This window comes from Cynocephalus volans, chromosome 4 (assembly GCF_027409185.1).
Source record: "Cynocephalus volans isolate mCynVol1 chromosome 4, mCynVol1.pri, whole genome shotgun sequence".
Lineage (NCBI taxonomy): Eukaryota > Metazoa > Chordata > Mammalia > Dermoptera > Cynocephalidae > Cynocephalus > Cynocephalus volans.
In genome coordinates, this window is record NC_084463.1 from 22,823,960 (window position 1) to 22,884,907 (window position 60,948).

General features: G+C 38.8%; 3 protein-coding genes across 4 annotated transcripts; 2 read left to right on the forward strand and 1 right to left on the reverse strand.

Annotated features, from left to right (window-relative positions):
• Window positions 1-28,674: 28,674 nt before the first annotated feature.
• Window positions 28,675-39,655, forward strand: HYLS1 (HYLS1 centriolar and ciliogenesis associated). The gene is made up of 3 exons (XM_063093520.1): window positions 28,675-28,755; window positions 36,143-36,260; window positions 38,400-39,655. Exons 2-3 carry the CDS (start codon window positions 36,247-36,249, stop codon window positions 39,316-39,318), a joined length of 933 nt encoding a protein of 310 aa, XP_062949590.1. The 5' UTR covers window positions 28,675-28,755; window positions 36,143-36,246; the 3' UTR covers window positions 39,319-39,655.
• PUS3 (pseudouridine synthase 3) lies at window positions 32,855-41,722 on the reverse strand. 2 transcript variants are annotated; one of them, XM_063093518.1, is made up of 4 exons: window positions 41,682-41,722; window positions 35,126-35,549; window positions 34,447-35,012; window positions 32,855-33,666 (listed from the first exon to the last, which is right to left on the reverse strand). In XM_063093518.1, the coding sequence occupies exons 2-4, from the start codon at window positions 35,501-35,503 to the stop codon at window positions 33,165-33,167; spliced, it is 1,446 nt and encodes a 481-aa protein (XP_062949588.1). In that variant the 5' UTR covers window positions 35,504-35,549; window positions 41,682-41,722; the 3' UTR covers window positions 32,855-33,164. The 2 variants fall into 2 exon arrangements, with proteins under 2 accessions (XP_062949588.1, XP_062949589.1); XM_063093519.1 differs by lacking the exon at window positions 41,682-41,722 and adding an exon at window positions 38,639-38,701.
• Window positions 41,723-43,205: 1,483 nt separating this feature from the next.
• Window positions 43,206-60,235, forward strand: DDX25 (DEAD-box helicase 25). Its single transcript, XM_063094150.1, has 12 exons — window positions 43,206-43,268; window positions 43,891-43,957; window positions 44,227-44,271; window positions 44,761-44,896; window positions 46,208-46,300; window positions 46,416-46,518; window positions 48,126-48,240; window positions 49,194-49,371; window positions 55,482-55,719; window positions 56,779-56,941; window positions 58,938-59,126; window positions 60,153-60,235. The coding sequence occupies exons 1-12, from the start codon at window positions 43,206-43,208 to the stop codon at window positions 60,212-60,214; spliced, it is 1,452 nt and encodes a 483-aa protein (XP_062950220.1). The 3' UTR covers window positions 60,215-60,235.
• Window positions 60,236-60,948: the final 713 nt, after the last annotated feature.

Genomic DNA, 60,948 nt, shown 5'->3' on the forward strand with positions numbered 1-60,948 from the left:
TGCAATCACAAATGTAAGAGGAAGGTAGAGGGAGATTTGACTACAGAAGAGGAAAAGATAATGTGATGATGAAAGCAGAGACTGGAGTGATGTGCTTTGAAGATGGAGCAAGGTGCCATGAGCGGAGGAGGACAGAAGGCCATTAGAAGCTGAAGAAAGCAAGAAAATGGATTCTTCCCTGTGAGCTTTCAGAAAACAGCCCTGCTGACACCTTGATTTTAGCCATCCAGAACTTTAAGAGAATAAACTTGTGTTGTTTTAAGCCATTGCTTGCAGTGATTTATTACAGCAGCAATGTGAAACTGATTCAATCCCAGTAGAAATCTAGGAATTCAAACTGTTGGTAATCTTGCCTACCCAGGGGCCAATCTAGGTGGCAAGATTATCTTCTGCTCAGGGACTAGGGTGACCTGAAGAAGTGAAGGATGCAGAGCAAGTGCTGTGAATGAGTGGGTAAAATTTATGGAATTTAAATCTCATAGCATGCTGCAGACAACCCTTTAGGTATGTTTGTGATGCAAGTGCTGCCCCCTCACTTTCTAAAGCAATCAAACGTGTTGTCCTAATAGCTGAATTTATCAGTTTCCCATTAGTTCATATGCTCACTGAAATTGTTTTAGCAGTTGATATCCCCTTCTTAAAACTCTCCTCACTTAGCTTCTGTGACTGCACATTTCTAGTTTTCCTTCCATCTCTCTGAAGACTCCTGAGTGAGGGTTTCTAGGGACATTGTTTTGATTTCTTATTGTTGTGCTGTTGTTTTTACAAGTAAAGATCCAGTATTATTTTTCTTCATAGAGTGAGTCAGATTTTCTAACACCATCTACTACAAAATCTATCTTTTCTCCTTTGATTTGTGATACCATTTTTCTCATATATTAAAAAGGAAAAAAAATCCTTTTTTCTCTGTATACTCTGTCACACACAACACTTCTGAAACCAAATGTGTAGTTTCTCCACACCAATGAATTCTCCAACTCTTCAGTGAATATTGACAGGGTGTCCTGCAATTTAACTGAGTTCTGACACTAACTTCCTGGAGTTAGTGCAGACTACACAGGTTGAGGGCTCAGTCCCACAAATCTGATCCCCACTTCAGATGCCAATCACAAGTTATGCACAACCTCTATCCAAACTGGAGTTTCCTAAATCCCCCTTCCCAGGTTGAATAATTTGCTAGAACAGCTCACAAGCCCAGGAAAACAGTTTAACTTACTTTATTATTATGGATTTATTACAAAAAATATATTAAAGGATTAAAATGAACAGTCAGATGAAGAGGTGCATAGGAGGAGGTCTGGAAGAATCCTGAGGATAGTAGCCTCTGTCCCTGTGGAGTTTGGGGTGTAGCACCCTCCCAGCACACAGATGCATTCTTATTTGGAGAGCTACCTACCCAGCAACTCTCCAGACTTTTTTGGTTAGGGATTTTTAATGGACGCTTTGTTACATAGGCATGATTGATTAAATAGTTGGTCATTAGTGATTAATTCAGCCTCCAGTGTCTCTCCCTTTCCCAGAGGTTGGGAAGTGAGGCTGAAAGTTCTAATTTTCTAACCACATGGTTGGTTCCCCTGGCAAATGGTCCTTATCCTATAGTTATCCAGGGGCTTTCAAAAGATCACTTCACTAATATATACTCAAGTGTGATTAAAAGGATTGTTAAGAATAACAAAAGACACACAAGGCTGCTTCAGGAACCAAGGACAAAAGACGAAATATTACAACAAAAGATGCTTCTATTGCTCCTATGACTTAGGAAATTACAAGAGTTTTAGGAGTTCTGTGCCAGGAGCAGTGGACAAAGACCAAAATATATATTTCTTATCATATCACAACACCTCGTGTGTGTGTGTGTGTGTGTGTGTGTGTGTGTGTGTATACAGGGTACTTCAAAAAGTTCATGGGAAAATGGGATTAAAACATAATACAAATCTTTCCATGAACTTTTTGAAGTATGCTCGTGTATAAAACTGTCTTTCTATTCTATTGTCTATTTGTGCTATGGTCTGAATATTTGTGTCCCACCAAAATTCATATGTTGAAATCTAATCCCCAATGCAATAGTACTAAGAGGTAGGACCCCTAGGAGGTGATTTCATCATGAGGATAGGGCCCTCATGAATGCAATTGATGCTCTTATAAAAGAGGCCAGAGAGCTTGTTTGCCCCTTCCACCATGTGAAGATGCAGCAAGAAGTCTCCATCCATGAAGCAGAGAGCGAGCCCTCACCAGACATGGACTCTGCCTGTGCTGTGATCTTGGATTTTCCCACTTCCAGAATTGTAAGCAATAAATTTCTGTTGTTTATAAATTACTCAGTCTATGGTATTTTGTGACAGCAGCCCCCAAAGAACTAAGATAATTTGTTATGGAAGGAATACTATGCCATTTTATTATTAAGGTTTTGTAGAATGTCTCTAAGTCTGATAGGGAAAGTTCCCTCGCTGTGTCATTACTTTGTCTGTAGGCTCTCAGTTCCATTCCTGCCCACATTACTCTCCTCAGAACTGCAGTAATTGGAAGCCTGAAAAGTACATTTCTCAAACTCCCTCACTAGCTACTTTTCAGTGCCAGTGGTCGGGGCGGAGGAGGACTAGTTGAATGCTTAGAAAATGGGGGGCAAAAGAAGCCATTTTCTTCTTCATTTTGTACTGGATCCAGCAGCAGCAGCCACACAATGTGCACAGCATATGACTATGGCTGTGGCAACAACAGACAGCTACAGGAGACTGCTAACTAATGCCATAGCACTATATGCATGGTAGCAGTGACAGCCGTGGCAGCAAAGCCAAAAGCAGCAGAAGCTTCAGATTCGGCAGAAGTATGGGCTCCTGGCTTCCTGAAAAGTGATAGTGACAGTAGTTCTCAGACAGGCTCAGCAGCTGGCACTGTTCAGTCTCAGCTACCCAGCACTTTTGAGCTCTGGATAATACCAAGTTCCCTATGCCCCTCCAGCCCTAGGGGTGATAACATCTCACAGGCACTGATCTCTGGGAAACATTATTGTCCACTTTTTGGCTCCTTCAGCCCTCCTAAAACTTCTGTAACTATTTCCCTATATTTAATTATTTTTGTTTGAAAACCTAGAAAGGTTGATATTTCTTAACTGGACACTGATAGACACATTTTTTCTTAACTCTTCTTATTCAAGGTTGATTAAGGTATTTGTGGGCATTTATTAATTCACATAAATTTTAGAATACATTTATTAAATGCAACAAAAACCCAAAGTTTAATTAAGGAGAATTGACATCATTATAATATTAAGTAATTTCATTCAAGAACATGAAGCAACTCTCCATTTACTCAGATTATAATCTACACTCTTTATTAGGGTTTTAAAATTGTCTCCATAAAGTTTTTTGTGTATTTTTGGGTAAATTACTTTCTAGATACTTTTTAATTCATGTTGTGTATAGTAACTAAGATTTTCACTGTATTTTCTGTTTGGTGCTGGTGCTCGGTGCTCTCTGCTAGTGCAGAGAAATACTATTGATATTTTTAGGTTGACTTTATAACCAACAACCTTTCTATATTGATGCTACTTATTTTTCTAGATAAATGCTATATCATCTGCAAATAATATAATCAGAATACTCATTCCTTTTTCTTTCCTAGAAGAATTGAACAGGGCTACCTTTCCTTGGGTTTTGTGTATTTTTGAAATTATTTTCCTTCACTGTGTTAAAAAATATCATTGTATTCAGAGCTGCTGTTGAGAAGTCTAATTCCAATTTGATCTGTGTTCCTTTGTAAATGTCTATTTCTTCTCTCTGAGAGAATCTGAAAATTTCCCTTTGTCTTAGATATCTTTAATCTCACCAAATGTGATTAGGTGTAGGTGCTTCCTATGTCTCCTGCTGGACACTCTATGAGCCCTTTTAATTTGTTACTCCATTTTCTTTAGTTCAGGGAAATGCACCTTCATTACTTGTAAAAATACTTTGTACTTTCAGTCTCTTCCTCCCCACAACCTCCACTTTCTGGTACTACTATACCTACATGCCATAATCCTAGCTTTTCTATACATTTTCTCTCTCTTTATCCTTTCCTGCCGACTTCTGGGAGAATTTCTCAATCTGATCACACAACTCACAAATTCATTCTTCAACCAGATTCAGCATACTACCTATGCCATGTATTATGTTCTTTATTTCAACTATTGTTTTTCATATTCATGATAAATTTCAAAAAATTTTCAGAGTCACTGTGTCATGTTTTTCTGCACAACAACAACAACAAAAAAATTAGCACAGACAGCCAATTAAGTGTAAAAAGTACTACTGAGCAACCCAGACACAAGCAGGACTCTTTCCTCCTTAATTTATTTCCCCTTTCCCTTTCCCTCCTTTTGTTGCTTAAGGCCATGTTTCTTGGGGGCCACATACTGCAATCACACTGTCGGACTAGCCTTCATTATAACAGATGGTTTCCTATGTTGTGGAGCCCATGATGCTTGCTTCTGAAAACACTGGTCTCTAAAACCCCTTGTCCTACCTCAAGCTAAGATCTGTTCCATTTATGCTTCCTTCTGTCTGATATCTAGCACATGGTATTTCATGTAGGCTGTGCTATTTTTCTCTCCATGGGAGCCCTCCAAAAGAAGCAGAGGAATTTATGCTGCTGGAACAAATAATCTTGATCAACTATAAGAATTCGTAAAATGTATGTGTTTATTAAGAAAGGCAGAGGAAATTAAGTATATTCAACCTTAACAAAAATGGGCATGTTGTCGCATGTTAACATCAGCCCTAGAAATGACTGGTCCCTACTCTAGTCACACATTCTTATGAACCAAAGGACTCAGAAGAGATTGGACTGGAGTTGAGAGAAAATAATTCAATATGTCTAATAGAGAACTGGTTATAAAATAAGAGAGGGAAGATTGCTTATTCAGTCTTTGCCTGGCCTCCTGCATGGATGACTCTGACGGGGGAAAGAAGAAAGGAATAGCCTCAGGTATAGCCAATGATTTAATGGCTCTAGCTGGGCAAGTTAAAATATGACTTTGGCATCTTTTCAGGGCACTTCAGGTACAGAACTGCTGGAACACTGGTGTAAGCTAGAGGGGAGGGCTCCAATTGACTCTCTTACTCATTTAGTTGCTGATCACTGGCTTGATTACATGATCTTCAAGGACCACTGTTTAGGAATAACATGCTAAGAATGGATTGATTGGACACTTGCCTGCAGGTGCTATAGGTTCATGTGTACGTGCAATTACACGTCCTAACAACAGCTAATTTTTAAGTATCTCCTATCTCTAGAAGGTATAACTTTCCCTGACATTCATTGCCCAATTCTTTTTTAAAAATAGCATCACAGAAGCATTCTGCTACTGGAGGTCTTCCTTCTCCCCAATATTAAGTCTTTCTTCTTGTCCCCTGAAATCCCCCAAAAGGCAAGATCAATATATTTTATAAGCTAAAAACAATGGCTCAACGTGTTCAATTAACATTTTGTTGATGAGAATTCTGCCTTTATCATTATACTGAACAGATACTATGAAGGATTCTCCTTTTTCCAAATAATTAAATCCTATACAGGACATATTTTTTGTCAGATAGCTGAAGAAATAATTAATGATCCAAAGATATATCTGGGAAAAAAATGCAGAATGGAACTCAGAAACAAGTAGATAGAAAATACTACAGAGATGTTAAGACATATGGAGGAAAATTTTTAAAGGTTGAATCAATCTTATTGTAGTCCTAGAGATGAATTAAGAGGGAATGCAGGAGAAGTAATGTCTGAAGAAATAATGAATGAGAATTTTTCATCTTATAAAAAAAATAGATGCACAGATACAGATCCCAATCAAGAAAAATAATATAAATCCATGTCTAAAAACATCATTGTGAAACTGCATGATGATGGCAAAAACAAAGACAACATTTAAGGCAGAGAGAAAAGGCTGATTCTCTGCAAAAGGATAGAATACAGAATTACTGTAGACTTTTCAACAGCAATAATGGAAATCAAAAAACAGCATAATAAAAACAACAACGAAATGCAACTACAAACCTATTAGAATGGCAAAAATCCAAAACACTGATAATGCCAAATGCTAAGCAAGGATATGGAGCAACAGGAACTCTCATTTATTGCTGGTGAGAATGCAAAATGGTACAGTCACTTTGGAAGGCAGTCTGGCATTATCCACATGATACATTTCAATTTATCAATAGCATGTAATTAAACAATAGCATGTAAGTCAGGAAGGAGGTAAATGACTTTACGGTTTCTATGGTCTATTTATTGTCTGAAAGATGGTGAAATTACCAATTAACATTGAATTTTTATTATTCAGTAAAAGAATAATAAGAATATATAACTTCTAAACTAACAAAGAAAAAGAAACACAATAATAAAAAGATCAATCAAGACCAAGGCAGGAAATGAAAGAAAAAGGCAAAAAGAATAAGTGGAACAAATAAAAAGCAAATAGTAAGATGGTAGGTTTAAACTCAAACATCATAAGATTGTAAATTTTAAAAATCCAACAATTTCTGCTTATAAGAGGTATACCTAAATCCTAAGGATACAGAAGTTTGAAAATATAATGATGAAAAAAGATATACTGTGCAAACAAAACAAAAAAAACCCCAAAATGCTTGTATACCCATATCAATATCAGGCTATTGCCTGATAAAGAAATAAAAGATCATTATTAATTTAATTAACCAGAAATGTATGATAGTTACAAATCTGCATATATCTAATAACATTGTCCCAAAATATATCAATTAAAACTTTATAGAATTACTAGAAGAATTAGATTAATTCATCATACAATGGCAATTTTAACATATTACTCTCGGGAACTGACAGATCAAGCAGAAAAAATATCAGCACAAATATAGGAGACTTGATAAAAATGATTAATAAATCCACATACATAAAAATGCAGGCATCCAATAGAAAGTGAAATATACATCCCTCTCAAGCACACACAAGCTATTACCAAAAGTAACTATATACTTGGCCATAAGCAATTAAACTATAGGTAAATAAGTAAATATCTAGAAAATATTTATATGTTTTCATCAATAAACATCTAAATAAGTCACAGGTCAAAGCAAAAATTACAATTAAAATTAGAAAATAAGTTGAACTGAAGAATAATACAAAACTTCTGATCTGAGCTAAAGCCATGCAATTGAAAGTTATGGCCCAAAATGCATGCAATAGAAAAGAAGAAAAGCTGAAAAAGCAATAATTTAAGGATCCATCTCAGCAAGTTTAAAAAAATCAGCAAGTTAGGGATATTGGTCAGTAGTTTTATTTGTTGTGTTTTTTCCAGTTTCAGTATAAGGGTAATAATATCGGCTTCACAGAATGAGTTTGGAAGTACTCCCTCCTCTTCAATTCTTTGGAAGAGTTGAAGAAGAATTGGTATTAGTTCTTTCAACGTTTGGTAGAATTCGGCAGTGAAACCATCTGCTCCTGGGGTTCTTTGTTCGGAGAATTTTTATTACTGCTTCCGTCTCATTGCTCATTATTGGCCTGTTTAGGTTTTCTAGTTCTTCATGATTCAATCTCAGTAAGTTGTATGGTCCAGGAATTTCACCACTTCTAGGTTTTTCAGCTTGTTTACATATAGTTGTTCATAGTTATCCCTTTCTATGTATAATCCTTTGTATTTCTGCGTTATCAGTTGTAATACAACCTTTTTCATTTTTAATTTTATTTACTTGAAACCTTTTTTTCTCCATTAGCCTAGATAAAGGTTTATCGATTTCATTTATCTTTTTTAAAAATAAACTCTTTGTTTCATCATTCTTTTGTATTTTTTTGATCTCTAATTCATTTATTTCTGCTCTGATCTTTGTTACTTCTCTCCTTCTACTGATTTTGGGTTTAGTTTGTTCTTGTTTTTCTAGTTCCTTGAGGTATAATGTTAGATTGCTTATTTGAAGCCTTTCTTCTTTTTTGATGTGGCACTTATTGCTATAAACTTCCCTCATGGACCTGCTTTGGCTGTACCCCACAGGTTCTTGTACATTGCATTTTTATTTTCATTTGGCTCCAAAAATTTTTACATTTCCTTTTTGATTCCTAGACACAAAGATCCTCACCAAAGTACTAGCAAACGTAATCTAACAACAGATTTGAAAGATCATTCACCATGAACAAGTGGGATTCATCCCAGGAATGCAAAAATGGTTCAACATATGCAAATCAGTAAACATATTATATTACATCAACAGAATGAAGGAAAAAATATGATCATTTCAATAGATGTAGAAAAAGCATTTGATAAAATCTAACACCCCTTCATGATAAAAAAAAAAACTCAATAAATTAAATTAGGTAGAGAAGAAATGCACCTGAACACAATAAAGGCCATATATGACAAACTAACAGCTAATACCATACTGAACAGACAAAAATTGGAGGCTTTCCTCTAAGATCTGAAACAGAACAAAGATGCCCACTTTCCCCACTCTTATTCCACATAGTACTGGAAGTTCTAGCCAACACAATAAGGCAAGAGAAAGACGTAAAGAAAACGGCATCTAAATTTGAAAGGAGGAAATTAAACTATCCCTGTTTGCAGATGACATGATCATATACATGACATGATCATTTAGAAAATCCTAAAGACTTCACCAAAAAATTACTAGAACTAATAAATGAATTCAGTATAGTGGCAAGAAACAAAATCAACATACAAAAATCAATAGCTTTCCTATACACCAATAATGAAATAGCTGAAAAAGAGATCAAGAAAGTAATCCCATTTACAACAGCTACCAAAATAATGAAATATCTAGGAGTAAATTTAACCAAAGAGGTGAAAGACCTCTACAATGAGAACTATAAAACACTAGTGAAAAAAAATCAAAGAGGACACAAATAAATGGAAAGATATTCCATGTTCATGGGCTGGAAGAACTGACATCATCAAAATGTTCATATTACCCAAAGCAACCTACACATTAAGTGCAATTCTTATCAAAATACCAAAGGCATTATTCTTAGAAATAGAAAAAAAGATCTTAAAATGTGTGCAGAACCACAAAAGACCCCATACAGCTAAAGTGATCTTGAACAAAAAGAACAAAGTTGGAGGCACCACGTTTCCTTACTTCACAATGTACTATAGTACCTAAAATAGCATGATAGTGGCATAAAAGTAGACAAACAGACCAATGAAACAGAAGAGAGAGCCCTGAAAAACACCCATGCACTCACAGCCAACTGATTTTTGACAAAAGTGCCAAGAATATGCAGTTGAGATAGGACAGCCTCTTCAATGAATGGTGCTGGGAAAACTGGATATTCACATGTGGAAGATCGAAACTAGACCCCAATCTCTCATCATACACAAAAATCAACTCAAACTGGATTAAGGACCTAAATTTAAGACCCAAAACTATGAAACTACTAGAAGAAAACATAAGGGAAATGCTACATAAAATGGGAATGGGCAGCACTTTTTTGAGTGAGACTACAAAGGCACAGGCAACTAAAGCAAAAATACACAACTGGGACTGTATCAAACTAAAAAGCTTCTGCAGAGCAAGGGACACTATCAACAAAGTGAAGAGACAACCTAAAGAATGGCACAAAGTGTTTGCAAACTACAAATCAGACAAGGGGCTAATATCCAGAATATGCAAGGAACTCAAACACCTCAACAGCGGAAAAACAAATAACCCAATTAAAACATGGGCAAAGGACCTGAACAGACATTTCTTAAGTAAAGACATAGAAATGGCCAACAAACACATGAAAAAATGCTTAAAACCATTAATATCAGAAAAATGCAAATTAAAACCACCATGAGATATCATCTCACCCCTGTTATAATGGCTACTATCAACAGGACAGAAAATAACAAACACTGGCGGGATGCAGAGAAAAGGAGACCCTGTTATGTTTTTAGTGGGAATGTAAATTGTTACAGCCATTGTGGAAAACAGTATATAGGTTCCTTAGAGAACTGAAAATAGATCTACCTTACAGCCCAGCTATCCCACTACTAGGTATATACCCAAATGAAATGAAATCAATATATCAAAAAGACTCCTGCATTCCCATGTTCACACCACCAGTCACAATAGCCAAGAAATGGAGTCAACCTAAATGTTCATCAACAAACAGATTTTTTAAAAATAACTGTGGTATATATGCACAATGAAATATTATTCAACTATAAAAAGAAATAACTTCCTATCATTTGCAGTAACATGAATGGAACTGGAAACCATCATGTTAAGTGAAGTAAGTGAGGTACAGAAAGATAAATACCGCATAGTATCACTCATGTGAAATCTTTTCAAAAAGTGGTTCTCACAAAAGCAGAGAGTAGAATAATGACTACCACAGGCAGGGAGGGTGGGAGGTTTCGGGAAGAAGGAGAAGTAGTGGACTAATGGTTACAAAATGATGCTATCTACCCTAGGTGAATCATTGTGCAGTATGTGGATGCATTGAAACAACATACCGTAGCTAAAAATATGTACGAGTAATTGTTAAAATAATGCTTATAGCAACTTTACACAATGGGAAAAAAATTGGAAACAACCCAGATGTCCCTCAGTGGGTAAATGTTTAAACAAACTGTGGCACATCCATGGTTGAAATCCTGCTCAGCAATAGAAAATAACAACAACCTGGATAAATCTCCAGATAATTTGCTGAGTGAAAAAAGCCAATCCCAAAAGGTTCACTGTATTATTCCATTTATATAATATTCTTGAAATGATAAAATTATAGAAATAGAGAACAGAATAGTGGTTTGCCAGGGATTAAATAGGGGATGAGGGTAGGAGGATATTGGCTGTGTTTACAAAAGAGCAATATGAGGGATCCTTGTGGTGATGGAAATGTTCTACATCTTGACTGTAATAATGCTAATACCCTTGCGTAATATTGAAGGGTAGTTTTGCAAGAGGCTACCACTGGGGAAAACTGGCAAAGTATATAGTAGATCTCTCTGCATTATTTCGTACAACTGTACATGAATCTATAATCATATCAAATTGAAAGTTTAATTTTTAAAGATGAGCAAAAGATTTGAACAGACTATATATGCTTTCCTGAGCAAAACAGACACTTCATGTATGTATGATAAATCACCACATGCAAAAGATGTTCAACTTCATTAGAAATTAGGGAAATGCAAATGAAAATCACAAAACTGCAAGTGTACCTCTCCATAGAACTGCTTGTGTCCCTAAGGTATAGAAACTGGCCTCTTCCAGAGTGAGTGATCCAAGAAAGAGCAAGGAGGAAGCCACAATGCTTTTAATGTCCTAGTCTCGGAAGTCACACACTGTGATTTGTGTCATATTCCATTGAGTAAGTCCAGCCCATATTCAAGGGGAAGGGAATTAAGCTCCGCTTCTTGAAAGGAAGAAATCAAAGGATTTGTATATTTTTAAACTACTACATATGCATATCTTCAACCAGAAACTTCTCTCCCAGTTATATTCCTGAGAAATTCTCACTGGAATGCTCAAGATTATACAAGAACGCTCACTGCAACATTGTTTGCAAACTGCAAAAATGAGAAAGCTTAAATGTCCAGCCACAAGATAATGGATAAATAATTCAAGGTATACTCATACAATATCGCAGTTTAAATGAATTAGCTAGAACAGCATTTATGAATTTAGCTAAGTCTCAAAAACCAGTGGAGAAAAGCAAATTGTGGAAGAATACATAAAGCATGACTCTTTTATATTACAATGAAAAACATGCAAAACAATAGTAATATAATTTATGAATAAAAACAGCAAAAGCACAAATGTGGAGTATACTGACATTTATAAAGCAAATGTTTTTCACGGGGCCTAGTTTCCAAAGCCCTGTAGTTTCAGGTTTAGCCTAATTTCTTAAAATTACATATAGAAATGTTAACCTTGCAAAAGACAGGAAACTTTCCCCGGGCTAAAGCCTCTGATATAGATATAGAATTGTAACACAGCAAAATTGCTGACTCAAAGGGTAGATGTCCTTGGTGCAGGTTAACCTACTAATTGATATGTTAAGAAAGTTGCCTTATTGTTACGTAAAAATACTGAGGAAACTGCTGTAAGAAAACACAGTACTTGCTAAGAACAAGCTTTTGTTGGTGAATCGACTTAACCTTTTGCAAATTGCATTACAGAATGTCACTTTGCTTATTTCAATAATGTTATTAGTTTTCCACTTGTTAGCCATAATTCTGCTGATATCTTTGTGTTTTTGTAATGGTTAAATCAACTGAATTTTCTTGTAAAACTTCCTTGTCTTTACAATAAAAGGGAGAGGCTGTCTTTGGAGGGGGCTGACACATTCAGTTTTGCCCCTCCTAATGGAGAAATTACTGCAGTGCAGTCCATCTGGGCCTCAATGCATACATAGTGCTTAAGTAATCATGTAATTCTTTTCTTCGTCTCTGTTACACAGGGAAAAGAGGTGTAACACACAAATACATGCACAAGAATTATAAACACCAAATTAAGGGTAGGGGTAAAAGGAGAGTAATTTAAATAAGGGTTGGTTACAGTTTTATATACAATGTTTTGGGGGTTTTGTTTGCTTATTTTTTGTTAGGTAGTGAATATCTGAGTGTTCATTATTTTATTCTCTAAAAGTCTGTATGACTGATATATTTCACAGTTTTTTAAATGTACATATGAGAATGAGGTTTATTATTCTTAGTGAACACACTAAGGGATGTGAACACACTAATGATGAAATCTACATTTTTTGGTATGTTTTCATATTTTTCTTTTTGAAGAACCACTCCTTCCTCCACTCTCAGAGCATGTGGCTTGGGTAGAGCTGCTCAAATCCACCAGTTTCAGAGGTGGGAATACAATTCAGACCTCACCAGAGAATACTTTGTTCCCTAGCTGAAGAAAACATGTGGCCCAAACACAGCCTAGAACTATTTCTGCATCTTTTATTGACCCCCAGGAAGGAGGAGCTCTCTTTTTCTTCAGAATGGCCATAAGTATATACATTGTAAACTCAGAGCTTTGCCTCCACTGAAAGAGTACCTACCCAACTCTGAAGTTAACCTATAGGAAAAGAGTTAAGGAAAGGACAGGGAGATACGGTCATAAAGATGCTGTTTGAGACTCAGGATCCATTTTCTTGAAATTTTCAGGTAATGAACCAACAAATGTAGTGTGTGCTCATGCACACTTGTGTCTACATACACACGTGCACACAGGGGACATACTTAAGCTAGTTTGAGTCAAATTTCTGTCACTTAAAACCAAAAGAGCTTTAATCAAAACAATTTCCCCTCATTCTTGTTATAGTTCCTTGGTCACTCTGTCACCAAACCTGACGGGTTTATTCACACCATCCACAGCTAAAGCAAAAACACTGACACCGAGTTGCAGCAAGGGAAATTAAGCTTAGTTATAAGTCCAAGTAATGGCGGTCAGACAGCTAATGCTGAGAAAAGCCCCGAACGTCCAGGAAACTTGCAAGCATGAATTTTTAAAGGAAAGCATTTGTGGTTGGAGCAGGAGCTGTGCAAGTAGCCGGTGGATGTTCTTGATTGGCTGAGTCTTCAAGGACTAAGAAGTAGAATCTCCCGGAACAAAGCAGCAATTTTTGGACTCTGCTTATCACTCATCTGGCTCCCATCAGTGTGGGTTCCTGACAATCCACCTCTCTGAGGCCTGGGAAAATTCTGGTTTCTGTCCTTGTACAAAAGTCTCAAGAGGATGTGTCCAGATAATGTCTTTTACCAAGGGAACTTAATGATTGTTTTATGGCCCTTCTTATCACTTAGGTAACATCCGCTTTTTCCAGCTGCCTTCTTTGTACTGCCTTCCTCAATTGCTGCCTTCTTTGTACTGCCTTCCTCAATTGCTAGTTGTGAATCTTAACTCCTTAATCCAGTTTCCAGATCATCAATCACTTTTAACTTGAGGGACCAAGGCCATAACACACTTCCATTAAAACTTTTGGGGGCTTCATCTGAACCGGGTACTCAGTCAGTTTCAATTCCTTCCTAGTATACTATATGTTCTCTTCTGATACTGTTCTCTCCTTAAATGCTGGTGTTAATATAATCCCATATTTGTCTCATTGCTTTTCTCACTCAACATGCGTTTCTGAGCAATGACATCTATGAGTATTATTATACTTAAAACAGCTACCTATAAGGTTATGATCCCAGAATCCTAGGATCAATGCAAGAGGTTAGACCTCTTGCATTGTCTCTCCCCAGCTCCATGTGAGTAGATATGGCTGCATATCATTGGTAAATCATGTGCCACAGAGACAGACACAAGACTGAAGCTGGTCAATTGATTTCCTTTGCCAGTAATCAATATGAACAATGGGGAAAAAAAGGTTTCTCTTGATCTGACAGTTATCACTCAGGACTATGAAAACTTGGAGCTGCCATCTTCACAGCCATATGACAGTCTGTCTGGAAATGAATTCAACCCAGAAAAAAGTTAAGCAAAGGCACAAAGATGAAGAGGAGGTGAAGAGAGGAAAAGACCTCTTGAAAGCATTTCAACCCCCTGCTCCAGCTGGATGTGAAGCAGAATAATCTCTTGGATTCATCAGTTATGTAGGCCAATAATTTCTTTATGCTGCTTAAGGTATTTTTAATTGGGGGTTATAGAATTATAACAGAATAATACAGAATCAAAATAATAATAATAATAACACCCCCTCCTTCACTTCATCTGCAGCAATTTCTCTTACCTTACCCTATGGTTAGCTGCTGTACTACAAAACCATTTCATAAGCATCCTGGGAAAATCAGAATCAGAGTCAGAAAGTTCTTAGAAAAGCATTGGCCTAATATAAGTGAACTATGCTATTTATAAGTTTCACAGTACTCTATTTGGCAAAATTTTATATGGCAGCGTCATGAGTCCTTTTAAAAGGACTCAGCACAGAACTCACCAATAGGATATTTATCAAATCGGTTTGCTGAAGCAACAAAGAAACAAATCCTTCCCACCATGGGGCTAGGCCACAGTTTCCTCAATTCCAAGATGTTCAGCACAAGTCAGGAACCAGGAAGGGTCAGCATTCTTCAGGATAACAGCAAGAAATGGCAAACTCAAGGTTTTGGGCAACTATCTTATATCTGACACATATAAATACTTCCAGTATTAGCTCATACATCTTAAGCTGTCCAAAATGGGGAATTCAAAAACTCTATTCCCAAAGTTCCCAAATATCTTGCCTCCAATTAATCAAGATTTACTAATAGAAATACATTATTGTCCGAAAGAATTTCCTTTTACAATGGTCATATATCAATCACTCCCCAGAAAGGCCCAGATTGTGTTGAAGATCAAGGGGGTTTTGGGGTTGTTGTTTTTTTTTTTAATTAAAAAGATGACCAGTAAGGGGATCTTAACCCTTGACTTGGTGTTGTCAGCACCACGCTCTCCAAAGTGAGCTAACCAGCCATCCCTATACAGGGATCCAAACCCACAGCCTTGGTGTTATCAGCACTACACTCTCCTAAGTGAACCACGGGCCAGCCATTTTTTTTTTTTAATTAAACCAACATCTTAATTTTATTCATTAAAGAGAGAAATAAGCAGAGAAGGCCCTGTACAACTATCAGTGGAAATGTACATCATCGTTAGCATCAGCACTGCAAACATTTGACTATGTAGTGAGTAGACTGGTGAAGGACTTACAATATAAAGTGTCAGAAAGTAAGACTAGAAAGGAATGAGTATCTTGGGACGAAAAAAAAAAGACTAAAAGGAATAATAACAGTTTCCTTCTAGGTGTCCTACATGTTGAATGAAAAATGAAGGTAAGTGCTATAGAAATTTCAAAGAGGGTCAGATTACAATGGCTTGAGAGTAGTTAGGGATGGCTTGCTGGAAGAGGTAGAGTGGGGCTGCATTTGAGAGGCACAGGATTTGGAAGGAGATGAAAGGACAATCTAGATAAGGAAGGCAGTATGGAGCTCAGAGTTAAATAAACCAGTGACTTTGAGAACAGTGAAGAAACAAAACTAACTGGAATTAGAAGAATTGAGTAGGGGGAAACTGGGAAATAAAGCTGAAAAGGCAGGATGAATCTAGATTGTGCAGGGCCCAAGGAGACTAAATTTCCTCAGGCAAAGGGAAATCATGGCAGGTTTTTAAGAAGAATAACCTGATTAATGTTTTAGGAAGACTCATCTGGCAATGATGGAGAGGATAGATTGAGCCAGGAAAGATATGAGAAGGAAGGGAGTCATTTACCTAATAAGAATAAGAATAAAGAATAACAATACTACACAAAATCTATAATGTACTGAGTTATTATTACTTGGCAGACATTGTGCTAACATTCATTTTCCCATTTAATTCTTACCACAACCCTTTAAAGGAAGTCAGTTTATTGTGTAAAAGGAAAAAACAGTTTTCCCCCCTCTACTATCACACCACTCTGTACAACACTCTGACACCAGATGTGTGGGAGTTGTTTCCACACACCAAGAAATCAGTTCTGCAGCAGACACCAACTGGGTGTCCTCTAATTCAATTCAATTCTGATACTATGTAGCTGGAGATAGGGTCAGAACCCACAGGGTAGGGCTCGGTCCCACAAGACTGCCCCCTGCTTCAGATACCAGCCACAAATAGGAGCTTGTCACTTACACTTCTGACAGACCAGCTATAAACTGGGGGATCCTATACCCCCTCCTTAGGTTCAATTAATTTGTTTGAGTGGCTCACAGAACTCAGATAAACACTTATTTATGTTTACCCACTTATTATAAAGGGTATTACAAAGGGTACAGATGAACAGCCAGATGCAAGAGATGCATAGGGCAAAGCATGTGGGAAAGGGGTATGAAGCTTCCATGACCTCTCTGAGCATGCCATCCTCCAGGAACCTCCATGTGTTCAGCTATCCAGAAGTTCCAGAAACCCTGTCCCTTTGGGTTTTATGGAAGCTTCATTATGTACACATGATTGATAATGTAATAAGCAATTAGTGATCAATTCAACCTGCAGCCCTTCTCCAGTCCCTGGAGGTTGAGGGCTGAACCCTATACAGAGGCTGAACCCTCTAAACATGCCTTGGTCTTTCTGACCAGCCCCCATCCTAAAACCAATCATCTCATTAGCATTCACAAGGCACTCTTATCATTCTGGAGATTCCAAAGGTTTTAGGAGCTCTGTACTAGGAAATAGGGTCAAAGACCAAATACAGTCATCCCTATTTATCCGTGGAGATTGGTTCCAGAATTTCCAACAGATTCTCAGATGCTCAAGTCCTTGATATAATATGGCATAGTATTTGTATATAATGTATGCACATATTCCCATATACTTTAAATCATCTCTAGGCTACTTATAATACCTAATACAATGCAAATGCTACATAAATAGTTGTTATATTGTATTGTTTAGGGAATAATAATAAGAAAAAAAGTCTGTACATGCTCAGTACAGACATAATTATTTTTAATACTTCTGATCCATGGTCGGTTGAATCCACAGATGCAGAACCCATGGATATGGAAAGCCAACTGTACATATATATATATATTATAAATCACAATATTATAATTACCATCCCCATTTTATAAGTGAGAAAATTGAGTCAAAGAGTGAATCTAGGGGAAAGATGAGTTATAAATATTTCAAATACGATGCATTTGGGAAAATTAAAAGATGTTCATGTATAAATTCTCGTATAGGCAACTAAGATAGATTTAGAAACTCAGGAGAGAGGTGAGGATTGGAAATACAGATTCTGAAATTACTCCACATAAAATGCATAGTGTGAAACCAAGTGGGTACCCCTTTCAGATGAAGCACCCCCAAAAGTTGTATGAAAGCAAGCTGTGGCCTTGGTCCCTTAAGCTAATAGTGATTTAGGATCTTGGAACTAGACTGTCCAATTAAGGATTTACGGTTTGCAAATATCAAATGAAAGCAGCTGGGCAAGATGGAATGTTACCTAAGTGATAAGAAGGACCATAAAACAGAGTCATTAAGTTCCCAGGATAAAAGACATCTTGACACATATTCTTGAGATGTCTTTACAGGGACAAAAACAGAATTTTCCCAGTCCTCAGAATATGCTGATCAGACATAGACTGTCAGAAATCCAAATTGAGAAGAGCCAAATCAGTGATAAGCAGAGACCAAAAGTTGCTTCTTTATTCTCAGAGATACTGCTTCTTTGTACTTGGAGACTCAGCCAATCAGAAACATCTACCAGCTAACGTTCTTCTTTAAAACTGGTTGACTGCAAATCTTCTAGAAGATTGGGATTTTTCTTGGCATTAGCTGCCCAACCTCCATTACTTGGCCTTTTAATTAAAGCCTAATTTCTCTCACTGCAACCTAGTGCCAGTGTCTTGGCTTAGCTGTGTTCAGGTGAGTAGACCTAAATTTGGTTCAGTAACAAGTGAAAGAAACAAAATTATTAAGCTCTCCAAAGTTAAGGAAAAGAAGAATCAAACCTCAGAAAATAGCAGCAGTTCTGAGATGCAGAAAAGAAGTGGGAGCAGAGCCAGGACAGGGTAGTCTGAGAGTTCAACAGATGAGAGGGTTTCAAGGACAGAGCAGTGGACAGGCTTGGTAGCACACAGGCTGCCTTCTCTCTTCATTTTGTACTCTTTCCCTGAAAGACCTCATTTTCACCCATTACTTAATCTACCACCCACCCATATGCAATATCACCAGGCCATACATCTCATCTAAGCTCCACACTCAGATTTCCAAATGCCTATTTTTATCCCTACATGCATGTCTCAAGGACATCTCAAATTCTACATGTCTAAAATATAACCTGGCCTCTCAAAACATGGTCTTCTCCCAGTTTTCCCTACCTCAGAAAATAGCAACCAGCTGCACAAACCAGAAACCTATGAATAGAGAAGGTGGAGCAAGATGACTGATTAGAGGTGCCCAACATGCAATCCTCCCACAGAAACGGACCAGAGTGAGGAACAGACAGCTAAGTACAGGGGAAAGCATAAGTGGGAGAGTATATGAGGGCAGCAGGATCCTGGAAGGACGCTGTGGAGCATGAAAACCAAGCAGAGTGGTGCAAAGGAGAAAGAGGCATGCAGCTCCAGCCGCTGCCATGTCTCTGACACCAGGATCAGCCAGGAAGAATTCTCCCTTGTGGTGGAAAGAATGTGCTCAGCCACGAGCACTTTCCAGCAGTAACCCTCCTCCTACTCCTGCCCTAGCCTGCCCCCACCATGGCTGAAGTCATCTGTGTCATTCTCTAGTCCCAGAGCTGTAGCCCTTCTCCCAGCATAGGACTTTGTCCTGTGTGGCACACCCAGCACACAGCCCATGCTGCCCACAAGGCCCAGCCCAGCCACCCACAAGCCACCCATGTCACGCCAGCCTTCCAGCCCCCTATGCAGCCCAGGCTGCCCATGTGACCCCAATAGCCCAGCTGCCAGCATGGCCCCACCTGCCCACCTGGGGCCAGTCATCTAGTTTCATGTACAGCGCTAGCCATCCCATCAACACGTGTGACCACACCTACCCAGGTGAGCCCAGCGGTCTAGCTGCACACACAGTCCCACCTGCCCAGCCACTGCTGTGGCCCCACCCACCTGTGTGGCCCCACCCACCTGTGCAGGCCCAGCCACCTGGCTGTCCCTGTGGCCCCTCACACCCAGGTGGGCTCTGCCATCCACTACCCTTGTGGCCCTAGACACTCCGGCTGCCCACACAGCCACCACTGGCCCACCTGCCCCAGCCATAGTCATAGCTGCCAATACCCCCAGAACTCTGAGTCTACCCAGAACTACTGAAACTACTGAGTCTACCCAGAACCCAAACTAAAAACATCCTACCCAATGGGCAATATATAACAAATGAACAGGAGGGAGTCTTACTCCTCGAAAGCCACACCAGAGGAGTAGAAGTAACCACTATACAAGATGACTAGAAATCAATGTAGGGATATCAGAACTATAAAAAACAAACAAACAAACAAACAAAAAAACAAGAAAATATGACTCTGCCAAAGAAATACTATAATTCTCAAATACCAGGCTCCAACCAACAGAAAATCCCTGAAATGTCTGAAAAAGGAATTCCAGTCAACAATCTTAAATAAACTCGGTGAGATACAAGAAGACTCAATTAGACAACACAATTAAATTAGAAAAATGATTCAGGAAATGAAGGAATATATTTACAAAGAGATAAATAGCATAAAAAAGAACAAAGCAGAACTCCAGGAACTGAAAGACTCATTCAACAAAATAAAAACTACCATTGAAAGTGTAAACAGCAGGCTAGAGCAAGCAGAAGAACTTCTGATCATGAAGACAGTCTTTTCAAAATAACCCAAGTGGACGAAAAAGAAAAGAAAAAAGAAAATTTTAAAAAATGAAAAAAAATCTAAGAGAGCTAGCAGACAACCACAAGGGCATGAACATCTGAATCATGGATGTTCCAGAGGGGAAGGAGATAGGAAAAGGCATTGAAAATATATTCAATGAAATAATAGCAGAAAACTTCCCAGGTATTGGTACAGATACGGGCTTCTGGATCCAAGGGGCTCAAAGATCCCCAAACAGTTTCGATCCAAAAAGTTCCTATCTGAGACACATTGTAATCAAACTGTCAAAGGTTAAAGACAAAGAGAGAATCTGAAAAACAGACCATCAGACCAACAGCAGAATTCTCAGCAGAAACCCTATGGACCAGAAGAGAATGGGATGATACATTCAAAGTACTAAAAGAAAAAAACTACCAGCCAAGAATACTAGACCCAGTAAGGCTAGCCTTCAGAACTGAAGGGGAAATAGTGTATTTCCCAGACAGACAAAAGCTGCAGGAGTTCACTACCACATGACTGCTCTAAAAGAAATCCTTATGGGATTCCTGCACCTGGAACCCCCCCCCCCAAAAAAAACAATAATCACTACCATGAACATATAAGAAAGAACAAACACCACTGGTAGAGCAGATATGCAAATGAGGAAAAGAAAGAAATTATACCATCCTGCCACAAAAAATCAATGAACATGGGAGACAGACAATAAAAGGGGAAGAAATGAACAGAAGATATTGAAATCAACCATATGAAAAGCAATTAAATGTCGGGAATAAGACAGTACCTTTCAATAATGACCCTAAAGGTAAATGGATTAAATTCTCAATTCAAAAGACACAGATTTATTGATTGTATTAAAAAACTAAACCCAACTATATGCTGTCAATAAGAGAGTCATCTCACATGTAAAGACACACACAAATAGCGAAGGGAGATGGGAAAAGACATACCATGCAAGTGGAAACCAAAACGAGCAGGAGTACCTATTCTTATATCAGATGAAATAGACTTTAAATATAAAACCATAAAAAGAAACAAAGAAGGCCATTATATAATGATAAAAGAATCTATCCAGCAAGAAGACATACCAATCACAAATATATATGCACTCAACACTGAAGCACCCAGATATATAAAGCAAACATTATTAGACTTAAAGAAAGAGATGGACCCCCAATATGACAATAGTTGGGGCCCTAAACACACCTCTCTCAACACTGTACAGATCATACAGACAACAAATCAACAGAGAAACCCATGATTTAAACTACACTTTAGGCCAATTAGACTTGGCAGATATATACAGGACATTTCATCCAACAAATACAGAATATAGATTCTTCTCATCAGCACATGGAACATTCTCCAGGATAGACCACAAGTTACATCACAAAAGAAGTCTCAACAAATTTTAAAAAACTGAAATCAATTCAAGTTTCTTTTCAGACCAGAACAGATAAAACTACAAACTGATAACAAGTGAAACTCTGGAAACTATAGACATAGAAATTAAACAACATGCTCCTAAATGATCTATGGGTCCAGGAAGAAATTAAACAGGAAATCAAAGTTTTTTGAAACTAATAGAAAAAAAGACACATCATACCAAAACCTGTGGGATACAGCAAAAGCAGTACTAAGAAGGAATTTTATTGCAATAAATGTTTACATCAAAAGAATAGAAAGATCTCAAATAAAGAACCTAACACTAAACCTCAAAGAAACAGAAATATAAGAAAAATTCAATACCAAAATTAGTAGACAGAAAGAAATAATTATGACCAGAGCAGAACTAAATGAAATAGAGAACCAAAAAACAATACAAAAGATCAATAAAATAAAAAGTTGGTTTTTTGAGAAGATAAACAAAATAAACAAGATAAACAAAATAAATCATTAGCCAGGCAAAGTAAAAAAAGAAGAGAAGACCCCCCCAAAAAAATCAGAAAGGAAAAAGGAGACATTACAATCGATACCACAGAAATATAAAGAATCAATATAAAATGACTATTATAAACAACCATATGCCAATAAATTTGAAAACCTGGAGGAAACAGATAAATTTCTGGGCACAGATATACTACCAGGACTGAACCAAGAAGACATATAAAACCTGAATGGACCAATAGCAAGCAACGAGATTGAAGCAGTAATCAGCAGTCCTCTAACAAAGAAAAGCCCAGGACTGGATGGCTTTACTGCTGAATTCCACCAAACCTTTAAAGAGGAATTAATACCAATTCTCTTCAAACTATTCCAAAAAATTGAAACAGAGGCCATTCTCTCAAACTTATTCTATGAGGCCAGCATCACCCTGATACCAAAACCAGACAAAGATACAATGATAAAAGAAACTACAGGCCACTATCTTTGATGACCATAGATGCAAAAACCCTCAACAAAATATTAGTGAACAGAATACAGCAACACATCAAAAAGATTATACATCATGATCAAGTGGGATTCATCCAAGGGATGCAAGGATAGTTCAATATATTCAAGTTAGTAAGTGTGATACACCATATCAACAAAATCAAGGACAAAAACCATATGACCATCTTAATAGACATGGAAAAAGCATCTGACAAAATACAACATCCCTTCATGATAAAGACACTCAACCAATTAGGTAAGAAGGAAAGTATCTCAACACAATAAAAACCATATATGAGAAACCCACCGCCAATATTATCCTGAATGGGAAACTTAAGAATAGGAAAAAGATAAGGATGCCCACTCTCACCATTCCTATTTAACAAAATCAACACCATCGATGCAAAAGTCACTAGTATTTTATACTCCAATAACAAACTGGCAGAAAAAGAAATCAGGAAAGCAAGCCCATTTACAATAGTTACCAAAAACATAAAAAGCCTGGAATAAACTTAACCAAGATCTCTACAATGAGAACTACAAATCACTCTTGAAAGAAATTAAAGAGGACACAAAAAATGGAAAGACATTCCATCTTCTTGGATTGGAAGAATTAATACTGTGGAAATGTCCATACTACTCAAAGCAATCTACAGATTCAGTGCAATCTCCATCAAAATACCAATGACATTCTTCATGGTAATAGAAAAAACAAACCTAACATTCATATGAAACAACAAAAGACCCTGAATAGCCAAAGCAATCCTGAGCAAATAAAATAAAATAAAGCTGGAGGCATTACACTACTTGACTTCAAATTATACTACAAAGCTATAGTAACTAAAACAGCATGGAACTAGACTAAAAAACAGTACTTGGGCCAATGGGACAGAATAGAGAACCCAGAAATCAACCCACATACTTAACAGCTAACTGATCTTTGACAAAGGCACCAAGAACATACATTGGGGAAAAGACTGCCTCTTCAGTAAATGGTGCTGGGGAAACTGGACATCCATATACAGAAGAATGAACTACACCATATACCAAAATCTACTCAAAATGGGTTAAAGACTCAAATATAAGACCTGACACTATAAAACTCCTAAAATAAAACATAGGGGAAACACTTCGGGAATAAGACCCCAAAAGCACAGGCAACAAAAGAAAACAAACATGGGATTATATAAAACTAAAATGCTTCTGCACAGCAAAGAAGCAAATAACAAAGTGAAAAGACAACCTACAGAATGGGAGAAAATAACCACAAACTATGCATCAGACAAGGGATTAATATCCAGAATATACTCAAACAACTTAACAGTAAAAAACAAACAAACAAACAAAAACAGGTAACCTGATTTAAAAATGGGCAAAGGAGCTGAACAGGCATTTCTCAAAGGAAGATAAACAAATGGCCAACTGGGCCGGCCCGTGGCTCACTCGGTAGAGTACGGTGCTGATAAACAAATGGCCAACAAACACATGGAAAAATACTCAACATCACTAAACATCAGGCAAATGCAAATCAAAATCACAGTGAGATATCATCTCATCCCAGCTAGACTGGCTATTATCAAAAAGACAGAGAATAACAAATGCTGGTAAGGATGTGGAGAAAGGGGGACTCTCCTACACTGTTGGTTAGACAATAAATTAGTGCAGCCATTATGGAAAACAGTATGGAGTTTCCTCAACTACAGATAGAACTTCCACATGATCCAGCAATCCCACTGCTGGGTATAAACCCAAAGGAACGGAAAGCATAATGTTGAAGGAATACCTGCACTCCCATGTTCATCGCAGCTCTGTTAACAATAGCCAAGAGTTGGAACCAACCTAAATGTCCTTCAGTGGATGACTGGATAAGGAAAATGTGGTATATATACTCAACAGAACACTACTTTGCCATAAAAAAGAACAAAATTCTGCCATTCACAGCAACATGGATGAACTTAGAGAAAATTATGTTAAGTGAAATATGCCAAGCACAGAAAGAGAAATACTGCATGTCCTCATATGTGGGAGCTAAAAAAAATAAACAAATAAGATAAAGAAAGAAAGATACAATGATCACAATAATACTTTGAACTTTCAAAAGGAGAACAGAACTGAGGTTATCAGAGGTGGGAAGGAGGCAGGGGGCAGTTAGTGAGCAATTAGTAAAGGGCCACAAAAAATGATTATATTGTGTTATGCTTAATATACTAATTATCCTGATTTGAGCATCACATATTACACACAGGTATTGATATTCAACACAGTACCCCGCAGATATACACAATCAATTATATTTCAATAAAAACATATTTTTAAAACCTATGAATAATCCATGATCTGCCTCTCTCTTATACCTCAACCTCAACTAATCCATGTTTGAGTCATTGTGGAATTTTAACCACTAAATATCTCTATCTGTCCCCTTCTTGCCATCTCTGGCTATTATAATCCTAGCCTAAGCTACCACCCTCTTCCACCTAGAATCCTACAACTGTCTCACATTTGGACTTCACTTATAACCTTGCCCTCCTCAAATTTATTTTCCTCAATGTAGCCAAGGTGACAATTTCAAATGCAAACCTGAGTATATCACATAACACACCCCACCCCTGCTTTAAACACTTCAGTTTCCATAGTTCTTAGGGTGAAGATCAAATCCCTTGTCTTGGCTGACATACTGGCATGATTTGGCCTTGCCTGTCTTTCAGTCTTATCTCTACCATCTGTTTCTTTGCAGGTCTACTTTCAGTTTCTTGAAACTTCCAAGCTTCCACCCCCCACAGACCTTTGCATATGATTCTCCCTCTACCTAGAAAACTCCTTTCACCCCCATCTCTACCCTCCACAACCTTTTATCTACTTATCCTTCAGTTCTTAGTTCAGTGACACTATGTCAAATATCCCTATCATTAGATGATCTCATTGAACAATTTGCCTCTCAACATTGAAAACAATTGTAATTTTATACTAATTTGTGATTTTTTTATCAATGTCAATTTCTCTTATCAACTAGAAGTTTCAAAGGGCAGATCGCATCTTTTTATTCATTATCGAATCACCAAGACATAGCACAGTAACTAATATGCAAGTTCAATAAATATTTGCTGAATCAATTGTCAGATACTCTCTAAAAAAGATGAAAAAGAATGAGGACTGAGCAAGATAATTGGAATTGACTATTAAGATCACTGGTGATCTTTGAAAGTATAGGTTTAATATGCTGATGAGGGTAGAATCCAGAAAGCAGGTTCTTAATGATCAACTGAGCAATGAAAATAGGGAAGACAGGATGGATAAGAAGGCTGACAGGAGGGGCAGCAGTGTCAAAGGAAAGTTGCTTATTTTAACTTTGCTATTCTTTACTGTTGTTCCATTATTGTTGTTCCCACAGTACTGGGAAGATTTACTGAGGGAAGAATTGAAAATGTTAGAGACAGGATATAATTAGTCAGATAAGAGAGGACTACAGTTGAAGGTGTTTGTCTGAAAATGTCAACAAACGGGAGATAAGGAAAGACATCATAAAGGAGTGGTTAAGTTAAGCATGACAATATAACTAGTGAAAAGTAATATTTGAATTCATAATGATGCTGATGGGTTAATAAACCGACTACACCTACTTAGGGAATGCATATGGAAGAGAGCTGTGTTGTAATCAGAGGTAAGGAAGCCATGTTAAACTACACCATGCAGATGTAATGAGCAAAATCCAGATTATGGGAAACTTTATAGGACCACAACCTGGTTCATTCAACAAATAAATTGGAGGGGGGGAAATGGAGGGAAAACTTGTAGAATAAAAGAAAATTAAAAGACATATCAACTAATCACAACATGTGAATTTGACTGACTCCTGGATCAAGCAAGCAAACAAAAAAGAGAGACAAGTAGAAATTGAACCCTGTCAGCTGGCCGGGTAGGTCAGCTGGCCGGTTAGTTCAGTTGGTTAGAGTGCGGTGCTAATATTGTTACACCAAGGTCCAGGGTTCAATCCCTGTACCAGTCAGCCTCCCACCCCAAAAAAATAATTAAAAAAAAGAAAACTGAACTTGTATATTTGATGATATTAAATACATGAAATACTTCAGGTGTAATAATACTATCGTGGTTATTTTTTAGGGATCATACTAAAATATGTATAGGTTTCAGATACCTAATATTTGCTTCAAAATAATACAAGAGGAGGTTTGTGCAACAAAATTGGTCATGAGATAATCATTACTAGAGCTGGGTACTAAGTTAATTGGGTTTCATCACATACAGGGCTTTTTTAATGTTTAATATTTTCCATAATAATATTTTTTGTAAATATGCGATTTGGTTTGCAAGAATAGAGTTTTCTTCCATATACTGTATTTTAGAGGTCTTGGCTAAGGTTTCTTGACTTGGGTTTAGTGGATTTCAGGGAACCATGATGATTATTAAATTAGATCTAGGCAAAATTGGAGGACTAAGTGATCCACCAAAAAACCAAGGTTGAGTAGAACACAAGATACCACTTGAAATACGAAATATGACAGGAGGGAATCCTTCAAATTGCTATCTATTAAAAGTTTCCTAAGAGCAATTTTTAACATAAAAGATAACAAGAAACTAATCGGGGGTGCTTACAGGGTATGCTGAATGTCCAAAGCAGTGGGCAAGAAAAATGATTCCATCTACTCTTGTTTCTAAGGCAGATTGATTGGAGATTCAATGCCAAAGATAAAGCTATGCAGGTATATGACCAAACCTGAACATGGGATATTTGCTCCTGATGAAAAAAAAAAAAAAATGAGTGCACTAAGGAAGTACTGATATTGCCCATCTAGGAGTAGGGTAGTTTAAATCTCCACAACCTACTTCTGTCATCCTCTCCTCTTTGTTCATCCCATTTCCTTCCTCAAACAAATCCGAAGTGCCTCAGAGGTAGTGCAAAGGCCCTGAGACTAAGGGGGAAGAGTAAAAGGGTAACCGGAAGTGTTTGGAGGTGAAGGTCTAAACCTTGCTTTCCCCTCCCACTGAATCTGGATTCAAGAAATAGTGTAAACTGAACTTGACAACTAGCACCTGCTTATTTGTGGAAGAGGGAAACTACAAGGCTCAGGACTTGAAGGACAAGTTGTTTGGACTCGTTTTGTACAGCAGTAATCACCATATGGAACTGTGGGTGTCTCTACTCTTTGTTTTCCACATCTTATCCTCACCAATCCACAGAGCACTAGGACTTTTTTTGCAGATACATATCCAAAAAAAAAAAAAAAATAGGCATTTGTAAAGTAAGAAAAAAAATTGTTTTTGAAGGGGAAGACCACGTGAAGGGGAAAGGAGGACGCATTCCGGAGGAAAACAGCAAGTGAATGTCCTAGCTAGAAGTCAGTGGCTGGAGCACAGCGAAGAGAGTAAAACGGTAGAACTGTGGTTGGCGACACTGCAATGGGTCAAACCAGAGACAGCCGTAAAAGGCAAGGAAAGGAAAGGACTCTGCGCGGAGTGTCATACACAGAAGCCGCGTATCCCAGCCCCAGCTGGCACGTCCAGAGCAAAGAGGCGGGATCGCCCGAGAAGATCCCAACGGCGCGCTGAGAGCCCGCCCTTCTGGACGCCACCGACCCCCGCAGCCGCCACCAGCTGGGAAAGGCGGAGACTGATTGCGCTGAGGTGGACGGAACGTTAAGACAGCCTCTCCAAAAACCCAGCTACTTCGCCGTTCACTGAGGTTTCCGGGTCCTCTCCTGCCCTTCGGAGGCCTAACTAACCTCACCGCCAACACGCCAGAAGGCAGCGCAGCGACGGTTGCGAGTGACGCATCCTAGCAAGGCGGGCTCGACCCTTTCCAACTCCACCCCAAATCCCGGGCTTCCTCCCGCCTGTGGGGGAGGGTCCAGAGAGAATGCGTACCAATCAGAATGCTAGACGTGAGAACGTTCACCCTTAGGGCCAATAAGAGGGTGGGTGGGCGGGGCCGAGGCGCCGGTTGGCTCTTGAGGTTTAAACCTCAGCGGCCGGACGGCTTAACGGCAGTCTCGGAGCGTGGGCGGGTTGTGCGCCTGCGCCGGCTGGGGGGGGCCTCAGCCGAGCTCTGCGTTGCCCCGCTGGCCCGGCGGCGGGAGTCGGTGCGGCGAGCGGACTGTGGCGGCGCGGGTAAGCGGAGCGGAGGCCAGGAGCGGCGGGGACCTGGGGGCTGCCCGCCCGCCCTCTGCTGCAGGAGTCCGTGTTCCTTTTCCCACCGTTGAAATAATACAGAACTGCGGTTTCCAGGTTCTCCCTGGCGCGCCGTCCCGAACCTTTGCGTTCGTGGTAAATCTAGATTGTATCTTTCCTAAGGCACGTGTAAGCGATAATGTGCTGTGCACAGAGAGTAACCGCAGCCTCTCGAGGTCACAGTGTGCACCGACTGCCCGTGGGACGCTGTCCGCCCCACGCTTGCCGCCACTGAGCGAGATGACCGAGCCTTTGGGGCCAGGGTGGAGGCTGGGGACAGGTGCCCAGGGAAGGAACCGCCTTCCCGGGAGGCCGTTGGCGTCCTAGAGCACTGCCACGCCCACGGCCAGATGGTGCGACAGTTGTCATTGTTCAAAGGAGGTGAAAAGTCTTCTCACCTTATTAAATCTTTTGTGGACTTCTAGGTGTAACCGTGCAAAAGGGTGTTTGCCTAAGCTTTAGGATAGCGGGTAAAATTGAATATCCCTGTGTAGTCCTACCTCAAATGGAAAATAAATCTTTTTTATTATTAAAAATTATACAATGTAACTCATTATACAAATAATAACGTTAAGATGTCCTTGTAGATCGATAAGATTTTTCAATACTCGGTGCTGCTGAGAGTGCGAAGAAATAAGCACTCTTACACTATATGTGTGTTGGGGGGAGGTGGGTAATCAATTTTTCTAGAGGGCAGTTTTGCATTATGAATCAGTATTTCAATTGTACATAATTTCTAAGCTATAATGCACCTTCAGGAATTTATTACAAGGAGATAAAAGGGACAAGAATTCAAACATGGTACATGCTTCCCTCCCAGAGGTAAGAGGAATTTGTTATAACTCTGCAGTAGCCTCCTGGTAATGGATAGACTCTATAACTACTGACCCAGCCATTTCATCCCAATTTAAAATCCCCTCCTGCCACCCTCGAAATCCTTTGAATTGTAACTATCTAAACCTGGGACACTGAATCACTAAACGATTTTTGAAGAGAAGATATTGTTAGATATTTTGGTCAATATCGTCTGTATATATCTACAAAATATGAGTTGCTCTAGCTTCTATATGAATTTCCCTCAAAGTAAAGAAAAAGGATTGTCAGGTCTTAATATTAGAAAGAAGAGGACTGACAGTCACCTGTGGATTTTATTAAAGTTTATATTTTACCATTTGCAAACATCTTCACATGTTCAAGAAAAAAATGGGAGTGTGACATAATTTAAATGCAAAGGAAATAACACATTAATCACGGTGTAATATAAGTACACATGACATTAAAAACAATCTCTTGGCTTTAGTGTCAGAAATCCTGGCCCATATAGAGTCCCACAAAGCCGTGAAGCCGTGTGTGTGTGTGTGTGTGTGTGTGTGTGTGTGTGTGTGTGTGTGTGTGTGTGTGTGTGTGTGTGTGTGTGTGTGTGTGTGTGTGTGTGTGTGTGTGTGTGTGTGTGTAAAAAATCTCGTTTAAATTTTACAACCTATTGAAATAATTCCTTTTAATTTAAAAATGGGGAAAGATGTAGGCCCTACTTTCTTTTAACATTTAGTCTCTACTGTGGGTCAGAGACTTTAGAATTTGTACAAACACTACCTCAGATAACAAGTAATTTTGCAAAGTTATATTGCAAAGTTATATTTGGGGCTTCTCTTTTGCACCGTCTATGATAACTGTCCTGACTTTTTTATGGTAACTACCAAAAATGAGGTTACTAAATCTTTACTCTTCTAGATTTGATAGTATAATCTAGCCATCCTTGAAAAGATTTTACTTGAGATCCAAGACCCTGATTTCCTAACTTTTGCTTCTACACAGTCTTCTAGTATATGGCTTTTAGTAAGTGCTTTTTGTCACATGCATCACTGCTTTAGGGTTGATTTCTTGAAATGAGGAATGAGTTATCTTCTTTTCTAGGTTTTTTTGTTGTTGTAACTCATACTAAATGCCAGTCAAGGTACATTGAAATAAGGTAAGAAATGGAAAGAAAAAAATGGTTTGTCCTTATTGTTAAGTAAGGCTATTCTAACATGCTCAATGATTGCACTAAAAACAAGAGGATCTTTTCATCAAAATTAAAGGACAAAGCAATCATTTTAAGAACATTCATAACATTATCAAATGTCAGTAGATCAGGTCACAGAAAGCAATGATAATGACTCAAAATCTGGAAGACCTGCATCTTACAAATGGCTATTTTGAATAAATCTTATTTTGTACCACTGTTTCCCCATCTCTAAAATGGGGATATTTTCTGGTCCCCTCTCTGCTAGTATGTAGAAGCTATTACAACATGCCTCCCTACTCTTCAGTACAAGGTCACCTCACTTTTATGCTGTTTTACTTCCTAAACCTGGAACTGTTTCAGTGAAGTCCTATTTCTGTAGTACTCCCCCTACTGAGCTTCTGTAGCCTTTACGCAGATCAGTTCACTACTTATATATTAGTATTGGTTCTAATTGTCCCATGTGGTATACAAGGGTACTTCAAAAAGTTCACAGAAAGATTATATTATTTTTTAACTCTATATTTCCATAACTTTTTGAAGTGCCTTCATTATTTTAACTAGCAGTTTGAGGATAGAAACTATATTTGTAATACCTGGAGTCTTAAACATAGCTAGGAACAAACTAATTATTTGTTGGTTGGTAAATAAAACTTTGGGTCTCATAAACATAGTACAATTATAAATGTGGATAACACTCTGAAGTAATGGAAATTATTATTATGGCAGAAGAACTGAGTTCATTTATTTTGATGTTTATTATTTTTATTGTTACAAAGGATAATGTATTATTAAAGAGAACTTTGAGCTCTTTTGAATAAATATTGATGTTTGTAAGTAATATTTTGAGGGTCACTTATAAAATTAGCTTTGAGAACAAGCAAAGCCTCACCTTTGCTCAGATCTGAAACCTGGGAGTTGTCCAGAAAGCCTCCCTACTTTTGAATTCTGCATTCACTCATCCACTGAGTCTTGTTGCTTCTGCTTCCTTAATCTCAAATTCATCTACTTTTTTCCATTCCCCTTACTACAAATCTATCATAGGTTATCATCCATTGCCTTGATTACTCCAACAGCCTCCTAATTGGCCCCACTGCCTTCAATCTTGCTCTTTTCCAATCCACAGTATAACCAGAGCAAATATTTTTGCTACACAATTCTTTTAAATTTTTTTCGATGGCGCCTCAAGGTAAAATATAAGCTTCTCAAGGCCTACAAGGCTCTACAAACATGACCCTTGCTTACCTTTCTAAACTATGTTCTTGTCCATCTCAAGCCATACTGAAATATTTACAAGTTACCTGGATACATATGCTATAATCTCTAACTCTTTATACAAACTACATCTTCTGCCTTAAGCACATTTAAAGCCCTGGTTCTTCATCTTCACTTTAACTGGCTCCCACTTATTTTGTAAGATTAAGCCTGAGTATCTCTTCTTTATAAGAACTTTCCTTAAACACTACACCAGGGGTTGGAAACACTGTGGCCCACGAGTTGAGAGGGTTTTTTACATTTGTAAAGGGTTGTAAAAAAGGAAGAAAACACAACAGAGATCATTTGTGGTTTACAGAGCCTAAAATATTTACTCTCTAATCCTTCACAGAAAATGTTTGCCAACCATTGCTCTAGATTTACATGCTTCATAAGAAAAGGTGCTGTGCCTTATTCAGTTAGGTAACTTCCAGGTAGCATCATGCCTGGCACTAAACCAGTTTATCCAGTCCTTAATGGACTGAATTTAATGTTTTTAAATTTTCTCATAGAAAATAGGACACTCAGGGCCGGCCCCTGGCTCACTTGGGAGAGTGTGGTGCTGAGAACACCAAGGCCAAGGGCTCAGATCCCTATACAGGGATGGCCAATTAGCTCATTTGCGAGAGCGTCGTGCTGACAACATCAAGTCAAGGGTTAAGATCCCCTTACCAGTCATCCTTTAAAAAAAAAAGAAAATAAGACACTTAGGCAAAGCTCTTTTTGAGAATTCAGATGAATAGTGAATATCCCATTTGCTTTGAAAAAACAGCACAAGATTAGACACTTGCAGGGTCAGGTTTTAATGAATTTGAACACAAGGCACAGGCTCCCAGGTGTGTACATAAATACATCTCCATTTTACCATTGCTTTTTGTTTCTTTCATCTCTTAATCCTTTCGGACAGGGATGAATGTTTGAACTCTGTCCTATTTAAGAAAGAACTTCCTTAATAGGGCCTTATAGTCTTTTTTTTTTTTTTTTTTTAACTGATCATCTGAATTTCTGGGACTTCTTGCAGTAAATATTTTTTGTGTATTTCTTTTCTACCCACCTACCACTAGCTTGTTTGATCCTGGTGAATTTTCCATGGTTAAGCGATGCTTTTAATTTCTGTATCAACACAGACCCTCTTTGTTGGTGTCTCCAAATCAGTATTCTCTTCCTCTGGTGTGTCATTACAGTCCCTTTTGGCTTTTGTTTCTTCCTCGTGGAATAAATGTGGGTGCTCAATGCGTCCTCTACGCACAAAATGCTGTATCCGGGTTTCCAATCCTTGGCACTTAGGACGATCCATGAGGGGCTTATATGTGCGCATTTTCACTCCTTCTACAAAGGCACTGGTCTGCTTTATGACAGGGGGCTTAACATTTCTCCATTCTGTCACTCCAACCATCTTTGGTCCTGTCTCACAGGGTACTGCAACTGAGTCCAGTCCTTGTAGCATACTATACAACATGTGAGTTTTGACAGCATGATTCGCCCATAGTTGTTGTAGGTGGGTAACATTGAACTCCTGAACCTCCCGGTCATAGACCCACTTGATATTTTCAAACTTGCAGTCATGTAAGACTAGGGGAAATTCTACAGCCATACTGGAGAGAGAAGAAACAGTATGTGAATACACAGCAGCCATCCAATAGTTCCTAAATACCTGAAGGTTGGGGGGTCATAGGGGGCAATGATGTCAATATTGAATATCTAATAACTAAGAAAATACAACACTGTCCCTAACCTTGAACAACTTTATTATAATAATTTTTTTTAAATGCATCAACTTGATCTCTGTAAATTTCAGTGGTAACAAGTCACCTAGGAGTAAATTGATGTGGCTCCACCATAATGCTATAAAATTTAAAACAGCTGATGGTATTTAGTATGAGTAAAAACTAGATTTTATAGCTTAGGAATAAATTACTGGTATTTTTCTGACTTTAGCCTATTCATAAAAGAAAAATCTATTTCTGCCTTTCCTAACATTTCAGAAATTAGGAAAGATTCAAAAGTACAGTACTATGACTACTGAGTATTACAAAAGAAGCAAGATTTAATATGAATAGTTTGAATGTTCACTTTTTAATTTCACCAGAATCTAACCATAATACCTCAACATAAATTCAGAAACAAAAAATGTGGAAATGTCCTTTTAATTGAGCCTGGTCCAAACATCTGTTTCCTTACTAATGGCGCAGAATAATGAGATAAAATTAGAAAATACCACTTCTTTCTAAATGTTCATAACAGTAAGTTAGATTGAAAGCTTCGTGAAGGCTGAATCAGTGATACAATTATTTAGACAGTCATGGGGGAGAAGAGGATATGCTATTTTGGGTTGTGCGTTTGTTTCTGTTTTGCTTTGTTTTTTCCTAACTTACCTATATTGAGGTTTCTGGGGATTTTTCTGTATGTCCAGCAGTTCATCAATAATCTCTGGCTTCTCCATTCCTTGGCCAATCAGAAAGAGTATAGCCATCATACAGCGGACTTGATGATAAAGGAATGCCTGGCCGATCACTTCAAATTGACATAACTGGAAAGGTTTCTGCCATCTCTCCTCACCCAGGCTCTGGCCCACTGGCTGTACTTGAGCAGACAGAATAGTCCTTTGAAAATTAATCACTCCATTGGCTACATCCATTTTACACAAGTTTCTGAAATCATGGGTGCCAACATACTTCTGAGCTGCATAATTCATGGTTACGATATCTAAATCAGCACAAGGGAAAAAATAGCGGTAAGTCCGCTCAAGACAGCTGAACCTAGCACTGAAGCCAGGTTCTACAGGGGCCCAGGCCAGTATACGGATGTCTGGAGGGAGCACCCGATTGAGAATGTGGGTATAACGTATCTCTTTAGCAATATCATTGGCTTCTTCTTTTAAGATAAAATCCTCTGAATCCCTGCCCCTTGGAAGCTGAGAACGAAGGTCAAGAGAAATCACCTGTGGAATTAGAGAAAGATACTGTGTTTTAGATATACAAATAATTTCACTACTCAGTATGTACACCTAAAATATCCTGGTATTGCTTTGAAAAACAGTATACTGGTTCTCACCTGTCCAAAGGCACTAACTCCTTTGTCTGTTCGCCCACATCGGTGATAGTTGGATGTCTGTCTGCTTTCTATTAGTCGAGTCTTGGTAAGAGCCTTAAACAGTTTCTCTTCAATGGTATTGTTTGTGTTTTCCTGACTAGCAAAACCCTGGTATCCCCAGCCAAGATAGGCTATTCTTAGGGCTACATGTCTTCGGCCATGAGCACTGAAATCAAATGCACGCTTAACTTTTCCAGCTCCTGAAGAATTTTCTCTAATGTCTGAGTCCTTGTGATTGTTGGCCTGTTCCTTCTTAAGTCTTTGCACCTCCTGCTCCAGTTCTTGTACTCTTTTTAGTAATTTCTCGGTCTGGTTTCTGTTTATGTCATTTTCATCCATGATGTGATAACCCAAGGAAGAAACAAATCATACAGGTCCACCCTACCTGAAAAGAGAGCAAAGGGATACACCAGTTTCAGTGCTTGTTCCTTTGGTGATGTCAATATCATTACATTCAAATAGTACCTAACTTTTCTTTTCTTTTTTTTTTTTTTTTTTTTTTTTGGTGGCTGGCCCTTATGGGGATCCAAACCCTTGACCATGGTATTAATGTTTAATTTAATGCCCAAAGAATATAGACTTTTGCTTGCCCAGGCATTGACTTGGCTTAATAATTGTGGGTTGATCATCCACAGATATTTTTTTCCATACTGTTTGGCCAATTCACAGGGGAAAATAAAAAATATTCAGCTGTCATTGTTAAGGCTTCTTTAAAGTTGTCAAAGTTTGGGGGAAATGTCTGTAGATATCATTTCTCTATTCTTCATCTTCTTTGAGATGACTGAGGATTGGTGTTGCTGATATTTTTTCCCTAAAATATTTTCTTTTGATTTATCATATTTGTCCAATTTTTCTAATTGTAAGATTTCTTTTTATGGGTTACTTATGTCTACTCTGAGTTTCTATTGCTTTCCAATATTTCAGATAAAATAAGTGGCTTGTATATTCTATCATCTAAGATTCAGTTCTGTCTTAAAGGTGGTGCAATAGAAGCTAGCCTAATTGAAGAAACTTATCGTTGATTATATTTCACACTGCAAGTAGAACTTGGAGACAAGATTTTCTCACTTGAAACAATTTTGATGGCAGAAAAAAGGTAATTAAGCATCACTGACTTTTTTTTAAAGCCAAACTTAATGTGTTATCTAATGAAAGATTTCTGTATCTTTAAAGTTACAAGAGTCAGCTTGATGATGTAATTTAGATGTCAGTGTTGAAATTCCTGATATATTTCAATAATCTGAGTACTACATCCTTAAAACTGGGATAGTCCTGGATAATCTATGACTGATGGTTACTTTAGTTGTAAAAGATCATCTCCACATCTGTTCTAAGGTAGCTCATTTAGTTTTTTGCCCTTTAAGTTTCTGTATCTATGATAGGCATATTAAAAGTTTATACTTAAAAAAATGAAACTGTAAAAGTACTAGAAGAAAAAACGGAATAACTTTTTTTTCCTTACAATTTTGGAGTGGGAAAGGCTTTCCTAAAGTAAAACATTCTGGAAGCCCAGAAACTATAGAAAACCAAAAAATGTGACAACCCTAAAAATAAAAATTTCTGCCAGCGAAAACTATAGTCGAAAGGGTAAACAACAAACTGGAAAGAAAAAATGAATGATGGTAAAGGGCTAACTTCCTTAATATATAAATATATCATGATATATAAATAAGTTTTAATAAAAAGATCAATAAGAAAAAGTCCAACAATTGGAGAGATAAATGGGCAAAGACCAAGCATTTCATACAAAAAGAAAAGAGCTTATAAATATACAAAAAGTTGCTCAGTTTTACTGAATTTAAATAAATGTAAATATATATGAGAACTATTTTTCATGGAAACCGACTGCAAAAATGAGAAAGTTTGATAGTATACCACTTTGGAGAGGGGATGGAGAAACAAGCTCCGTTAATGCACTGTTCATACAACTTCTTTAGAGGTAAGCATTTTGGCAACAGTTACCAAATTGAATATGCACATACCTTTTGATCCTCCTATTGTATGTCTAGAAATTTAACCTACATATATACTTGCATAAGTATGTAAAAACTTACAAGATATTCATTGTAACAGTTTTTAACAGCAAAAGACTGTAAACCTACATCAATAAGGGACTGGCTGAATAAATTATGGTACATTCATACACTGGGATTCTATGCAACTGTAAACAAAATGAAGTAAGTCTAGATGTGCTGATATAGCTGGATCACCAAGATTATCTTTAAGGGTGAGAAGAGTTGTATATTATGCCCCTTTATGATATAAAAAAATAAACGTACATGTGAATATGAAAAATTTTTGGAGAAATCATAAGAAACTGCCTTTGAGAGTGAAACCTGGTAGGAAGGGGAAATACTTGCTTAAAATTATGTTGCATGTATTAGTTTTTCAGTTTGAAAATAAAAAACAGTAGGGACACAGGAAGTAGTGAGCAACAGAAATATCCACCTGGGAAACTAGCATTGGGTATTTAGTGGGTTAATTTGAGTACTAAAAGTTATTTCAGTGTCAGGGTACTAAAATGAACAGATTTATCTTGGCTACTGAAGATGCATTAAAATTACTTTAAGCATAGGGAATATATGCATGCAGGTATATATACACGTGTGTAAATGTGAGAGCACAATACTGTTTTTGTGATGGTTATTTAGATTAAATCACTCTTACCATTAAAAGCAAGGACTTAGTCTGAAGCCAGACTATCTGAGTTCGAATTTCAGTTCCACCACTTACTACCTGTGTAAACTTGACTAGTTACTTAACTTCTCTGTGCCTCATGTCATTCATCTGTGAAAAGGAGATAATCCCACAGTTGTGAGGATTACCCGAATTAATAAATGTAAAAGCACACAGAACAATGCTAGGTACATAAAGTACCCTGTAAGTAACTATTACATACTGTACATTACACATTTATGCCCCATATCATGTAGCCTCAAGCTTTTCTTATGTCAGAACTCTCCTGTCCTGTGAGCTCCTAAAGGTGGCAAGCAGTAGAAAGTAGGAGTGAATAAGATGACAGTGGAAATGAAAGCAGGTAATGGATTCTCTAGAGCTGAATTAATGCTCCTCCAAATTGTTCTGATACTACCCAATACTAATCTCTCTTATTATAATTATTGAATTTATGATTGCCTTAGCCATTCTTTGCCATAAAATGGAGACAAGGGAATGAGCAATTTGTGCACTGGGAATTTACTATCAGAAAACTGACCAATGTTATCTCTTGCCGAAGGTCCTACAGTGTAAGGGAAGCAATGGAGGAACTCATGGGACCTGATGGACAAAAATGGGCCAGTATGGATCCAGAAGAACAAATGTTAGCAGCTGCTACAGCATTTACCCATATCTCTGCAAGGCAGGGTGAGGGAGATGTCAGGAGAGAAGCCAAATCTATCCAATATGATCCCTACAGTAAAGCTTCAGTAACCCCAGGGAAGCAACGTGCTCTTCATGCGCAACTACAGTACCCACGTGTAGAAAGTGATGTCACTTCAGAAACAGTCTCAGAGGCCTCCCAAAGACTTGGAAAGCCAGTGATGAAGAGAAAGGTGCTGCGTAGAAAGCCAGATGGGGAAGTATTAGTGACAGATGAGTCGGTTATCAGTGAATCAGAATCTCATACAGAAAATGATCTGGATCTCTGGGACTTAAGACAAAAGCTGATGAATCTGCAGCTCCAGGAAGACAGAGAATCTCCAGTTGATATTTCTCAAGAATTTAATCTACCATATGAATACCAAGGAATTTCTCAAGATCAGCTCATTTGCTGTCTACAAAGAGAAGGAATGGGCCCTCCAGCTTATGAACAAGACCTGATTGTTGCCAGCAGACCCAAGTCCTTTATTCTCCCAAGGCTGGACCAGTTAAGCCGAAATCGGGCCAAGGTGGACCGGGTAGCCCGATATTTTGAGTACAAACGGGACTGGGACTCAATGCGGTTACCTGGTGAAGATCATAGGAAGGAATTACGCTGGGGTGTCCGAGAGCAGATGCTTTGTCGAGCAGAACCCCAATCCAAGCCTCAGCGTATATATGTTCCAAACAATTACTTAGTGCCAACTGAGAAGAAAAGATCTGCTCTCTGTTGGGGTATTCGTTGTGACCTTGCAAATGGTGTTATGCCCAGGAAACTTCCCTTCCCTCCTCCTTAATTCTTTTTTTACCTGTCTCTCCTTTCACAGGATTGTTTGGCATAACCAGGTTCTTTTTATGTCTCCTATTAAATAACAACTGACTTGAAAAGCCCATAGAACATTAGAGTAAGGACTCAACCAACATCGTTGGTCTTTCCTAGCTATATATCACATTGGTATCAGATACCATTTAAGTTCCAAATTACCACTCTCAAATCCAGCAATTGCAAGAGAAATCATGCCAGAGAAAGAAAAATAGACCTACTTTTTCTATTTTTTCAAATTAATAAGCACCATTTCTGTTCTATAACCTTTGGCCAATGTAAGTTGCTGTGTTTTAATGTATGTTTTTAAAGTTGCTGGGCATTAAGTTTATCCATTAAAGAATTTTGGAAATTTGTGAACTTGAACCTTGTTTTTATTAAATGTTCCCCAAAGTTAGATGACCTCGAATCTGAGCTATGATTCTGTTTCCAGTCATATCCTCCTTCCAGTCATATTCCCGCCACCTAAATAGTGACAGCCAAAGGGAAGAAAGAAAAACTTTCCCTTTATACACAGTCCTAAAGCACAGTAAAAACAACATAGATATATCCCCCATTACTAAGGGAATATAGTAAATCCAGGTAGCTGTGTAAAATGCTTTCTAATAGATGCCCAAAAACAGTACTATATGGCATACAGGATTGTAAGCCAAGTTTTGTTTCAGAATTATTTCAACAATATTGCTTTCCAATTGTCACTTCTGGAATATCATGCTTTTTATAATTTGCCATTGAGATTTTTTTAGGAATTATGCCTGACACTTGAAGGTTACTCCTATTCTGCAATAGAATTTCAAACTACTAACATCTGGAATCAGATGCAAACATAAATACCAAAATGAATCTGGCCTGTTTGGGTACAGATCAAGATACTAATTCTGTTCACCTACCAGAATTTATCTGTCCTTAATACTACTTTATCCAATGAGGAACATCTAAAATCTGTAAGTTGTCAGTTTTAGCACTGGAGGCCAAAAGAGTGGCAGAAGTATCTTGTTCAAGGAAAAAGAGCTCTTTAATATAAATATGAATAACCTTGACTATTACTATCTGTTAAAATACATTTTCTCCACATTTAAAGTTACATAATTCACACATTCACCCACTTCCATTTGTGAGGCATTTATCAGGAAAACCAGTGACTCAAAGAAATACATAGGATACATTCACTGCAAGTAAATAAAAACTGCAAACTCCACCAGTAGTGGAATAGTGAATGTTTAAAGAAACATTAGGATATTAAATCGATTGGGAATTATGGGAAACTAATGAGGAAAAGTGCAAATTAAGTGAAACAAAAAGGTGGCAAACTATACAATATGACCTCAGTCACACACATGCACAGGGAAAGATCAAAACCCAGCTCTGGGTAGTGAAACTAAAGGTAAATTATTCCTGAACTTTTTAAGAGTTAAAAATTGGATGGTATTTTTTACATGCAAAACAATCCAATGATTTACTTTCTTCATCTGGATCTCAAAATCCAATATTACCAAAATCAAAAGATTTCTCAAGTGATTGTCTACTTCAACCCCTTATTAACTAAAGAACCAGGCCAGGGGGTGAGTCGGCTCAGCACGTTTGTGGCAAAAAAGTACACCATACCCTTCTCAGAGTAAAGCAGTAGTTTCGAAGCAGACATGTAACACCTCGGAGGGGGCTGCCAAATCACCACAAAGAGGGAATTCGTGTGTACGCTAAGCATCAACTATAAATTACAGCAGCTACCGCCAAACTTTCAATACATTTTTTTGAACTTAAAAAAGGGTCTTAATCTCGAAAAGATCAGGAACCAGAGAAGTAGCAGAAATACCTTTCCTCGTGTTAAACTTTTTCTTAAACCAGAGAGAAAGAGGAATAGTGTACAAAGGATTAGGAGACACGCACTGTGATCACTAATACTGAAAAGCAATCAGCGTGTAAAGCAATCCTCAAAATAATTTTAAAATTGCTTGCCGCCAGCCTCCCTCCCATCCTACATACTACTGGAATCCCGACTTTTACTACTGTTTAGTCTTAAGAGCAAGCAATTTTAACTGCGGCAACAGTGATTTAACTCCAAAGTCAAAGGGCCCTCTAAGCTCCCGTAAACAGAATCGAATTAAAGAAGCCCCTCCTGCTGCGAGTTTCTGCCAGGAGCTCTAGGAAGTACCAGGCACAAAAGAAAAACACACGGTCCCTAAGCTAGGTCCCACGTCCGCACACCAGAGCTATCCTGAAGAGATCAAAGTATGGGAAAGAGGGCAAAAATATATATATATGTTCAGCTGTATGACCATTTGGTCCGTTCCTCGGGAGAACCCAGGAAGTAGCCCACCCCCAAAAGCCCAAACTTACCTTCCGGCGATCGGCCACGCAGCTTTTCGCGATACAAGAAGTTGTCACTTTGCGTCCTCTACGCGCGCGCCCGAGGCTTCATGGGAAGTGTAGTCCACACTTGTGGGAAATGTAGTTCTGGCTGCTGCTGGTTCGAGCTAGACGCCGAAATCTAAGGTTTTCTGGTGCAGCCACTGTTTTTCCACCCCCGACAGGGCAGAATTTGGGGCCTATGGGAGTATAAGAATAAAAGGAGAAATTCTAGTGCTGCGCTAAAATAAAAGAGATAATTTTTCAAATGTCTGCAATCCTTACACGAAAACTAAGAGATCCTGGCCCGATTTTGTACCTAGTTAAATTAGAAAGTTACCATTGAGAGATTAAAAAACATTTACTATTAGAATACAACTGTAAAGGCTGGAAAGGAATATGATAACTTCGAAACAAACGACTGAGAAGTCCTGAGAGTGATCGAGAGTCCAGGAGTGTTGCTTCAGCACCACGGAGAGATCACGTCTGCAGTTTTGTTTATGGGTTTTTGTATTTTTGCCCCGGGTTCCAGAAATGTTGACTCAAACAGCAAAACTCAAGTTAAAAACAAAAAAAACTGGCTCTTTTGTACAAATTTAGTAGTCATTAGTATATAAGGGATCTATTCCGGATTATGCAAATACATGCCGGAGGTAGAGGTTGTACCGAAAGGAAGAGTTTTCTGACAGTTGCTTTGACAAGGGACCACATCTCAGAGTAACAACTAAAATAAGCCGGTACGTGAGAACATTACAGGTACCTAAGGCAGGAACGGTAGTTAGAACTTGAACAACTCTGCTTCCTTTTCGCAACTTGCGCATTAGAGTTCATTCGTCATATCAAACTCACCTATCTGTCCCCCCACTTTTATTTTATTTTATTCTATTTTTTTCTTCTTGTCTCTGCACTTTCCTATGCAATTAGCTAGTCTTTCTTAAGTCTTGTAACGTAGAGGCAGAAATTTCCGGGGAAATACAGGCAGAAGAACCAGAAACGGGTGGGGGATACAGCCTCACCACCCGGAGAATTGTCTGGGTAGTCGTCGGCTCGGGGACGGGACGCAGGACTCTCGAATCACTGCAAAGATTGCTGCCGCTTACAATCCCAAGCTGCTGGTTGGCTCAGCAGAGGCCAGCAGCAGGCCAACGTCGACTACGATCGCGACTCCTCCGGAGTTTCTAACACCTGGCTGGATGCGGGGCTGGCCAAACCGAAACCTCTCAGATCAACACGCCACCCTCCCTCCTCCCGCCAGCCCCTTCCCCGGCTACCTCTCACCTCCCCCATCTCCGTCCGCCCCCTCCGCCCCCTCCGCCCCCTCCGCTTCCTCCGCCCCCTCCGCTTCCTCCGCCCCCTCCGCCCCCTCCGCCCCAGCTCTGCGCCTGCGCGCCGCGGGCGGGCGCGGGAGCTTAAGCCCGCCCCCTGAGAAAGCCCATTGGCCACTGGGATGGGCGGGGCGCTGCCTCGCGCCTGTGCTGGAAGCACGTGCGGGGTCCTGGAGCGGCGGTCGTGGTTATGGCGTCGTTATTTTCGGGAGGCGACTCAGGGGTGGCAGAGAGCGAGCGGCTGAACTGCCACGTAACCGCCACCGAGCCGGGGAGGGGAAAGGGCGGGAACTAAAACAGGGACTCCCAGAGGGAAATGTGCTGGGGAGGGAGAGGCCCGCTATTGTTTGGAGTGTCAAATGAAGGGGAGAAGTGGAAGGGTTTGGAAAAGGGACACGGAAAAGGAGACACCCCCCCCCCCAAAGAGGCAGGACCTTTGTTTGGAAAGGGCAAAATGAAGACACCTGATGCAGGGAGGGGAAGTATCTGGTAGTCCCAACTAGACCGAGTTTCCTCCTCTACCAGTTTGCCCATTAAGCGTTGGCTAGTTTCCTGTTTATATTTGTCAACGAGTTTTCGTAGCCACCATCTCCTTGCTGGTGCTGTGACATCCCCTTCCCCCACAAGTACTGCCCACATTTAAACTAGAGGCCTAGTAATGAGGAATTTCATGTATAGGGACTACAGAAAGTCTCCAGATTAGGGATAATTCATACAGGAGACCCGTTCTTGAAAGGAAGCCATTAATACCTAACACTGCAAAGGAAACAGTATTCAGGTGGTCTTCCCTGAATCCTTCCAGCCCCTGTTATACAGGAACATTGGGCTGCTTGATAGCTTGCTTCCTAATGGTTGAAATTTGTATCTTTCAACAGTTTACAGACTTCATCCACCCCTGGAAGAATCTTCGGCCTTTTAAGACTACTGCAGTACCAAACATAGGTGAGTGCTGTTAGGGATAAAGCAGATTGGCCTCAATTAATTAAAAAGCATTGCTTTCATCATGTCCCTACCAAATGAAATACCTTGGGCTCCCTTAATTTAACGTTCAAGACCCTCCACTGTCTTCCCAGTCATTTTATCTACTGCTCCGTGTGATGACTTACTGTCTGTTTACATCATAGAGTCGGGAAGAAAAGTTGGGATAGAACACTTTACATTTCTGCTCAGCATTTATCTTTATATTTATTGTTTCTCTTCCATCCTTTTAGATGGTCCTATTAACACTGAAGAAGAAGAAGAAGAAGAAGGTGTAGGTAGGAGATAAATTTATTTGTATGTATGTACTAGCATTCTGTTTCAGCTTATTCCTTTCACTGTGAGTGAAATCTCAATTGGAAAAGAACCGTCTTCTACTTTCTTTATGAATAGTGAATATCAGAAGAAATACTAAATTAGGAGTGGGGTATTTTTTTAAGAAGAAATTGAAATGGAATGTGCAAGGAGTGGGAATATTCAGGGAGTGGGTTAAGAATTTCCAGCTTACAAGGAAGAATTAGATCTCCTGGAGATGGACGTAGGCTTCCTTGAAGTTAGAAGTTGGTGTAGAAGCAGAGCATAAGAAACTGGATCCTCATGAAATAAAGAATTCTCAGTGCTATGTCATTCTTTCTAGAACCTTCTTTTAGAAGAAAAATGAGAGTAGATGCAATTGCTTGACTTAAAACCACTAAAAGAGAGGGAGCAACTTTTTAGATGTCATTCAGAAGACCTCATGTCTCCCTTTTTTATTTTTGTTTTTCTAGTGGATTTGGCCTCTAATTCACTCTTAAATAAGTTAATCCACCAGTCCTTAGTAGTATCCAGTCATCAAGTCGAAGTCTTACAAAAGGATCCCAGTTCTCCACTCTACTCAGTAAAAACATTTGAAGAGCTGAGGCTGTGAGTATTTTTACTCCTTTAGTATGAGAAAATGCTGGAGGGCACAGCACAGAGCAAACTAATCTGCTAATAATAAAAACCATTAGGGTCTCCTTTTACTAATATTCAGTATTAAAACGAGATGTGTACATTTTGCATGCAATTAAAATGTAGCTCAGGGGCTGGCTGGTTAGCTCAGTTGTTTAGAGCATGGTGCTGATAACACCAAGGTCCCTGTACTGGCCAGCTGCTAATAATAATATATATATTATTAGTAATATATACACACACACTCATACGTATATGTTACTCAAAGAAGAACACTAGGAGTTACCTGTGAATTGAGAACATTTTTAATAGTAAAATATTTTGATCTTACCGTCCTAAGGGGGATAGCTAAGCCATGCACAGCCAGATTGTTACTCTAAATACCAGAATCCAGATACAGGGACATTATTGACCCAATCATCCTCCCTTATCTCCTTAAGTTACAAGCTTTTACTTTTGTAATTATATCTTGTTTCAAATTATATTTAGAATGAATAACTTTCCCAGATAGCTTTGCATTCCCTAGGGATTTGTCAGTTGACATTAAGGAAATATATTTTAACCAAAAGAGAAAGTTAATGATACAGACTTACTATGTAAAGGGTAAAAATCCAAAATTATGATGCCTAAATGTTTTCTAAATGGTTAGAGAAGCCTACCTATGGTTAAAAATTGGCTGTCAGTCATGTACCAATTAAGCACATCCAAATGTGTGTGTCATTAAGGGTGAAAGTATTCCAGCCCACTTAATTTACTCTTATTCTGACATTTTTTCCTAAGAACTCAGGGAACCCGCATTTAAAAATACTGCTTCAAAAGGAAAAGGTAATTTTGTGCCTTCTGCTCCTAGAGAGAATTGATATAACAATCACCTAAATAAAATTTTGCCATCTCTGAAAATTGGTATTGAAAACGTTTCATTCATGAAAAAGAATTAAACAGTAAATCTTTCTTAGTTTTCTGCTTATGTGGAAAATAAAACTTCCCTGGCAAACTGATAAAACTTCTTTTATCAGATGAGTTTTTTGCTTTGTTCAAAAAAAGTTCAATTTTAGGTTCTTACCACTGTTTTAGCTTAGGCTTATAGTACAGCTTATATTTTAGTGGGTTCAGCTGTACAGGCATGATTATACATGTTTGGAAGTTGAGGTGTAAATGATATATTTCTAAATATTACTTTTAAATTTCAATTGCAAAGTGGCTTAGTTTACAAATCACCTTTCAAGTATAAATTTTTGAAGCTGCTGACCATAGGCTTTAAATGATTTTTTTTTTTCTTAACAGAAAGAAAGAGTTACTGAAAGGGATCTATGCAATGGGATTTAACAGGCCATCCAAAATCCAAGAGATGGCTCTCCCTATGATGCTGGCATATCCGTGAGTTTCCAGGGTAGTGGTATTCTAACTTGGTTATTTTTAGTTTCTTCTTTTCAACTTATACCCAGGCTCTTGTATTCAATTTATATGCCCAGTGGTCTCCTCTTTTCTACAGACCCCAGAACCTCATAGCTCAGAGCCAGTCTGGAACAGGAAAAACAGCTGCCTTTGTCTTGGCAATGCTAAGCAGAGTTAATGCCCTAGAATTGTTCCCACAGGTAAGGAAAGGCTGAGGGTGAGGTGGGAATTCTTGCAGTGCCAATCATATCTTAGTAATGGGTGATATTACTGCAATGATATGATCACTACAATGATACAATGATATTTAAAATAGACATTCTTCTGTAAAATCATAGAGCATTGGGCAACAGTATCGTGCAGTGATGGAGAGCAGAGGCTTTATAGTCTCACTGGTTCCAGTTCCAGCTTTTCCATTTACTAGCTGAGTGGCTTAGGCAAGTTAGTAAATCTCGGAGTCTGTTTCCTTGTGTTTAAGTATAGATTATATCTATAAAGACATAGATCATAGTTGATCTGTTCACCCTTGTATCCTAATACCTAGCACAGTTCCTGGCTTGTAGAAACCACTCATTAGACATTATGAATGAATGAACAAATGCTTGTCACATGGGTTATCGTGTAGATTCAGTGAAACAACATACATTTTTAACACTGTGCCTGGCATAAAGTAAGCATGCAATAATGATAGCTGTATAGCTGAAGGACCAGAAGATTATCCCATCCATCTCACTTATTTAGCAGAGGGAGAGGCTGACACTTGGAGAGGGAAGTATCCTTTGTGAGGTCACACAGTCAGAGTGGCTGAACAAGGACCAGCACCCAGCTCTCCATTCTTCTATTCTCATTTCCACTCATGAAAAGTATCTGGCCATCCCTCCCTCCTTCTCCAAACTGCACTCACTGACTCGTTTGATAGGCTGAGTACCCATATGTACGAAATACTGTGGAGAACACAAGGGTTCTCTCAGCAAGCTTAGAATCTGATCAGCAAGGTAAGCTGTAGATGTGGGTGACGAAGTCTAGGCATAGGAAATCTTGTGCATTTTGGATTAAGTTCAGTGAAATTTATATTGGGGCTTTGATCTTACCAATAAAAACTCTTCAGGATAAGCTGTGCTTGAACACAAATTGACAAATATGTGTGGAAACTGTTTTTAGTATTTTGGCCATGTTTCCTTCTCTGTCAGAGATCCCTAATTGAAGCACATAAGTGCATTAGATATCACCAGTTTCTTCCATAAACATCACATAAACACTCATTAACAACCACCATTTTTAGGGGGATGGAATAAGAAATGGAAAAGTTTGGGGGAATATCTTTCTGCCAGGATGATATAGTTATATAAATAATATAGATGAATTGGACAAGCAGGGAGTGTTCTGGAAATAGGCAGATTTTTAATAGCAGGCAAAAGTGATGGGGGTCTCACTCAAGCTGCAGTTTGCCTTGCATTCCATCTGTTATTGGTTCTCACCACCCTACATCCCATTCTTTCTCCACCAAAAAAGGGTGACCAAGAACTTGTGTTTCTAAATAACCCTTTAGAGAGAAATATCTAAAAGATAGCTGTGTCTCCATCCTTTGGCCCCTTCCCCCTCTCATACTCAGCATTCATCTTAAATCTATCAACTGTTCAGTTGCATTCAATTTAAAATATTTTATTCAACCAAAATCTGCAATTTCATTTCTGTGCTTCTTCCTGTATACATTTTAATTGTAGTTCAAAATTGAAAGGTGGCTTGTATGAACCTTTTTCCTCCTCCTCTTCTTTCTCTCCCCTTTCTCCCCCTCTCTCATACACAGTGCCTCTGCCTGGCTCCTACTTATGAACTGGCTCTGCAAACTGGCCATGTGGTTGAGCGGATGGGAAAATTCTGTGCGGATGTTCAAGTAATTTACGCCATTCGAGGGAATCTAAGTATGTATCAGTAAGACAGTCTTGGCTGATTTTTTTAAAATCCTTTCTTCATCACTAACAAGCATGTTATATAACGTCTCTGCCTTCTCATCTCTAAAATAGGGGAAATGATAGCACCTCTGTCATAGAGTTGTTATTAGAATTAAATTAGATGATATAGATAAAATATTGTGTACAATGTCTAGCACATAATAAGGACACAGTAAGCATTAGCTATATCATTTCCACATCTTGCAAGAGAATGTCTTTGTATATTACTTTCTTTGAAACTCGGTTTTGTACAGAACAGCTTTTATTTTGGATTTGTTCATTAAAGTATACATGCTTATAGTTTAAAAAAAAAAATTTAAAAGACCAAGGATTAGAAGGTAAAAGGGAAAGCTGTTCTTCCTTGCACTCCAAAGACCTATTCCCAAAGATAATTATGGTATTGTTAACAGGGAGACCTTTGTTTTTGCTTTTTATTCTTTTGAGCTCATACAAATACATACAAGTGCACACACATGTATTTGTTTTCATCAAGTGTTTAAAAAAATGGAGCACATCTTTCATATTCATGCCTTTGGCTAGCTGCATAATATTCTGTAATTTATTTAATGTAACCTATTGATGGATATTCTGGTTGTTTTCTTTTGGGGGAAAGTTTGTAGTTTTTCACAGCTGTACCAAGTATTTCTGTAGGACAATGGAATTGCTGTAGTGTGGCTTTTTAAATGACCATGGGAAAGAATCAAATATGCAGGACTATTATTACCATAAATGTAGAAACCTGGGAATTTACCCTAAAACTTTGTGAAATCAAAAACCACAGTGACTCTCTGAATTTACACTTAGAAAATCATTACAAACTTTACTTTTGCTTACGAGTCCTATGTTCCATTGCCCTGAGTCAAGGCCTGTTGGAGTGAGGCTATTTGCGTCTGAAAGAGTGCTTTAACTGCTCTTCTCCTTAGTTTCCAGAGGCAGTGATATCACCAAACAGATTATAATTGGCACTCCTGGGACTGTCCTAGATTGGTGTTTCAAGAGAAAATTAATTGATTTGACTAAGATTCGTGTGTTTGTCCTGGATGAAGCGGATGTGATGATTGATACCCAAGGATTCTCAGATCAGAGCATTCGTATTCAGAGGTATTCTTCAAATTTATCCTTTCTTCCTGGGTCTTTTGTCCAGATGAGTTTTGTTTGTCTGCTGCTCCCAATTACCTTTATTGCTAATTCCTCACCACCTTCACCTCTAAAATGAATTTGAGTTTTCATTATTTTCATCAGCTCACGGGGCCTTCAGACTGCAATAATTTTCCAACTTCTTCAACTTGTAACCTTGCCTGAGTGCTTTACTTTTGCCACACAGGCTGACAGATGGAATCTATATAGTGAGTCTACACCGAATTTGCCAATAATGGTTTATATTTTGAGCAAAATTCTAAAGAGGATCTATTAAAATCTGATAAGCATACTGTGATGTTAACCAATGGAAAATTGGGATAGAGTAGAGAACACAGTAACGTTGGACCAGGAGACTAGTGGTCTAGTCCTGAGTTTGCCTCTAATTTATAAATAAATCATATCATTTTCCTAGACCTCTCTATCGGGAGCACCTGAGGGGCTTAAAATTACAGATTACCAGGCCGAACCTCAGATTTATAGAATCAGAATTTCTAGGAGTGGGGTTTAGGAATCTATATCACTTATTTTTAAATTATACACTCAGTGTTAATTCATAATAGTATTAAAAGACTTCTGCTGAAAAACAGTGATCCCCTGCCACATCCCCAAGAAAATACCTCTCTTTTCCGATATTAACCTTCGTACTTTAAATAATATGCTCATAGTACTGTTTCCTGGTCTGTAGTTATTGTCTACTGACTTTCCATCGTAGGAGGTGGAAATTGAGTTCTTGTAAAGTACCACACATTCTTTCTTGTTGTCTCCTCTGTCACCTCTCTGTGATTACATCATAAGAATTTGGTTATATTAACAGTCAATATTGATATCATTATGACAGTGTAAAATATTTCTCACTGCTGAGCCAAGAAGTATATTATTATTATGTTTTTCTTATATAATCTTCCCCCCCCCAAATTAAAATTGCCTCTTCTTCTCCACTTAGTTAATATCACTGTAGGGATCTTTAATTTTTCCCTAGCTAGTACATAGTAGTGTCATATGTAAGTGATATCTCCAAACGGTCAACTACATTTTTAAAAGCCACAAATTCTGTTTTTTCCTGGAGGTCTCCCAAGCTCCACCTCAGCTTCGGTTGGACTGTCCCTCTCTGGACCTCCTGTGAGCTGCATTATGGGTCCTTTTGCTTGCTTACTTCCTGGGTCCTTTTCCTTGTATTACTTTGTCAGTATGCTGGAGTATATTTTCTAATGTCTTCTTGAAAAAAAATGTATAGGAAGTTCATTTTTCAGCCATTACGTGTCTTAACATGTTTTTATTGTACCTGTAAATTTGATCTTTTAATTGATAGTTTGCCTGAATAGGAATCCAGTGCTTAAAATCATTCTCCCTCTAAATTCAGAGACAATGTAGGAACAGAAAAGTTTTTAAAATAACTTTAATATTTAATTAATATCCTCAGCTTCCAGTGTTGTTGCTGAAAAGTTTAATGTCATCCTGATCTTCAGGCTTTTGTATATGACCTGTTCTTTCTCTCTCCAGAAGCTTTTGGGGTCTTCTTTCTCCACAGTATTCTGAAACTTCTCAGTAAACTGCTTTGGTTCAGGTTGTGCTAGACATACATGCACCCTTCCATTCTCAAAACTTGTGCCTGCCAATTCTGGGACAATTCTTATGTCATCTCTTTCCCGAGAGTGACCAACTTTTTAGAGAGCCAAATCCAGGGTATAAATATATTTTTATATATGGATATATTTTATAAGATAAAATATATAATATAAAGTAGGGGAAATAATTAAACACATATGTTATTACTTTAGCACAAAAAAAATGTTTATTTGAAATTATATATTCTATATTTTTCTGTTACATAAATGCTATTTAAATAAAATAATAATAGAACTAGTTAACAGTCACAATTAGTAGTAATTAATAGTAAAACTAATTAAATAAGTATGAGAAACTATAACAATATTTTATAATGTTTCTGTCTCTGATATAGCAATTTAACTCTTTTTTTTTTTTTTTTTTTTGTCTTTTTCGTGACCAGTACTCAGCCAGTGAGTGCACCGGCCAGTCCTATATAGGATCCAAACCCGCGGTGGGAGCGTTGCCGCGCTCCCAGTGCCGCACTCTCCCGAGTGCGCCACGGGCTTGGCCCAACTCTTTTTAACTCTTCATTGGATGTTTTTATTTTGTAGGCAATACTATTGTGTATTCCAAGACTTTTTGCAAGGAAAACATAAATACTATAGAAATAATTAAACAGGTATTACCTATATTTAGTGGAAAAAAAAACATTTCTTTCTGTTTCATGGTAGAATAGGATGTTTTTACTCATTCTTTTTCATTATGCAGTAATATTTTTCTGAACTTCCTGTAGCCTTCTTTTATGAGGTGATAAAACTGGATATGGTGAAATGTAAAATTTATTTTGACTTGCAGTTCTGCTCTTACCAAGCCCACACAGGTTGGTATCAGTCCAGTGTAATGACATCAACCTAAATATCCTCTGAGCAAAAGTGTGTAAGCATGTAATATTTAACATTTTACTTATTGGCAACAGTAGGTTTTTATTTTGGGGGCTTTTTTGCTGTTTAAACCTCTGGTTGATATTTATTTTTTCAGATTCATTGAGATATAATTGACTAATAAAAATCAGATATATTCAAGGTGTATAACTTGATGTTTTGATATATATACATATTGCACAGTGATTGCCACAAGTAGGTAATTAACATGAGCATCACCTCACATAGTTACCTTTACGTGTGTGTATGGTGAGACTATTTTAAGATCTTTTTGACTTGTAAGAGTTAGTTTCTATCACTCTAGAAATGTTCATCCACTGTATCTACAGGCTTGTTTTGGTAGACCAGCTGTTTGTCATTCAGTTCTCTTGCATCTATAAATTGATTGTATCAGCTATTTATGTCTAAAATGTTCATCATTTTTAAACACTCTGAAGTTCGTTAGACATCGTCATAAGTTCAACCTCTCTTTCTCAAGGAAAGTGGTTGTAAAACACAGAAGTGATTTATACTTGTAAAATTAAAGATGGATTCCAAGTAAGTTATAGTTTTAGTAAACAGATGAGAAAGTCCTGTTCAACTTGACTGCCCTTTTCTGGTGGCTTTTTTTAAGTTCTGCAGCAGTTTTATTTTTAAAAATGAGTCACTTTTTGGCTGCACAAGTTTTTGTCACACCCTACACATAACACAAGACAACTCAGGTGCAGTCAATCCACTCTTCCCTTTTCTCCAGACTCCTTCTGGCCTCTTCACAAGTCATCAAACAGTTTTGGAGAAACAGCATGTCCTTTCTGTTTTATTTGTAGTCCTTTTCTCTATTCTCATCTTCAGTGTATTTCCAAATTGTAGAAGGACATTCTTTTTTTGTCCCATACTTCGAAAATATGATTTTATGGCACAACAACATTTTGAATCTTTTCAATGGCCAGTGACAAAGATAGTTATAGGCACAAGTCTAAGGAAGCTACTTCTGTTTCTGTATAGATAAAAATCGTATTAAGGGGCCAAGCCCATGGCGCACTCGGGAGAGTGCGGCGCTGGAAGAGCAGCGACGCTCTCGCCATGGGTTCGGATCCTATGTAGGAATGGCCGGTGCACTCACTGGCTGAGTGCCGGTCCCGAAAAAGACAAAAAAAAAAAAAAAAATCGTATTAAGTGCTTCTTCAGGTTTTAAGGAAACTGAAGCATGACCAAAAACTTTCTTAATGAAAGGCTCAATATCACAAGTAATCAGATCATACCTCTTTTTAGAAGTGTTGTTTACAAAGTAAGTAGGACATTTAGCTGGTAAGATCTTTTGATTTTCTTTAATAAGAAGTGGACTTAATGGAAATTGCCAAAATTTACATTTGCACTGTCTATTACATATGCAGATGGTTGAGTAATAGCTAGTTTGTATTTAGATAAGATACGAAGAATTTTTTTTTTTATTTTCTGTGTTCTATTAAAACTTCATAGACGTCAAGAAGATGTTTTGAAGCTCTGTTTTCCAAATCAAACTATCTAAAAACTAGGGGCAATTTTTTGTTGTTACTGTGATGTGAAATATCACTTAATATCGAAAGCATGGTCATTGGTAAGATCTGATAGAATCAGCTCTACGCTGAGAGGTGAGACATCTATTATCAAAATTTCCCTCTTGACTGACACATATGGGTTTTTATGCTTGCATATGGGAAACGGGCCAGGAGCTACAGGATAGCTAGCTGTGGAATTGGTGGGGAATCCAGTTGAAGCGATAGAACGGGTTTTCTGCCCTCTTAAATAAGGTGATCCTTAAATATGAGTTTCCTACTAATGCAATAGGGAGTATTAAGTTTGCTTCCTTCTGGAGATACAAGGTAGAATCATGGTTTTGGTTGGAAGGGTATTGGAGGATGGAGATAATTAAGAAATAGATTAAAACTGGTCTTTGGTTTAATCTCTTGGGCTGGCTATTTGGCTAAAGAAAATGCTCTTCAGTCTAATATTGGTAGGAGGAGAGGATGGAGGATAGAATTAACTATACACTTTTTAACAAGTACACAGACCCTTAGGGCTATTGTAACTGAGTCATCCCTATGTGCCTGGAAGCCACCTGAATACCAAGAAGTCAGTGGTTCATACCATTGCTGTGTCTCCTTGGAATTGTTCTGAGGAATCCTAACAGTGTGCTGTACATAGAAGGAACTCAGTGAAATTCGTTGAATCAATTGGAATTAAATAGTATTAGTCTCAAGATAAGTGCTTTCCCCTCCAAACTACCCGCCACAGCTGCTGAATTATTTTAATTCCATGCTTTTGCTCAAAATCCTCTGACGTAGTATAGGGAAATGGCTTAAAACCTGCAGTCAGACTTGGAGTTGAGTCCTAAAGTTATCTAAATGTCATTGATCCCACTTTCCTTATCAATGAAATAGGAATAATTTTAAAAGTTTCCCTGTGCTCAGTTTCTGAGAGAGGTCAGGGGAGCACTACAAGAATGCATTTTCACTTGTGTGGTGTGGCCAGACTCAGCAGCCGCTGTTTGCAGCTGAGCACTGGTGTCTTTTGAGGAGCTCCATAACTTTTAATTTACACGTACCACTTTTCTCATCTAAGCTTGTGAGAGTCAGTCTCTGTATATGCTTTTCACATACTGTTCTCCACCATGCCCTGTCCCAAATTCTTTCCTCCACATGGTGCATTATTTATCTTTAGCCCACTCCTATGTGTCCTACCTGTCACTGGAATAACACTGTCATCTAGCTCACTTCTTCTGTCTGTCTGAATCATACTGGAGGTGTTCTCCGATAGTTCCCTTTCCATAGCTTTCTTTTCTTGCGCTATGAATGCAATACCTACTCTTGTCTCTCTGAGGATGTTAATTATACATTATTCTCCAGCAACCCAGAAGTCTCCTATAGACCCTTTTCTGTCAGTAGCACAGGAGTAACCTCTATCCTGGCTGCCAACTCCATGTATGCATTTCGCCAATTTTTGATCTTTATGTAAATTGGCCCTGTATTCATTAAGGGTTCGGTGTACATCTCAGTTACTGCACTTTTCCTTTTCACTCCCCCTTATTTACATCTAGGTTCTTTCCATTCCCAGCGAAGTTAGTTGTGGCTGTCTTCCCCTCCCGAGACAAATAACGCCGTCTAGTCACTAGCCTATATCCTCCATGCCTGTTTGCCTTTGTGTGAGATTGTAACCATGAGAAGCATCTAGCCTCCCCCTCTTAGCTCGGTGAGTTTGCCTCTCCTGAGGTGGAAATTGGCGTGAGATACCTCAACCCCTCTAGAATATACGAGAGTACTTCAAAAAGTTCGTGGAAAATGGAGTTAAAAGATAATGTAAATCTTTCATAAACTTTTTGAAGACTCCTGGTATACCTAGACTTTGCTCTGAGCCCCACATTCCATTTATGTATTTTTCCAAATCCTTGGTGGCACAGAGGGGCAGGACACTTGGCTGTTTGCATGGAGGCGCGGCTCGTTACTGGAGGCAATGCTCACATGGCACAGGCATGCGTGGGGCAGCCAGTGGCGGAGGGCACAAAGTCTTGGAGGACAGCGGTGGGACGGCAGCTGAGTGACAGCCTTCCTCTCTTCTCTCTCACAGAGCTTTACCCTCTGAATGCCAGATGCTCCTCTTTTCAGCAACCTTTGAGGACTCTGTGTGGCGCTTTGCTAGGCAAATCGTTCCTGACCCTAATGTTATCAAGTTACGCAAAGAGGAGCTGACCCTGAGCAACATCCAACAGTATTACATGTTGTGTGAGAACAGGAAGGACAAGTACCAAGCTCTGTGCAACGTTTATGGCGGCATCACCATTGGTCAGGCCATTATCTTCTGCCAGGTAACCTAGATTTGTCTTCTTCTTGCCCAGGTTTCCCTACAGGTGGAGGTAGAGGGATGATGATATTAATAAGCTGTATAGCCAGGCAACATGTTCAGTATTTTTTGTACATTATTTAATTTAATATTCAGAACTACTGTGAATGGAAATTATCTGTGTTTTATGGGAAAACTTAGAAGGTTAAGTGATGGAATAGTATCTTCAATATGATGTTGAACAGAGGGCCGCCTTACTTTAGAGGGACTGCTTCCAGCACTTCCTCATTTAGATTAATGATTATTGTAGTATTTACTGATACCCTTTATCAGGTTAAAGATGTTACTCATTATTAATGTCACCCTATTTTTATTTTCTTATATTTCTTTTATTTTCTTGGTTTTTGTTGTCTGGCATTTTTCATATTCCTGTATTGTTTTGGTGTCTCACCACCCTGTGAGCACTCCAAGCTTCATGCAGGCAGGCACCATCTGTCTTCTGTGCCACTGCACTAGCTGGCCCCTGCCTGCGTATGGACAGCACTGAGAACATATCTGTAGAATAGAAGAAAGCTCAGCTCTGACACTGGCTAGCCATGTAACCTTGGGCAAGTTACTTAGCATTTTTAAGCTTTGGGGGTTCTTTTGTCCATTTTTAAATTTTTTAAATGAAAGGAGACAGCTATTTTGTTAAATGGTTGTGAAAGCACATGACCGTAATGCATGTAAAGATTTAGCCCCTGCCTGGCACATATGAAGCACTCTTGTGTCTGTTGAGTGTCTGTTGTTATCATTTTTACATTACATCATTTTGTCTTTATAGCACCAGGTAAGGTAGGTGGAGTATGTTTATCTCCATTTCATGAGTGAGAAAGCCAAAGCTCTGACTGATTGAGAGGATGTGACTCTTAGAAGCACAGGCAGAGGGAGAAGTCCATGCCGCACTCTAAGGTTCCTCAAGGACTGAGGCAGAGGTGAAGCAAAACTCCTCTGCAGCCCTCTCCCTCCTGCCCTGCATAACCTGCAAGAGCAGCCAGTCTGCTTTAACTTGGGGTACTGTGGTGGGGCTTGCTTTCTCACATAGACTCGTCGAAACGCCAAGTGGCTGACCCTGGAGATGATGCAGGATGGCCACCAGGTGTCTTTGTTAAGCGGGGAGCTGACCGTGGAGCAGCGAGCTTCCATCATTCAGAGGTTTCGTGATGGGAAAGAGAAGGTTCTTATAACAACCAATGTTTGTGCTCGAGGTGTGTGTGTTTAAAGTCAGGTGTTGAAGTATAATTTAAATATGATGCAATTCATGCTCATTTAGTGTACAGTTTGGTGCATTTTGACAAACTTACACAGTCATGTAACCATTGCCATAATCAAAACGCAGAACATTTCCATCTCTCCAGAATTTCTCCTGTTCCTTTGCATTCAGTCTCTTCCTCCCATCACACGGCCCCTAGCAACTACTGATCAGATTTCTGTCTCTACATTTTTGTCTCTCCCAGAATGCCGCATAAGTTACATTAGACAGCATGTAGCCTTTGTGTCTGACTTCTCCCTCCTAACATAATGCTTCTGGGTTTCAGCAGCATTGTTACATGTATCCACAGTTTGTTCCTTTTTATTGCTAGTAGTATTCCATTGATGGTTCTTCTGTTCACCAGTTAATAGACATTTAGATAGTTTCCAGTTTGGGTTTATTTTGAATAAAGCTTTAATAAAAATCCATGTGTAGGTCTTTGTGTAGACATGTGTTTTCAGTTCTGTTGGGTAAATACTTAGCAGTGGGATTGCTGGGTTTTGCATTTTCACCAGTAATGTGGGAGAGTTCTGGTTGTGCTACATCCTTGCCAGGAATTGGTATTGTCACTCTTTCTAATGTTAACCATTCTGGTAGGTATGTAGTGGTCTTAGTTTGCATCTCCCTAATAACTAACGATGTTCAGCATCTCTGAGGTGTTTTTAATTTTAAGACTATTGACTACTCAGGGGAAAGTTTGTATTTTCAAGAAAAGGACCTTGCTACTTTCTTCTTTCCCCCTGTTTCCTTGCTAGACTCCACCGAGTTTCCCACTTCATTCTTAATTCAGGAGATAGAACTGGGAGCCTGCTGTGTTAGTAGTGAGTGCTGAGCTCTGCACATTGGAAGGGCAGCCTGAAGAGAATGAAGCCCCTGCCCCTCCACTGCCTAGACTCTTGCCTTTCTACACTGGCGCTGTCCAATAGAACTTTCTGCAGCAATGGAAGTGTTATATTCTGTGCTATCCAGGTGGTAACCACTAGCCGTATATGGCTCTCAAGCACTGGAAATGTGGCTAGTGTGACTGAGAAACTGAATTTTTAATTTTAATTTCAATTTAGCAAGATGAGGCTAATAGTTACCATATTGGACAGCACAGTTCTAGACCCCAGAGCAAAGAGGGCATTGAAAATTGTAGAGTTGAAGCATAGTGCAAGGAGGACAAGGATCGTGACCCAGATGGCTCATTAGTGTGAGGTGCGGAGGCCAAAGGCACTGGGGGGGTCACAGAAGTCTTCCTGGGCAACATTAGATTTGAGGGGTTTTGAAGGAAGGGTAGCAATTCAGTTGGATGAGAAGTTACAGTTTGTTTGGGAAATGGCCAGACCTTGTGACTGTGAGTCAGGAGAAGAGATGAGCTGTTAGATGGTTCGAGTTCCTGAATTGCTTGCACGTCATTCTACGCAATTTGGGCAGTGGTTCTGAGCACAGTGCCCTGGGCATTGCTGTGGTGACCATCATAAGGGAGATTAGAGGAGTGGGAGAAGAGATAGAGAGGAAACCAGTCTGGAGGTTGTTGTAACAATTGAGGCAAGGGATATTGTTCTAGACCTGGCTGGAATAACAGCCATGGAATGAAACAGAGCTAGGACCCATGACAGGTGAGGGGACATGAGGCTAAGGGGCCTGCTGAGGACTTAGCACAGCAGGGGCAGAGAGGAGAGCGTGCTCTGTGGGCTTGGTGAGGTCCCTCTCCACCGTGCACATGCATACACTTTGTATGTGTTTAGACTTCTGTAGAGTTAGCCTCTATTAACACTATTATCCAGCACCCTAGGCACCACAGCATGCAAATGAACTGCCTGACCAAAGTACCTATTCCAGTCATGTAAAGCCAGGTTTGATTTATAAATTGTCTCTACTAATGATAATTCCCTTGGCAAATGTGGTTCTTGAATGGCTATGTCCTTAGGAAAACGTTGCAGGAGCCCATGGTGTTTTTCCTCTTCTAGGGATTGATGTGAAGCAGGTCACCATTGTTGTGAACTTTGATCTCCCTGTAAAACAAACGCAGGAGCCAGACTATGAGACCTACCTCCACCGCATAGGACGGACAGGACGCTTCGGGAAAAAAGGCCTTGCCTTCAACATGATTGAAGTGGATAAGCTACCCCTGCTTAAGAAAATCCAGGACCACTTTAGTAAGTAGCACCACTGCTTCATCACAGTGTGAACCACAGACTTGCTAACAGGTCTGACAGAGACAATGCGTGCCAGGGAGCTCGAGTCCAGGGGCTCCTGAGAGTGTAGAGGCAGAAACCATGGGGTGGAAGGCTCCTAATTCACAGGACCAGAGTCCTAATATGACACAGTTGATTAAATAATTCGTATGTGATAGTTAAAGAAAAATTTAAAAATCAAGTAGACCTAACATGAGCTCATATATGTTACAGCTCATTCCGGAATCTGGAGCACATTTTCACATCCTGTAAAGAAAGTGCCCTAGCAAAGTAATAAAATCCTTTAAGATTATGTTCCATTCCCAACTTCCTCTTCTATTTACACTATTCCCCTCCCCTTGCCCCACCCTTCCTAATAGGTTGATCCTAAATTCTGAGGTTTTTGGTCCTTTTTCCAGCCCCGTGTCTAAGGAAGGTGGACCCTGATAGTCTGCTGGGCTCTGGTGTGACAGATTGTACTCTGATGGAAAAGTGAAGGGTCACATGAACTGGGATGCCCACTCCTCAAATTAGCCCATGCCCCAAAGCCCAGGGATGTGGCTGGGGAGCCAGGGAAGAGGAATACGTTCACCTGCTGGGATGGTGGTACTTCCCCTTCTTGGGGGCAGTGGGCACTCCTGTGTTAGACTGACTGGGGAGGGGTGGGGAGAAAGAACCATGAAGGCCACTGTTGCTGTGGTGAGTGCCAAAGGACCTGGTTTGGAAGTGACCACAGTGGAGGAGCTCAGTCCTTCCCAGGCTCTCCTCAGTTGCAATTAGGCCTTTTTCTGCTCCGAGGTATCTAGATAGGCATGGCCTATAGTCTGATGCTTTTGATGCTGGTTTCATTAGTGTAGGTGAGTGCTTTTGGTACATCCCTTCCTTATGTTCCTATCTCAAGGCTTTCTATACAAGGTGTCACTGTTTTCAGAAATTCAAAGTCAAATGGAATGAGGCTCCACTTAGGCCCTGGGCTAAGACTGGTTCTGTTCTGTTCTGTTCCTTCAGACAGCAATATTAAGCAACTCGACCCCAAAGACTTGGATGAAATTGAAAAGATTGAATATTGAAGAAAGAATTTTATTGTTTTTAAAATATCCTAGTTTATGTGAGAACGTTCCAGTGGAGTTTGAAGGTAATTTTTCAACATGAAACTGTCACAGATGACAAAATAAGTGTTGTGGTATCCTTATTTTTAAGATTTAAGGTCTTTTTGAAACCAAATTGATGTGAAGGACACGATCTTTTTGAATAAAAAATCAAGATTATTTCTTATTCTAATCTTTTTACAAGTGAAGATCTCTGTATGGGCTATTGGGATGTTTTTGGATTATTTCTATAATCTGAGATGTTACAGAGCCACAAGATGGCAGTAGAACTTCACTGGCGTTGCAACTTGAGGCACAGAACAAGTAAGAAAGCCGCGCCTGTTCAGGCCTCTTTTAGGCCGCCCTCGCCAGCCACTATCTTTCTTCCCACACCCTCCTCCCCCTCCCCTGTGAGTGCACACACTCGTCCTTAATGGAGTAAAATTTTTAAAAAGTAAAACCATTTGGAAGAGTGAGTATTTTGCTTTCTTAACGTTTCAAGTGACATACAGAATTTCAGAACATTTTTCTGTTTTGCTTCTTACTGTCTTCAAATTGGAGATTTACTTCGTCATCAGTTATTTCATGAAAATGTGCTTTATTATAGGCATTTCTTAAACTCAAGCAGTGGGGGTAAAAAATCCACTTACCCTATTAAAGAAGTAACATTTCAAGGAGCCAAAAGGTTTTGCTTTTAAAAACTTAAAGGTATATGT

Excerpts from the sequence above, each read along its gene's own strand:
- PUS3 (XM_063093518.1), bottom strand. The coding sequence starts at position 35,503 with ATGGATGAAAATGACATAAACAGAAACCAGACCGAGAAATTACTAAAA. Across the intron at positions 35,013-35,125 it reads GAGTTAGTGCCTTTGGACAG|GTGATTTCTCTTGACCTTCG; the intron begins GTGAGAACCAGT and ends CTAATTCCACAG. Across the intron at positions 33,667-34,446 it reads CCCCAGAAACCTCAATATAG|TATGGCTGTAGAATTTCCCC; the intron begins GTAAGTTAGGAA and ends TTCTCTCTCCAG.
- DDX25 (XM_063094150.1), top strand. The coding sequence starts at position 43,206 with ATGGCGTCGTTATTTTCGGGAGGCGACTCAGGGGTGGCAGAGAGCGAG. Across the intron at positions 44,272-44,760 it reads AGAAGAAGAAGAAGGTGTAG|TGGATTTGGCCTCTAATTCA; the intron begins GTAGGAGATAAA and ends TTGTTTTTCTAG. Across the intron at positions 59,127-60,152 it reads GAAAATCCAGGACCACTTTA|ACAGCAATATTAAGCAACTC; the intron begins GTAAGTAGCACC and ends CTGTTCCTTCAG.